The sequence below is a fragment of the Erythrolamprus reginae genome, chromosome 2, assembly GCF_031021105.1.
Source record: "Erythrolamprus reginae isolate rEryReg1 chromosome 2, rEryReg1.hap1, whole genome shotgun sequence".
Classification (NCBI taxonomy): Eukaryota; Metazoa; Chordata; class Lepidosauria; order Squamata; family Dipsadidae; genus Erythrolamprus; species Erythrolamprus reginae.
Window position 1 is genome coordinate 178,287,955 of NC_091951.1, and position 72,089 is coordinate 178,360,043.

Sequence of the window (72,089 nt, forward strand, 5' to 3'; positions counted from 1 at the left end):
TTTAACCCCTGGGGACATGGGGCATGGCCAGGATGGGCGTGGCCAGCTTGACATCACTTGAATCAGGGGTGCCTGTGAGGGCCTGCAGTGCTTCTGTCAGCAAAAATGGGCTCCCAATCTCAGTTTTCAGCTGGGATGCCTCCTTCAACCCTCTGCCAGGGCAAACGGAGCTCAGGAGGACCGGACACAACCCTTTCAAGCTCTGGTTTTGCTGGCAGAGGTTTGCAGAAGGCCGTCCCAGCCAAAAACAGAGATTGAGAGCCCGTTTTTGCTGGCAGTGGCACCGCAGGCCAGTCCGCTGTTTCCAGGGCAGCCCCGCAGGCCAGATCTAAGGCCCTGAGGGCTGGATTTGGCCTGTGAACTTTGAGTTTGGCAACTCTACTATAAAGGAAGAGAGACCACAGGTTTCTGCTAAAGAAATAGACAGTGTTGGTGGAAACTTTCCAGCACTGAGTGCTGAGATCGGAGTACACGCATGCATGCAAGCCAAAAACTGGAAGAGCAGCCACCCAGTACACTTGCACAGGCTGGGAAGATGATCTTCCGGTTTCTGGCGTGCATGAAGACCAAATGGCCAGTGCTCATTTGTGCATGCACCGGAAACCAGAACTGCAGCAGCCTGGTGCCCATGCAAACACCAGAAAAATGATATTCTAGTTTCCAGCGTGCGCATACACACTGACTAGCTGGTCTTTGCGCACATATGCATGCCACAAACCAAAAGACCAGGTGGCTGGTACACATGCGCATGCTGGAAACCAGAAGATCACTTTCCCAGTGTGCACATATATGCACCTGGCGGCTGCTCTTCCAGTTTCTGGTGATCCTTTGCACGTGAAGACCAGCTGGCCGGTGCAACAGAACCCGGAAGAGTAATGGGCGACGGCTCACATGCCCGGAGAGATGGCCCTGTGTGCCACTTCTGGCATGCGTGCCATAGGTTTGCCAACACGGAACTAGAATATTCATGGCTTTACACATTGCTCAGTACATAATGTTTTAGTTGTGCTTCCGCTACCCACTAAGGAACTAATGCTCCTCATTGATCCAGGACTTTGATAATATCACTGATAAATACTTTTAATCAGAGACGCCTCTCTTCTTCACCCAAGCAAACAGAGCACAGTCTTCGGAGAGGGGCGGCATACAAATCTAATAAATTATTATTATTATTATTATTATTATTATTATTATTATTATTATTAAATTCCCTCACCTGCTGGATCAGTGAAAATTTGGAGCTGCCTGGTGATTAGGATCAGCCCAGTTTTTTGCATTCTGAGAGGAAAGGAAAGCTCTCCTCCATGGCACATTAGAGTTGGACAAGCAGGTGGAGATAAGTGCACCACAACCCAGAACATCCTCAGAAATAGTTGTCACATGCTCATTTATGGGACACCATAAAGCAGTGTTTCCCAACCTTGGCAACTTGAAGCTATTTGGACTTCAGTTCCCAGAATTCCCCAGCCAGCGAATGCTGGCTGGGGAATTCTGGGAGTTGAAGTCCAGATAGCTTCAAGTTGCCAAGGTTGGGAAACACTGCCATAAAGTATTAAAGACATCATCTTTGTGGTTAATGAGTCCCTTCAAAGACCCCCAAAATCTTTTCATACCTAGCTCACCCACCCCTTTTTTCTTTCTGCTATGATAAACTGTCTCACCCGAAAGGTGATTAAGAAACAGCATTTCTATGATCAAAAGCAATGATATGTACCTCTGAATGTCACATCAAGCACAAGGACAGAAAAATATATATAGAAAAGCTGTGACCTTGATGCTGTGCTTATGGGTATCTCACAAACTTTGGACTGGCCACTGAAACTAAATACAGTAATACCTCGTCTTACGAACTTAATTGGTTCCAGGACGAGGTTCGTAAGGTGAAAAGTTCGTAAGATGAAACAATGTTTCCCATAGGAAACAATGGAAAAGCCAATGATCCGTGCAAGCCAATTAGGAAAATCCAAAACATTAAGGCTTAAAAAAAAAAGAGCTGCCAGCAGACGAAGCTGAGGCGAACAGAGTGGGGGGAGGGACAGTGAGAGGTGGCAAGAGGTGGCAGTCCCAATGAAGCAAGGCGAAAAGAGTCTCTCTTGATCTCCATGGGTCCCTCCCGGGACTCAAGTCTGGAGGTGGGGGATCCCAGCGGCCGGCGGCAGGTTCGTAAGGTGAAAAAAGTTCGTAAGAAGAGGCAAAAAAATTCCGAACCCTGGGTTCGTATCTCGAAAAGTTCGTATGATGAGGGGTTCGTATCATGAGGTACCACTGTATACTGCTCAAAAAAATAAAGGGAACACTTAAACAACAGAATATAACTCCAAGTAAATCAAACTTCTGTAAAATCAAACTGTCCACTTAGGAAGCAACCACTGATTTACAATCAATTTTATTTTGTTGTCAGCACATTCAACTTTGTCCAGAACAAAGTATTCGATGAGAATATTTCATTCATTCAGATCTAGGATGTGTTATTTGAGTGTTCCCTTTATTTTTTTGAGCAGTGTAGAATGCTAGAGCTTTCTTTAAAAAAAAACACAGTAAAACACACCTGTTCGAGTTCTTATAAATTTTAGTAATACTGTATGAATAATTTCTTCAACCTACATTTTATATAACTGTAAACCTTAAATGGTTATAGTACCAGAACCTTGCACAGTAAGAGTGCAGACTATAATAAAGAAGTTGTTTATAGACTAAAATGTAGTTTTGGGGAATGAGTAACAAGTCAGACTACTGTATCATAGGGCCAAGGGTCTGAGGTTGCAATATTTAGCTGGTTAAATGAAATATCCTGTTCTGCTGCAGGCTTCAGACATATACATGCACATACAATTTCCAAGATGATTATTAGTTTACTATAGGAAGTCCTCAATTTATGACAATTGGAATTTCAGTCACTAGGTAAGGCAGCTAAGTAAGTCACTACATGGCCAGACCTGATTTTAGGACCTTTTTATTTTAGCCATTAAATGAATTAGTCATTAAGTGCATTACATCGTCATTAAGCAAATGAGCCTTTCCAATGACTTTGTCAAAAACGAGCCGGAAGATTGCAAATCACAATCATGTGACCACATTTAGAATCAATCCAGAGCTTGGGCCATAACACACCCACCAATTAAGAATAAAGTTAAGAATAAAGTACCTCTGATCAATTATCATATTTTTCGGAGTATAAGACACACCTTTTTCCTCCCTATAAGAGGCTGAAAATTTGGGTGGGGTTGGACTAGAAGACCTCCAAGGTCCCTTCCAACTCTGTTTTTCTGTTCTGTTCTGTTCTGTTCCTTATTCTGTTCTATTCTATTCCATTCCATTGCATTCCATTCCTATTCCATTGTAAAATGGAGAAGCAAGCACAAGCTCCCCATTGGCAACAACTGCCCATTAACTCCCACTCTATGTGACTTGAGAAGCTTACAACCTTGATTTTGAAACTGGACCGGTTCACGAACCTGGTACAGCTGGGACTATCAGACACTACCTGACAGCTTGCTGCTTTGATTAGTAACTTTTGTAAGTCAAACCTGTTGAACTTTGGTGGCAAACCTGTCTGCATAAGTATGTGTGTGTTTGCAAGCCTCATTTAGTAATCTATCCCTCCCTCTATATGTCGATGTTTGGCCCTGGACAAGACAGGATGTCTCAGACTGTATCTTGACCACAAGCCAGAATTTCCTCACCTTGAATCTGGAAAAAATAATTTTTTTTAAAAGAATGATTGATTTTTCTCAGTGGCTGGAACTGATACTTTTTTTTTTTTTGGCCAGGGGCTGCACTTTCATCAAACAAAAATCCCCTCTTTAGGGCCACAGGGGGAGGATGGTAATGTAATGATATCACCAGTGTATACAAAGCTGAAGTTCTGATCTTTCCAGCCCACCCCACTTGGGGTTGTTTGAAGGGAAATAAGCATGTTAAATTCAGGCGAAGCATAACATTTATCAATCATGTCTTAAGGTTTTTGAAAAAGGCCTCCCAAACACATCAAGTATTTTTTGCATTTTACTTGGCAATGAAGTTTGGGGATGCAGGGGGGGGGGAGAATTCAGGAGCTCCAGAAAGAGTCTAGATGACCTGTCTCTCGCCCTAGCTTTTGTTGCTGCTGACCAGGGTATCCTCTTGAAGCTTCAAGCAACTTGGGTTTGGGTTGGCCACTTGGCTGTACTTTCTCTCCTATTACTTATCAGAAGGTGGCATTAGGAGAATTCTACTTTGATAACGCTCTCTACATGGGGCTACCTTTGAAAAGTGTTCGGAAACTTCAGATCGTGCAGAATGCAGCTGCGAGAGCAATCATGGGCTTCCCAAGATATGCCCATGTCACACCAACACTCTGCAGTCTGCATTGGTTGCCGATCAGTTTCCGGTCACAATTCAAAGTGTTGGTTATGACCTATAAAGCTCTTTATGGCATCGGGCCAGAATATCTCCGGGACTGCCTTCTGCCGCACGAATCCCAGCGACCGATTAGGTCCCACAGAGTTGGCCTTCTCCAGGTCCCGTCAACTAAACAATGCCGTTTGGCAGGATCCAGGGGAAAAGCCTTCTCTGTGGTGGCCCCAACCCTCTGGAACCAGCTCCCCCCAGAGATTAGAACTGCCCCCACCCTCCTCGCCTTTCGTAAACTCCTTAAAACCCACCTTTGCCGTCAGGCATGGGAGAATTGAAACATCTCCCCCGCCCTATACAGTTATGTATGGTATGCTTGTGTGTATGTTTGCTTTTAATTATGGGGCTTTTAGTGTTTCTTTTAAATTATTAGATTTGTTATATATTGTTTATTATTGCTGTGAGCCACCCCGAGTCTACGGAGAGGGGCGGCATACAAATCTAATAAATAAATAAATACATACATACATACATACATACATACATACATATTTTGGGGGAGTTTAACTAATACATTTTTTCTAGGAAGTTCCAAAAGGATCTCCCATATTTAGCATTTATATGAAGCTTTTGTGAAGGGCCATGAATGGAAGAAGCTTGCTGCCATTGGGAAGTTTATGAAAAACCCCTTGCCGGGCAAGCTTAAAAACCTCAGTGTGCTCCCAACCTGTGAAGGAATGAATGGAGGAGAGCACTATTTTTGTGAAATCTAGGCAGAATGGAATCCTTAGTAAATCCCAACTAGGCGACACCTTCCACAGATGATCCTGCATGTTTTCCACCATTGATGCTATCTTTTCCTTTTCATTCACTTGACACATACGCAGTATATTTTAAAAAATCCATTAAGGAAGGGGGGGAAATGAATCAGCAATGAAAATTGTTCAGAAAAATCTCTGTGGGGGAGCCTCCTCAGTCCATTAGACTCAGTGGAATTTAGTTCTAAGTAAACATGCTTAGAGTTCCACCATTAACAGATTTTGTTAATTGATGGATGCAAACTCATATGAGCAATTAAGTAGGATTTATTGGTTGATAGCCTTAACTGGGAGATCAATAAAACTCATCTAATCAAAGATCTGGATCTTTCTCTGGTCCACCGAGCACCCAACATCCAATGAACAAACAGAGGCAATGAAAATCTTGCGGCGCTAACACAAACGATAAATCTCCAACGTTGATGTTTCTGATGTTTCCCTGATGGTTGGTTGTTGACATGTTAGTCCCCATTAACTGATCGTAGATGGAGTTGGGACAGCGTTCTTTCTCATGCATGTGAGACTGAGGTTGTGTCTCCCCCAGGATCCTCATAGAACTGACGAGAGGGGGAGGCGCTCTGCTTCCAAACTCAAGGCACGACAGAGACTGAACACTTGTAAGCAAAACCTCTTCTCTTGATGGCACTAATCAGGCAATGTTTCTGGCAAGGAAGCGCGCTTGCCATATAATTTCCTGCTGAACTTAGCATGAGAGAAAGCAGCGTCTACTCTATTGCGCAACGACAGATCTTGCAAGCCGCCACAGCACGAAGCAGACACTGTACCATAGTGAGGTGATGAGGAGGAAGAAAGACTGCAAAGCTAAAATGAGTGACTGGAAATTATATTCCACTGATACACCACCAAGCATTTTGATGTCTGTTTATGTTTTTTCTGCTGTTTGTTTTTCTCACTCCGGCTGGGTTTTCTGTGCCTGACATCTCATTATAGCTCTGCTCCAGGAGAAAGAGAAAGCAGAAGAGAAAAGAGCTCCCACCCCACACACCCTTACACACACACACACACACACACACACACACACACCTGAGTCTCCCTTCTGGAATGAGCCTTGGCTGTGAGCAATACATATTTCTGGGAAAAGAGCAAGGTAAAGAAATACGAGCAGGAAGATGATAGATGCAAACAGATGTGAGGCTAGGGTTTAAAGACAGCAGCATGCGGAAAGATGATGGACTGGACCCGCTGAAAGCAGAGAGAACGGAACGCTGGGCTGAGTAGATAGAGAGAAAAAGAGAGATGGAAGGAGATTAGATTGCTCAAGGAAGAAGCAGGATTTGCTGACAAGTTTTATTCCCCTCTGTGCCAAAACCAGCCAAGCGATTGAGTGGGCCTTCGCTCTTAGCTTCTGCAGTCACCGTTAAAGCTCTGAGCCTGGTGCCCAGGTACATTTGCATTCTGCTCCACTATGGAATTATCCTTGACTGCTTCTGCTGCCAGGCTCCTCCCTCACCTTGGGAGATGGTGAAATGTTTAGCAACAGTGAGACTTGGATTCAAGAAGATCAAAGGTGTCCTCAGGAAAATGTCTGGGATTTCTCTCTCATTCTCTCCCAGTGCTCAATCTGGCCAGTAGCTACAGGATGACTGTGAAACTGCTATTTAGAATGTTTGCTTATTTGTTGCTTTGTTAAATCAACCATTAGCTAAAATGTTTTCCCTGAAAAACTCAAGCCAATCAGTCCCCTGGAATGCTCTAGGGAAGTGTAAAACAGCAGCCTTTTCTCATCTCTCTAGCTGGCACAATGGCCTTGGGGCAGTATTTGATACTGGGCATTCGGCTAGGATGTGAGAAACAATAATTTCATAATACTGTAGATTAATTCTTTATGTCACCCAACTCTGGATGATTGCTAGATGTGGGGACTCTAGGTGTTGCTAGATGTTGGTGCTGCTTAATTTCTGCAAATAATCTCTCTTTCTACAATTAGTTTTGAAAGCCTAAATACAGATCCAGAAGCTTAAGTTAGGGGCATCTGCGAATCATCATAATATCTTCTAACAGATAACTTGAAAAAGATACTCATATGATTTGTTGATAGTCCTGAAACCTACCAATGACTCCCCCACAATCATTCATTTTATAAATATGCAGGGGAGAAAACTGGTTTCAAATAACTCAGTTCCATTTCTCCCCCCCCCCCACTTTCCAAATGATCTTTATGGCAATAATTTGCTTTTCTACATTTTTAGGATAGGCGTGCTTGGCTAAAATAGTCTTTTAAAAATAACAACAACAATCCTTCACTGGAAATTCCACACAGCATCTCTGGCCTTGATATTTTTTTTTGCCAGCACACAATCTGTTTCACTCTGGAAAGCTCACAATTAGATTTTCCTGCTCAGCTGTCCAGCCTTTATGTCAAAATTCCTGCTCTTCTCCAAAGATGATACTGGGACTGATCTATATGTGCAGCCTTGAACAGACATTATGCTATATTAATTTAATTTAATAATATGATTTATTAGATTTGTATGCCGCCTTTCTCCGGAGACTCGGGGTAGCTCACATAAATAATAATAACAATGTTACAATGGAAACAAATCTAACATTAAAAAACAGCTAAAAAGCCATCATTCAAAAACCATGCAACACATACATACCATACATAAAACGTAAAAGCCTGGGGGAGGTGTCTCAGTTCCCCCCATGCCTGGCGATACAGGTGGGTCTTAAGCAATTTGCAAAAGACAAGGAGGGTGGGGGCAGTTCTAATCTCTGGGGGGAGTTGATTCCAGAGGGCTGGGGCTGCCACAGAGAAGGCTCTTCCTCTGGGACCCGCCAAACGACATTGTTTAGTCGACGGGACCCGGAGAAGGCCAACTCTGTGGGACCTTATCGGCCACTGGGATTCATGTGGTAGAAGGCGGTTCTGGAGGTATTCTGGTCCGATGCCATGTAGGGCTTTAAAGGTCATTACCAACACTTTGAATTGTGACCGAAAACTGATCGGCAGCCAGTGCAGGTCATGGAGTGGTCTATATTGCCTGTTTTTCCTCAGCTCTCAATAAGAGATTGAACAAGGTCTAAAGTATGATATTCAAGCTTTAAGGGTATGTAATGGGGATTCTTCATCCATTTCCAACAGGGGTATCAAACTCAATTTCATTGAGGGTCACATCAGTCTTGTGTTTGACCTTGGGAGGATGGGATGGGCATGGCTGAGGTTGGCATGGCCAGCTCGACGTCACTTGTGTCAGGGCGCCTGTGATGGCCCGAGTGCTGCCAGGGAAAATGGGCTCCTGAGCTCCGTTTTCGGCTACATCAGCCTCTTGCAACACTCTGCAAGTGAAAACGGAGCAGCCCTCCCTAGCTCCATTTTCATTGGCTCAGGCACTGCAGGCTGTTCCATTGCTGTTTCCGGGGAAGCCCGGTGGGCCAGATCTGTTGTGATTCCGTCTGAGGCTCCTCAGGGAACGGCTGACCCTCTGCCGGCTCCATGCTCAGAGGGGGAGGATGAGGAACAGGAGGAGGAGGAGGAGGAGGAGGCCCAGGCAGACGGGGAGGAGGAATATCAGGCCGAGGGAGAGGGAGTACAGCCTGAGTCCCCCGGGGTGGAGCTCTCCCCAGCAAGCAGCCTGGAGTCCTTAGATGAAAATGCACAAGCCATAATCGATCTCAGGCAGAGAAGAGCAGCACAACGAAGGGGACAATTAGCCAGGTATTTCCAGCCCTAAATAGGCAACAGCTGGGTTTGGGTGTGGTTCTCCCCAGAAAGGCTGAAAAGGCAGACCCACCCTTCCTGTATTGTGGAGTATTATCTTTGGGAGTCCTGGGACCTGGCTGTGATCTTTGGCATCTCTGATTCTGGCTTGTGGCCTTGAAGGCTGAAACCTTGGGGGAAAAGGCGGGGGTCTTATTCTCTACAGTGGTGTGTGTGCCAGCAAGAAGTCTGCTGTATTGTCTGGCCGTCAGGACTCTGCTGTGAAGCCTCATAGCCTGCCTGTTGGGAAGAACAGGTTTTTCTCTGTGTTTATTTTTCAAACTATAAAGTGCCTTTGCTTTTACCAGCGTGTCTGGCTGTTTTTTCCAGTTGGTGTTGAAGTCTGGGGGCACCCAGACAGAACAAGATCTAAGCACCCCAAGGGCTGGATATGGCCCCGGGCCTTGATTTTGATACCCCTGATTCGCAGGGAGGGATGGATAATGCCATGGTCTACTTGGCTCACACATAGAAACATAGAAGATTGACGACAGAAAAAGACCTCATGGTCCATGTAGTCTGCCCTTATATTATTTCCTGTATTTTATCTTAGGATGGATATATGTTTATCCCAGGCATGTTTAAATTCAGTCACTGTGGATTTACTAATCATGTCTGCTGGAAGTTTTTTCCAAGCATCTACTACTCTTTCAGTAAAATAATATTTTCTCACATTGCTTCTGATCTTTCCCCCAACTAACCTCAGATTGTGCCCCCTTGTTCTTGTGTTCACTTTCCTATTAAAAACACTTCCCTCCTGAACCTTATTTAACCATTTAACATATTTAAATGTTTCGATCATGTCCCCCCTTTCCCTTCTGTCCTCCAGACTATACAGATTGAGTTCATGAAGTCTTTTCTGATAAATTTTATGCTTAAGACCTTCCACCATTTTTGTAGCCCGTCTTTGGACCCGTTCAATTTTATCAATATATTTTTGTAGGTGGGGTCTCCAGAACTGAACACAATATTCCAAATGTGGTCTCATCAGCGCTCTATACAGTGGGATCACAATCTCCCTCTTCCTGGTTGTTATACCTCTAGCTTTGCAGCCAAGCATTCTACTTACTTTCCCTACCACCTGGCTGCACTGTTCACCCATTTTGAGACTGTCAGAAATCACTACCCCTAAATCTTTCTCTTCTGAAGTTTTTGCTAACACAGCACTACCAATACAATACTCAGACTGAGGATTCCTTTTCCCCAAGTGCATTATTTTACATTTGGAAACATTAAACTGCAGTTTCCATTGCTTTGACCACTTATCTAGTAAAGCTAAATCATTTGCCATATTACAGACACTTCCAGGAATATCAACCCTATCGCACACTTTAGAGTCACTGGCAAATAGGCAAACCTTCTCCTATGTCACTCACAAATATATTAAAAAGAATAGGACCCAGAACAAACCCTTGTGGCACACCGCTTGAAACCAGTCTCTGCTCAGAATACTCGCCATTAACAACAACCTTCTGATATCTTTGCTTCAGTCAGCTGCAAATCCACTGAACTATCCAGGGATTAAGTCCAATCTTCACTAACTTATCTATCAGCGCTTTATGTGGAACCGTATCAAAGGCTTTGCTGAAGTCCAGATAGGCAATATCCATGACACAACCTTCATTCAACACCTTTGTGACATAGTCAAAGAAATCAATGATTTCTGACATGATTTGCCTTCAGTAAAGCCATGCTGATTTGGGTCCAATAAGTTATTGGTTTTTATGTGCTGATTTATCCTCTTTTTGAGTAGAGTCTCCATCATTTTAACTACAAAAATATACACGATGGCTTTGGATGTGGTTATAGCTGAATGGAGGAGGACTTTTCTTCTAGCTGTTCTTTTTAAAGAGAAACAATGCTGTTTTTGTTTAGTATTTTGTCTGGCATGTTCTTCTAAGTTTCCCACAATGAATGAATCTGGATAACAGTAGAGTAATAACTAAGCAAAGGAGGGACATGGATAGACTATGCCAACACTAGATGAAGAGCTATTTATGTAAAAAAAAAAGCATGCAGCACATCTAGAGTCTCCCTTTAGTCCACCTGCTGGACTACATCCATGCAGCTAATGATGAGATAGCAAGAAACTAGACATTCTAATCCTCTGCTTAAAAAATTCCATCTTAGACCCAAACACAGAAACCAGTAGTGAAATTTCATAGGAAAGCTAATGGAGTACGTCCGCAATCCAATGCCTGATTCCTGGGAGTCAGTTTCCACTGAAGTTTGATATGCTTATTCATGGCTGCAGAGGTTCAACTTGTAAAATCCATTAAGGTTTAATGGAAGATCTTCACCCAGCTGGAAGACTAGTGTACCCTTTTAATTAATAATACAAACAATCATGCAGGGAAGTGTTTTAAATTGCTAGCATGAAGCCAGAGTCCCATCAGAAGGAAGGAAATACTCAGACCCTGTGTGATTATTCTCTTTCTATCATTTTTCCCCTCTTAGTATTTTCCCCACAAGTATGGGGTCTGTGTTTTTTGTTTAATCAACCAAGTGTTGGTCCACTGCTTGTGTTAGGAATTGACTGACAAGCTTGTCGCCCAAGCCTGACATTGTGGGCTGAGAGAGAATGATTGGCTCAAAGTCACCCAGATGGTTTTCGTGCTTGAGGCAGAATTAAAATTCACAGTTTCCTGGTTTATAGCCTGGTGTCTTAATCACTAGACCAAACTGGCTCTCCCTCTTCATATCAAATTCTTGTTACAAGTACATCTTTCACAAACAACATTTGAAAGCCTCATTATCACTTCCTTTACTTGCCATAATTAGGACAGATCAATTATTTCACTGCATCAAATGACTTCATTATTCCAGATCTTGAGAAAAATATCCCAAGGCTGCGTTCCCATAATATCATTTTATTCTACTTTGGGAAGAAAGCTGCAAGGAAGTGGGATGCGGTTGTCACAAAACAAAGTCATTCTTGCTTTGGACATGTCTACCCAGCTATAAACTCTGTTACATTCAATGGAATTTACTCATATGAAAGCAGACATATGACACTGCAACCTAAAAACTTTAATTTCTCATGAGGTGTCTCATTAATAAGCAATGCTGAAGCTACACTTGGCTGGTGTAGGTATGAGCTGTGCTAAGAACGAACAAATGACTCCAATCCATCCTGCTATAGTACTCTCTATCCTGAAAATGCATATCTTAGTCCAGTGATGGTGAAACTATGGCATGGGTGCCACAGGTGGCACACAGAGCCATATCTGCTGGTACGCGAGCTGTTGCTCTAGCTCAACTCCAACGTGCATGTGTGTGCTGCCCATCTGAATTTTGGCATACACAGAGGCTTTGGGAGGGTGTTTTCGGCTTCCAGAGGGCCTCGAGGGGGGTGGGAGAAGGCGTTTTTACTTTCCCCTAGCCCCAGCAAAGCCTTTGGAGCCTGGGGAAGGAAAAACACGAGCCTACTGGGCCCACCAGAAGTTGGGAAGCAGGCCATTTCCAGCCTCAAGAGGAACTCTGGGGGTGAGGAAAGCTGTTTTTGCCCTCCCCAGGCATTGAATTATGGGTGTGGGTACTCACACATGCACAATAGCGCATGCCCATGCTTTTTCGGCACACGAGGAAAAAAAGGCTCATCATCACTGTCTTAGTCCCTTAATTTGGAGAAAAGCAAGAATTTTGAGAATCTATTCTGTGAGCTCAGAAATACTTGCAGATTCACAGGCAGCATTTGCATGCCCTCAAAAGATTTGAAATACATATAAAGAAAGACATTTTAGACACTCCTCCATGTCTGATCTGCAACCTCCTTTGTGGAAAAGAAATCAAAGTCCCACAACATATTCTACCTGCTAAAATCAAGACAAAAGATTCGAAATCACAAATTAGAACAGGCTGTAGAATGAAGAGCGAAATGCAATGGAAGACACCACTGTAATTGAGTAACATTCTTCCTTGTCTGAAACTGTATTCGGGTGAACATTCTTCCCACTGTAAAACTTACCAGTAACTTGTGATCAAATAACAGGGTGGGAATGGGGAAGCCTTTCCCCCAGATTACAGTTTCCAATCAACAAATGCAAATCAGGCAGAAACCACGGCTCACTAGGATACCTAAGTGCAAAGGCACCACTTCTTGAAATGCCAGCTAAGTGCATTTTCTTAGAATTTTTGGAAGACAGGTTTTTGCATGTTTTTGAAGAACACACACACACACAAAAAGGCAAGACTTTCCTATATAAGGGGCTGTTGAGAGAGACTTAATTAAAACTGCTGCCACCTTCAACTGCTGATATTTGTATATTGCATTCTTGAAATAAACTTCACCTCTGATTCAAGTAACTGCTTTCTTTATTCCCAGCTTAGAAACAAACCTGGTAAGACTTCTCTCTTTGTCACTACTAAGATTTCTTAGTATTATTTTTTTTTAAATATTCATTTGTGGAAATGCAAATAGGCCAGTTTTTGATCCTAAAAAGCATCAGAATAACTCAGGGGCCCCCAATCCACAGTCCGTAGACCAGTACCAGTTCATGGCCCATTGGGAACTGGACCACGCAAGTGAAGGCGAACGTGTGAGTGCAGAAAGCTCCATTTGCGCAAGTGATGCAACCATTCGCTCGTCTAGCCAACGCACCTCTGCTGCTAATCCACAGAGCGAGAAAGGTGCAGGACTGCTGGTATAAGTGATTAAAACAAAAATAAAATAGAAACCATAATTAATACACTTAAAAGGACTTCCTGTTTAAGTTAGCCATTTGCCATAAACTTAAACAGAGAGCACTCAATCAAACTTTGCTAACAGTTCTGGTGCCCCTACAGAACAAACCAGGGATTGCTTCCCTGGTTTCTCTTCAATGCAGAATGTGCAAAGGTGAAAAGTGCATCTTCTTTTAACATGTGTATATCCATATGTTCAGTCACCACAAGTCTTTTCTTTCATCTTTGAATCATTGGCTCTGAACTAGACATGGGAGGTTTCAAAAGAAGAATCGTTTATAGTTTATAGAAGTGATGGCAACCCTTTTTTTTTGCTCAGGTGCACACCAATAGCACGCACACAGGTGCCCACATTCATAATGCAATGCCTCCCCCCCCATGCATGCACATACAACCACTACCCCCAATGCTGCCTTCCCCAGTGCATGCAAGCCTCCGGAACCTCTGGATGGCAAAAAAACAAACCCAACAAGCCTAGCAGAAGTTCAGAAATGAACTTCCATCAGGCCCATTGGGTCCGGTTTTTGCCCTCCCTAGGCTTCAGGCTTCAGGAAAGCCTTCTGAAGCCTGGGGAGAGTGAAAAACAACCCCACCAAAAGTTTGTTTCTGAACTTCCTGTAGGCTCGTTGGGTCCGTTTTTCACCATCCACAGGCTCTGGGGGCAAACGACCTCCCCTGGCCCTCCAGAAGGCTGAAAATCAGCTAGCCAGTGCACATATGCACACTGGAGCTGACACAGGGCAATGAGTCATGCGCCCTCAGATATGGCTCCGCGTGCCACCTGTGGCACCCGTGCCATAGGTTCACCATCACGGGTCTATAGACAATGCTAGGCCACCTGTGTCCATCCAGTTATTTATTATTTATTTATTTATTTATTGGATTTGTATGCCGCCCCTCTCCGCAGACTCGGGGCGCCTAACAACAGTAATAAAACAGCATATAATAATAATCCAATACTAAAAACAGTTAAAAACCCATTATTATAAAAACCAAACATACATACAGATATACCATGCATAAAATTGTAAAGACCTAGGGGGAAAGAGTATCTCAGTTCCCCCATGCCTGGCGGCAGAGGTGGGTTTTAAGCAGCTTACGAAAGGCAAGGAGGGTGGAGGCAATTCTAATCTCTGGGGGGAGTTGGTTCCAGAGGGCCGGGGCCGCCACAGAGAAGGCTCTTTCCCTGGAAGAGGGTCTAGTTTCCATCAGCCGTGGCCAGCCCTGGCAAGCATCAGGCCATTTGAACAAAATTGGGGGATCACACTTCCCCTCTGCTTTCCACATGAGAATTTTGAAATACAAACTTTACTAGAGAAGGAGGCGTCAGCTGCTATAGTGCAGAGCTAATCTAAGGAATAAGTTCTTGGAAGTACAGGGGTCTCATTACTTGGGAGCTTCTTGAGAAGTTTTATGTATTTCTCCAGTGCTGAAAATCTTTATTTCGCTTAGATTATTCTCTCTAAATCCTGGCTTCTAAATTTTCAAGGATGGTAGTATCTAGGGAAACATAAGACAAGATTTTTTGTGTTCCCATATTTCTATAATTTTATTTATTCTTTTATACCTCTCTTAAATTGATAAACTGTACTCTTCTCCAAATACCAAATTCTCAGAGCGATGCACAAAATAAACAACATAATAAAAACCCATAATATCGGAGCAAAAAATCATATCACACAATAAAATGTGAAAATATCTCTCCTATTACAATGAAATAATGATATAGTGCGCAAGTGTAGAAACACAGCAGATTAAACCATTCTTTACCCAAGCCGTACATAACAAAGGAACCAGTCTCACCTGCCTCAAAAGGAGTTTTTACAACTGGGGTGCTCTTGATTCAAATTCACGAAACTCCTACCTTTCCATGTAGCAGAACACATCACAAGGACTCTGAGAATGACTATAAATTACCTCTGAAGAGGTTCATAGAGCTACAGACAGTCCTTCAGTGGCACCACACTGTTACAAAAATTAGCATTGGGCACATTAAGCATCTGGAGGATAACAGGCCTTCTTCTTCTTCTTTTTTTTTTAAGAAACAAGTTTGTAGTTTTTAAGGAAAGGAGTCTGCTTTTTGTCCAACTCCTGATCAAAATCTCAGAAGCTATAAAGCAAGATGCCCACCAGTCATAAGTTAAGATAGTATCTGCTAACCCCTTGCCCTAAAACTTATATGTTTGATTATCTCTCACTTTTCATTATTGTAACCTTTCTCCTCTGGCCTTTTTCAGTCACCCTTCTGTCTTTAAACCACTCCTATCAAAATTATTTATTACTTCTTTCCGCTTAAGCCACTGTCGAGCTTGAGGCTTCCCAACTGCATCAGCCTCAACTGAATCAAGTTCTAGTGCTCTTTTTTTATATGCCCCACCCTATTTTGTTTTTCTCCTTAATACACACTGTGCCTTTCCTCCAGAAATGCCACAATTCCTTTATGGGCTTTGGTTGTACTCTTAGAACAGTGCTGGCCAAACCTTTGGACTGGGCATGTGAAAAAGTCAGAAAATGCTTCCCCTGACTCTGCTGACATCTCTTTCTCTCTCTCTCTCCCTCCCTCCTTCCCTCTGTTGTGGTTAGCTCTGGCCCTACTCCTGCCCCAAGGACTGTGGATGGCCTGCTGCAGGCCTGTTTTGCCCCCGGTGGAATGTGCTGATGAAGGCTCCTCTGACCAAGAAGACGTGAGTGACAGGGAGGAGGAGAGTGTGGCAGACAGCTCAGAAGGAGATCAATTATCTAGCTCCTCCTTGGATTCAGAACAAGAGTTAATGATACAGCCACGCATGCGGAGAGCGATGCATAGGCAACAACAACTGAGAGATTATTATCAAAGAAAATGAGGCCACCTGTGGTTGGGTGGGGCTGTGGTAATTAGAGAGGCTGCTATAAATAGCAGCCTGTGGGTTTGGCCATTGTGGAGGATTATCTGATCATTGTGTTTCGTGACTGCTTTACTGACTTTGACCTTTTGTGTGCTGATTTCCCCCCGCTTTGAAACTAAACCAGAGCAAAGTGTGTTTCACTTTGTGAAAGAAGAAGGACTGTGAATTGCCTCACAGCTGCAAGCTAAGTATCACAGAACTGATAAGGGACTTGTACAAATTACCAATTTGTTTGGAGATAAGTGCTCTTTGCTATACAAAAAGAGTGCTCTGTTTATTTGCATTTTCGGTATGAAGAACATTGTTTTGAATTTTCAAATGTGTGTGTGTCTGAAATTGTATCTGTGCATTTTTGGGAGGATTCTACCAGAGAGCTCAACAGAACACCCTCCCTCCCTCCTTTAGGCTTGCCATCACTGTCTTACAGCCAATTTGCCCCTGAGCAGAAGGATCTTTATAGTTCACATAACAGATCGTTATTATTTATTTCTTAATTTGACTTCTATGCCACCCAATCCCGTGGGACTCAAGGCAGCTTACAACAATATAAAAACAGAATATAATACAATAGAAGAACTTAATATTAATGCTAAGCCCATTAAAATAATAAAAACAATAAAATCCTATTATAAACCCAACCAACCAACCAACCAACCAACCAACCAACCAACCAACCAACCAACCAACCAACCATAAATACGTATCCAATCAAGGCAACTCAGCCGTGACAGAGGGTAGTATTCCTGGCCCCCAGGCCTGCAGGCAAAGCCAGGTCTTCACTGCCTTTCGGAAGACCAGTAGGGTGGGAGCAGTATGATGTTGACCAAACCTAGAGTAGGTTTCATATGTGGGTCTGGGCCTGGGAGCAAAATAAACTGGGACCATACAATGAGGTCATTATGTATGGGGTGGAGAATTTTGGCAGTCCTGAAAGTCTGTAGGCATTCTCAGCCATCCGGGTCATGATTGTCCCAAACATGCCATTTCAGGAGGCAACTGGAAAAAGCATCTTTGCGACAACCATAACCTGGATGACTGAGAATCTTTACAGACCTTTAGCTATACAATTTGGGATGAACACCCTTTGAATGGTGCGGGAGTAGGAATGGCTTTCCACGGAAAAAATTGCTGACTACTGGAATCAGGGGCACTACTCATTTGACCCTCAGGACACAGATAAACCTCCAAATGCTTCAAGGACCCTCTAAAACAGTGATGGCGAACCTTTTTTTTCTCACATGCCAAAAGAGCATGGGCACATGATAGCGCGCATGCACGCGTGCCCACACCCATAATTCAATGCCTGGGGAGGACGAAAACAGCTTCTCTCACCCCCCCTGGAGGCCGTCTGGAAGCCGGAAATGGCCTGTTTCTAGTGATGGACAAACCGAACCCGCACAATTCGGGTCTGTACAGTGGAACCCCGACATAAGAGCTGCTCTACTTAAGAGCAACTCGAGATAAGAGCTGGGAGGGGAGAGATATTTTTGTTCTACTTACAAGCCCAAATTCGAGATACAAGCGCCAAGGAGCTGTCTCCTGAAGTCAAACGCTAACTTCCGCGTTCGGCTTCAGGAGACAGCTGCGAAGCGGCGCGCGTGTTTTAAAAGGTTGCAGCTGGCCTGGGGGGCTTGGGGGGGGGGTGCTTGCAGCTTTCTTTCTTGCTCTTTTTCTTTCTCTCTTTTGCCTTCCCTTCCTCTATTTCTTCTTTTCTTTCTCCTTCCCACCTTCTTCCCTCCCTCCCTTCACTCATTCCTCTCTTACTCTCCCCTTTCATAAGTTTCCTTGCTTCCTTCCTCTGTTCCTGTCCCTTCCCCCTTTCTTTCTTTCTTTCTTTCTTTCTCTTTTTCTTTCTCTCTTTTACCTTCCCTTCCTCTATTTCTTCTTTTCTTTCTCCTTCCCACCTACTTCCCTCCCTCCCTTCACTCATTCCTCTCTTACTCTCCCCTTTCATAAGTTTCCTTGCTTCCTTCCTCTGTTCCTGTCCCTTCCCTCTTTCCTTCCTTCCTTCCCACCCTCCGTCCATTCATTCACCCATTCCTCTCTTGATCGCTTAAAGCCGGTCCCTGGTGCAAAAAGTGTTGGGGACCTCTGTCCTACAGGATTGGGTGGCAGAGAAGTTGAACATATGTAAATTTAAAAGTTTAAGAAAGTTTACAAGTTAAGTGAAAGAAACTTCATTATTCATTTATATGTACATGTACATTTCTTCATTAAAAACATGTCTTTCTGCATAATTTAGACTAACTTTGTGAGTTTTTTGAGGGCTGGAACCAATTAAAATTATTTACATTAATTCCTATGGGGAAAAGTCGTTCGAGATAAGAGCTGCTCGACTTAAGAGCCCAGGTCCGGAACGAATTAAACTCGTATCTCGAGGTACCACTGTACTGAATTTTGTGGTGTTCAGTATGCCGAAATTTTTTGAAACTTCGGGCAAAGTTCGGGGTTGCGTTTGGTGTTCGGAGCTTTGACGTCACCGGCAGGTTGCTAAGGATGCCAAGGTGATCACTTCCTGGATTCCATGCAATCCAAGAAGTGATCACCTTGGCGTCCTTAGCAACCTGCCGGTATACGTGACATCAAAGCTCCACCCCAGAATCTCTTGGTGGGATTCCTCGTTCGGGTTCAGGCTCAGGTTCGGTTCGGGTTCAGCTGAATTTTGCGTAAAGTTCATCCGAACTTGCCGAACCTGAACACCATTGGGTTCGCCCATCACTACCTGTTTCCCAATTTCTGGTGGACCCAATAGGGTCATGTTTCCTCTTCCCAGGGCTCCAAAGACTTCCCTGGAGGCGAGAGAGGGTAAAAACGCCCTCCTCAATCCCCTGGAGACTCTCTGGAAGCCAAAAACACCTTCCCAGAGCCTCTGCGTGAGTCAAAAATCAGCTGGCTGGCACACACATGCATGTTGGAACTGAGCTAGGGCAACGGCTCACCTGCCAGCAGATATGGCTCCACGTGCCACCTGTGGCACCCGTGCTATAGGTTCACCATCACTGCTCTAAATCATCACATGATTCTTGACAAATGTATATTTTATTTTATGTACGCTGAGAGCATATGCACCAAGACAAATTCCTTGTGTGTCCAATCACACTTGGCCAATAAAAAATTCTATTCTATTCTAAAAGGATGCAAATGACCAGCTGTCTCCAAGAAATCCTTCTATTCCCCACTATCCTGTCAGAGCTGGAGAAGCTTCTTGGATAAGAAGCGAAACATCTTCAAAGCCAAAACAAGAAAGTCCAGTCCTGGAACAAAAAGCACCTTTGGGTAGTCCTGAAAGGTTACCCACATACCTGGTTCATATGGGTTTCTTACAACACTAGGAAGCCTTTCTCCTTACAGTATTGCAAATGTGAAACATAGAACGGCTGAAGGTGGCTGAGGCGGTAGATTAATGCCTGCCTCCCCATCTGCCATGCTCCTCCCTATATGCCATGCTCCTGAGCCATAACGCACCTGCAACCAACAACCCATGAAATGAAAATCAATTACACACTGGAAAATTTGTTGACAAGTGTTTGGTCCATTGTCCTTATTCCCAATCGTATAATCAAGCTTTACTTGTATGCAGTGATGTCTAGCGACATTCTTTGCATGTCAGCCTGGTCTCTCTCCCCTTTTTTCCCCTTCGCTCTTTTGTCTTCCCAAGGTTAGTTTGGCTCTGTAAAATTGCCTCTCAGGGACAAAGGCCTTTAGGAAACAACTCTCCCGTGCTATATCCCAAGTAACATGTGTGGAATCGTGCATACCAATACTGGGTATTTAGGGCTCCCACTTGAAGGGCTGAGGCAGACTAGCCTGCAAGCAATGCGGTAATACCGAATATTCTGGTAAATCAACCAAAAATAAGGTAAATCAATTCATTCTGTGTAATTAATGCAGTGCCGAGAATACACTGTTATTCCATTAAATGTCACATCTCCATAATCCCCCGTGGAAGCCTTCCTTTCCACCAATTTGTTTGGATCAAATACCTGAACTTGTATGGATCATTTGCTCCTTTGTGAGCTGACTGATCACACCGGGGAATTGCGTTTCTCATTTGCACACAATCTGTTGGATGGCAAAAAAAAAACCCTTTGTGGATCCCCGCAGATCTGCTTCTTAACCTGGTATTCTTCATTTCATTTGGTTTTAATTTCCCCCACCCTCACAATGGAACTTGAACCATTATTGGAGATCCTAACTTTTATTTTTTATTTTTGGCTGTGGTTTAGAAATGAGAGGCTTAAAGAGCTAAACCACTTCAGCAATGGTAAGTCAGAGAAACGTAGTTTTGTCTTTGGATGAGACAAACCAGCAATAGTAGCCCGATGCAAAAGCAAACACACATCAAGCTGGGTTTATTTTTCCTTCTGATATGCACAGCCCATCCTCTGTTCTGCAGCACTCTTGAAGATCTAAGTTCAGCCAAGAGCAATAGGCATCAAAACAATTCGGCGGTGCTAATAAACATGTCTCATATCTTCCACTCCATATCAATGCTACTACTACCAGAGACTTCTTTCCAAAGAGACAACAAATTGTAGAAGCTGGAAAACAGCCACATTCCCCCCATAATAGTTTTCTCGCCTGTTGTTTATCTGCACATTCCCACCCCCTCAAACAGAGCATCTTTCCAAAGCCACAGACATGCATGGTTCATCTTGGGCCACAATGCCTTACTGTGTCCACACAGTTTCCATAGCGTTCATTGCTTAGGCAAATTCAGGTTTCCAACAGTTTCTATTTTTTTTTTTTTTTGCCCTTGACGATACAGAATGGTAAATTATTTCCTTGGCAGATATTTATTAATTTTGCTCTGAATCATCCATGCATCTTTATGATTCTTTAGACAACGGAGACATCATGGTATAGTAGTTAAAACGCTTGACTGGGACCAGGGAGATTTGGGATCTGGTCCTCCCTTAAGCATGGATAGCCAGCTGGGCAATCTTAGGCCAGTGACTTCCTCTCAATTCAATTCTCCAGCTTTGCAACAAACCAACGGATAAACAAAGCCTCTTGTTGCGACATGCACTGATAGCTTTGCTGGAAGAAGTAGCTGAGCACAGTGCAAACAAAGCACACTTTGCAAACATATGAGAATGAGGAAGAGGAGGAGAGGAGAAGAGGAAGGGGAAGAAGAACAACAACATGGAATTGCAATCTCTACCCATCAGAGATAATAACATGCTGGATTTACATAGCCTTCTAATGAATGTTTGGACTTTGAATTAATCCCATTTAATAGAGACACACAGACATTAGCCTATATCATAGGCACACTGTATACTGAATGCAAAAACACTCAAAATCTTAAGGTATCTGTTCCGCACGTTCCCAGTTGTTGCCCTAAGATGAATCCTACTGGGTCAGTCCAAAGCAGTGGTTCCCAATTCTTTTTTGACCATGTCCCACCTAAGCATCTCTAAAACCCTGACCCCCCCCCACCCCCATGACATATAATTCTTATTATTTAAAAAGTCAACCCCTACTCACAAAGAGGCAGCCTAAAAGGCCATTAATTTGGATTGCCCCCATTAAAAATGAAATTGCATGGGCCCCACGTTGGGAATCACTAGTCTAAAGCTTTATCTCTCGCAACATTCTTCTTCACACAGAACTCAGATGTCTTTAGGAAACTCATCTCCAAGGTATAAAATGTCTCCATCTGTTGCTTAATAGGAACTCATATTTTGGACATGTTATCTTTGATTTTCAACGTGTATTAGTTATTCAAAATAGTTCTTGTTGATTCCTGTATATATTTTCCACAGCAGGTTTTCTTTTTAACCAATTGTTTCAATTGATTAAATTGGGGGGGGGGAATTATCTCATCATATAACTATGTATGTCAAATGATATTAACTAAACTTAGACTAGGTGTCATCAACTTGGACAGAAGGCTTGGAATTAAGGTGGCTATCCGGCATGGTCCTCCTGCTGTCGCCCTGCAGTGAACCCACAATGGCACAAAATTGGGAGCAAACATTAATGAGGACACAGCTGGGTATCAGGGAACCCATCCTGGATTTATTAAGATTCTAAACAGGATAATATGAGTGATGTTTCAGACTATTGCCCCACTGAGTTATGTGGTATGTAGGATATGAAAACAGTCTGGGACAGTTTGGGAGAGATCTGTGAAATCTCAGAAGATGCTGACATTGAGCAACAAATTGCTACAGGGATGGGTTATTGGTGGTGTATGGCTGGATGCAAGAGTCTGGCCCTTCCAGGAGAAAGGAGACTTGTTTTGTTGAATGTGCCTGCTTCTAAACCAGGGGTCTCCAACCTTGGCAACTTTAAGCCTGGAGGACTTCAATTCTCAGAATTCCCCAGCCAGCTTTGCTTGGAGGTGAAGTCCACCACGCTTAAAGTTGCCAAGGTTGGAGACGCTTGTTCTAAACTATCTCTTTTCTAGGTCTGGAAGGTGGCCTCAGGCTATTGCTGTTGAATGTCACATTTCTGGGTGGTGAGGCCAGGTTCATTCAAAACCTGGTGGTAGATGAGTGTGCAGACCTGCCAGGCATCATTGAAACGAAGTGCACTTGGACACAGGCATGGATATCACCATGGCAAGATTTACTCTTCTCTGTTTGGCTCAGCAGCCCCAACTCCAAGGTCAGGGAGGGAGCGGGGGAGGAAGTGATGTTTTGTGACACCTTAATTGCGATTAGATATGCTGCTTTGTAGATGATCAGGAATGAATGCCTGAATGTTGAAAATTGGGCCGCAGAGTCGAACTATGACTGCAGGTGTGTATTGACCATTCAGCAACCCTGTCTGAAAAAAATTGGATCTCATTGCCAGGTTGGTGTTGGTGTCCCAAAGTTATTAGAAAAAGGGTGAGGGTGCTTCACTCTATGCCCTGAGTATGGGATTTATGGGAGTATGGGATGAGCTGGGGTGGCGCAGCAGGTAGAGTGCTGTACTGCAGGCCACTGAAGCTGACTTGTAGATCTGTAGGTCAGCGTTTCAAATCTCATCACCGGCTCAAGGTTGACTCATCCTCCCATCCTTCCGAGGTGGGTAAAATGAGGACCCGGATTGTGGGGGCAATATGCTGGCTCTGTTTAAAAAGTGCTATTGCTAACATGTTGTAAGCCACCCTAAGCCTAAGGAGAAGGGTGGCATAAAAATGGAATAAATAAATAAATTTAGACAGGACTAACATGGCACGTCCTCCATGGTAACTATGCCTTTGTCCCAGATGACTTCTAGGCTGGCATATCCAGGGAGTCAAGTATTAGTTCTGGTGTTGACCTTAGAGCAGACACAAATGGTGTTGTGTTTGGATGTTGGAAGACAAGCTAATCAGATCAGGTTAATTTTACAGCCAACATGTGGATTATGTTCTATTGCTACAATGGTGTGGAACCAATTAGGGTGGGCTGATGGACCCTATGGGTTTTCTAAAGATGCTTGGGAGATTTCTCCCAGGGACCAGGCAGAAAGTTCTGTCACATGCTTTTTTGAACTCTGGAACTCAGAGACAGAAGGGTATTGGAAAAGACTTCTCCCATGTGGCCTCTCTGTAGGTCACTGATCCTGCTTCTTGGATACTCAAGGGTCTCCAGAAGCTGATGGGTCAAAAGAGATGCTTAGACCAATATTATGGAAATGAACAGCGAATGCAACTGAATATGGAGGTGTTAAGAACAGATTCTTGCTGGTGCCTTATACAAGCTTATCCACAGCCTTCTGCTGAGGAACAGGTGGGAAGTTTCTCTCGAAGGCTGCTGTGATAGCTTTTAAGTCCCTGTTGATAACATTGCTAATATTCATTTTATATTGGATGCCATTTGATTTCAGTACAGCAAATTAGTGAGGTTACATCTTGAAAAACCATCCTCGATTCTTTTGAACTCACAGTCTAAGAAAGTGGATGGGGCATCTTAAGACCCATCATAGTACACATTGGACCCAGAAACTTCATTTTGGAAAGGAAAAATGTCCCTTTAGCGGAAGGGGTTCAACTATTTGCCTTGGAGGCAATGGTGTGCTCCTTCTAGCAGAGATTCTCTCAAACATCAGCTTTGGACAACTTTTGTCCATTTTCTAATCTTCCTGTTAGAGATGTGGGAGATTTTTTTGAAGAAGATAATGTGGCTCCAGTTGTCACATAGCGTAGATAAAATGAATTAACTAGATCCTTCACTTCAGATTTCGGTATGGGTCATTCTAGCGATTGACTGTCATCAGGATTCTTGTGAAGGGAGTGCACATCTGGTCCAAAAGGGCATTTTGGTGGCATTGAATAATACCAACTGTAGTATTTTGCGCCCCTTAAGAGGCTGAGGGCATCTTTTATGGCGATCCATATCCTTCCTAAGAGGGCAGTTCCACCTGGTAGTTGGGAGGGAGGAATAGCTGAGTTTGTTGGACTTATAGTTGAACTCATCAAATTTTCAGACAACACCAACCTGGGGGGGGAGGGCATAGCTAATACTTTGTGAAGATAGTCTCAAGATACAGAATAATCTTGACAGACTTGAGCAGTGGGCTCCATTCAACAAGATACAGTTCAGTGGTGAGAAAAGTAAGGTCCTGCAGTTAGGCAGGAAAAATAAAATGCACAAGTACAGGACAGGTGGTGCTTGGCTCAATAATAGTAAGCAAGAGAGTGTCCTAGTGGACCACCATCGCAGCTTCTCCCACAAAAACCAATGCAATTCTAGGTTGCATCGACAAGGGGATAGTGTCAAGACAATGAGAAGTGATAATACCATTTTACATTGCAATGGGGAGGCCCTGCTTGGAATACTGTATCCAGATCTGGTCACCATGATAACAGAAGAATGGTGTTGTGATCCTAGAAAGTGTTTGGAGAAGAGCAACAAAGATGACAAAGGATCTGGAGGCTAAATCACATGATGAACAGTTGAGGTACATGAGTATGTCTGGCCTATCAAAGAGAAGGCCTAGGGGGACATGATAACTATCTTCTAATACTTCAGGGACTATCACAAAGAAGAAGAAGGGATTGACTTATTCTCTGCAATAGCAGAGGGCAGGACAAGAATGGATGGAAGCTTTTCAAAGGGAGATACAACCTAAAATGAAGGGGGGGGGGGATTTCCATCAGTGAGAACAATGAATAAATGGAATAGCTTGTCTCCTGGGTTTGTGGGGCTCCATCAGTGGAGACTCACTTATACCGCCAGGCATGGGGGAGTTGAGACACCTTTCCCCCAGGCTTTTTTATATTTTGTTTTATGTTTGGTATGAATGTGTTGTTTGGTTTTTTAAATATGATAGGGTTTTATATGCTTTTTTAATATTAGATTTGTTCTACTATAATATTGTTTTTATTATTGTTGTGAGCCACCCCGAGTCTTCAGAGAGGGGCGGCATACAAATCTAATAAATTATTATTATTATTATTATTATTATTATTATTATTATTATTAATTATTTCCAAAAATAGACTGGAGAGCCATTTGGTTGGGATGATATAAGACTCCTGCCTGGAGCAGGAAGTTGGACTAAAAGACCTCCAAGGTCCCTTCCAGGCCTAGGATTCTATGATTCCATTGTACATATTATGATGTATGGCTACCATAGAGTTCGGTACTCTCTCTGATGGTCTTTAATGTCTACATAAATCCATTAGTTGAAGTGAGTTATCCTTTATGTGCTGATTATATTCAATTCTATATCGCTATCCCAGGCAAGGCTGGAGATAAAAGTGGAAGTTCTTGATTTGTTCCTAGAAGTTGTGAGGAACTAGACGGAACATCACCACCACCAACAACAAAAATAAAACTGAATTAGAATAAGATGAAAGTGCAGATACAGTCTATTCCCCAGTTCTTAGATCAGTTCCTGCTTGAACAGCAAAGAGAGACCATGATTATGGGAACTTTTGCACAACTTCAACAGTTGCAGTCCTTTTTTCAAAATAAGGAAGTCCTTATGACAGTGACTCATGCTCTTGTTGCTTTGCAATCAGACCGCTGTAATGCACACTACATGAGGTTGCTTTTGAAGCGTGATTCAGATTGTAACAGTCCTGCTGTTGCTGGAGGTGTGTTATTTCTACAGCATGACACCTGTGCAATTGTCACCGCTCTGGTTGCCAGTAGGTTTCTGGGTCAAAATTCAAATAGCTAGTATAAATCGATAAAGCTCTCTTAAAAGGCCACGTCTCCTGCTTACCTTGAGAACCATCTCCTCTGTAAGATGCCCTTCTTAAAATGCCCGTGTTAAAGGGTTAAATAAGGTTCGGGAGGGAAGTGTTTTTAATAGGAAAGTGAACACAAGGACAAGGGGGCACAATCTGAGGATAGTTGGGGGAAAGATCAGATCAACGTGAGAAAATATTATTTTACTGAAAGAGTAGTAGATGCTCGGAACAAACTTCCAGCAGACGTGGTTGGTAAATCCACAGTAACTGAATTTAAACATGCCTGGGATAAACATATATCCACCCTAAGATAAAATACAGGAAATAGTATAAGGGCAAACTAGATGGACCATGAGGTCTTTTTCTGCCATCAATCTTCTGTGTTTCATCTTGCAAAGTTTTCTCAAAAGAGGATGGATAGAGTCTCCATCACAAAAGTGAGCAACAGGCCTCTTTTGTGTGTGTGTGTGTGGGGGGGGATACCCCCAAATTGTGCTTATCCTTCGAGGTTCATTTCACACACAAATTGTTGGTGGACTATTGGAACAACCTTTTTTTTCCACGAAGAGGCATTTGGGCATTAGGTTGGGTTGATTTGGGTTTATCTTCTATTTTCCGTTTGGTTTTTTTGGTTTCATTTTATTCTGTCTGATCACAGCTTTTACATAATGTGGGCTGAGTTTGTTTGTTTGTTTGCCTGTTTTTTTTAAACACTATGTGTTTTTAAAAAACTCTGCCTGTTCTTGTGAAACCTGTCAAGTCAGTGTGCTGCAGTAGTCTATAAGTTTATGTAAGCAATAATAAAGAAATAAGCCTATCCGCATTGTCACAACAAGTCAATACAGCAGACTGCCTCCGCTTTTCCGCCACCACGATGCCAACGCCGTGCACAAGGCAGCTTCTTCTCTCTACGGACACCCAACGTGACCCAAACGTAACATTTACTCCCTGCCTCGCAATCTTCAGAGAGACAAGAAACCAGGCACTCACCACTTTAAAGTCAGCGGGGCCACACGGCTCCCCACGGAACAAGCAGGAGAGCAGCATTTCCTGGATATCGTGGCCGGCTCGGTCCGAGAACTCCCGCATGTTAAAAGGTTTGGGCTTGAAGTTGCGGAAATTCGCCTTCTCCTGCAAGATCTCCAGCTGTTTCTCATCAGCCATTTGGGTGTCTGGAATCTCGTACCTGAGGAAGGGGGGGAAAAATCCAGAGCATAGTCACAGGGGTTCTGTTTGGGTCTCCCTATCGGTTGGGTTGGTTCCATCCATAAAAATATATAAACATAGAAGATTGACGGCAGAAAAAGACCTCATGATCCATCTAGTCTGCCCTTATACTATTTCCTGTGTTTTATCTTAGGGTGGATCTATGTTTATCCCAGGCATGTTTAAATTCAGTTACTGTGGATTTACCAACCACTTCTGCTGAAAGTTTGTTCCAAGCATCTACTACTCTTTCAGTAAAATAATATTTTCTCACGTTGCTTCTGATCTTTCCCCCAACTAACCTCAGATTGTGCCCCCTTGTTCTGGAATAACCCCAAGCGCCCTCTGAAAGCCCTCTGGGTCCATCAAGTTTCTGGGGCGGAACTGTCTAATCGGTTCTGCCTCCCTGCGGGGAAGGATTGGAGCCGGGAAGTCAAGCCGTAATAGAAAATGGTCTGAGCATGACAAAGGCAACACTTCTAAGCCCCTTAGTCTCAGACCATTACTCAATTGCTCAGAGAGGAATACCATGTCGGGTGCGTGCCCCCCCTCGTGAGTCGGACCCTGTACTACTTGAGTCAGGTCCATGGCTGTCATGGTGGCCGTGAACTCCTGCGCTAACCCAGAGGTTTCGCATTTAACATATTTAAATGTTTCAATCATGTCCCCCCTTTCCCTTCTGTCCTCCAGACTATACAGATTGAGTTCATTAAGTCTTTCCTGATACGTTTTATGCTTAAGACCTTCCACCATTCTTGTAGCCCATCTTTGGACCTCTTCAACCAGTTCACAGAGGAAAGCGCTTGAACCTCAGATGCTCCTGAGTAAATCATCTGTAAAATGGGTGGGATGGTCAGATGGATGCTGGAGATACACCTGGGACATCTCCGTTCCACCACTGTGAAAGCACAGTGCAATTAAAATCTAATGCTGAGACTCTTCTCTGAAGATAAGCAACTGTTCTTCACTCCTTGCAAGACTAACCAGGCATTATATAATTACTCCTAAAAAAAAAAGGGAAAAGAAACAGCCACTTGCCACTGAGGCAGCTTTTCCACTCTCCAAAGGCATAACACATTTTACATTAGCAACCAAGATGTTGTTCTCCTGCGTGACAGCTACACACTACCTCCCCCACCCCCCCAAAAGGAAGAAGGCAGATATCGGCTGTTCCCTTGATTTAATGACAACTCTTGTCATAAAGAAGGGAGTGCATATGAAACAGTGAGGGTGTGAGTGTGCGGAGTTTATATTCTGGGAAGAGACAGTCAAAATGTTTAGGCATAGCCTTGCATGCACTTGTGTCATGCATTTACCCCTTCACAGCCTGTGGATGTTTAATACCAACACACAGCGTGTCCGCTTCATTAACAGCAGTCAAGTCATGTCTCTCTGGGGAACAGAAGAAGTGGTTTCAATACTTCCTACCTCCCCAGGGCACAGGATGTGCCAGCTTTAATGTTTCAACCCAGCCTGCTTCTTCATTAGCCTTCTTGGTGGATGAGGACCATCCTTTGCGAGGATGGCATGAGTCCCGAATGAGACCTGAGAAGGAATGTACGAATATCCCAGGCCAAAAAGCTAACCACCTGTTTTATTAGAGCAGAGAGGTGGAAGTTCAGCTGGCTGGAAGCCTGCATTAAATAGTGTCAGTTACTGGAAAAAAATAAATAATTGGTTGTGTCAAATAACAAATACAAAAATAGAATATACGCCAGAATTTTTTCTATTGGGTATTATGAGAGGTAACTATTCTAAAAGTGTAAAATATTTAAGCTTGCATATTACAACAGCTGCAAGGATTGTATTTGCACAGAACTGGAAAAATCCACAAATACCTGAAGACAATGAGATCATCAAGAAAATATACGACTGTGCAGAGATGGACAGATTGACAATGGAACTTAATAATCGAAAAGAATCGGACTGTTATGAAACCTGGACAAAATGGTACCAACGGACAAAAAAAAGAAACTTAAAAGAAGCATTGAAATAAAACATCAAGAAATCTAAAAGTAATTAGAAGACAATGTCGATAGGAATGTATATACGATGTAGATTCATCTGTAAATATGACTATGTACTTTAAAAAAAAGGAAAAAAATAATAAATACATATTTTTAAAAAAATAGTGTCAAAGGCCACATTCCAAACGTGGCAGAATGCAAGAGGAGATGTGGTGGTGGTAGCAAAAAAGGCATACACCAAAGCATTGTGTGTGTGTGTGTGTGTGTGTGTGTGTGTGTTACTGGGTGTCTTTGGCCAGACTTGGCACAGCCCAGGGTTAATGCCCTTGCAGAAGGCCAAAAGGCCAGGCAGCACTGGTTGCTTTCCCAACTTACAGGAATGTTTTCTGTTCTCCTACTAGGACAGCCATCAAAATGCTAAAAATACGGCACTTGAACAGTGTTTCTTGAGAACACTTTTAATTCCCAGAATCTCACTTGGATTTAGAGCTAGTTTCTTGCCTATAAGGCCTAGAAAAGAATGGTTGAAATGCTTGGAAAAATTGCAAAGGTGCAATGAAGGCCCCGAAAAAGCTTTCTAGCGGTCAAGAAGACAGTTCAGGGCGTTCTATTGTTCTATAATAGTTTTCAGTGCAAGCCACCCAATACTGTATATGCTAAATCAGTTCAGCTTGCAAATGCAAAATTCAGATATTGCCCAGTTTGTCTGCACCTGTTCAGCAAAACAGGCTGTTAGAATCAATTAGAATTGCAAAGTACGCTGGTGAAACCTGAAATAACGTAGGTCCCTAAGTCTCCAACTTATACAAATGGGTAGTGGTGATTTCCTGACAGTGTTTTCTATGGGATGGGGCTATTCGCCTCCTCCACTTGGCCACATCTGTTTGGTCCCCAGGCTTCCGCCCCTCCCCACAAACATTTGGATGTTGCCTTTTCTCCTTGGCCCTTTCGCTGAATGGGCTCAAAACCCCATTCACCCTGGCCTTTTGGACACATGGGGCACTTTGCCACCAGCCAATCAGAGGAGCAGAGGGGTGTGTGTGTGATGGGAAGAGGAGGGTGGAGGTTCTCCCTTCCCCTGTGTGTGTGGGGGGGGGGGGAGGGGTGTGTGGCATGCATAGAAGCTATTTTTTGATTGTTGCAGGCATGTGCGCATGCAACAACACTGAGAAAACTGGCAGCAAAAGGATCCAGAACCCACCAGTGTTCTAGTATGGTCTGCAGCTTAAGGTCCTTTTTGAGCAAACCACACTGGCAGGGCAAACTGCTGCATATGAACAGGGTGCAAGTGCCAAACTTACTACTGCTGATGATGTTAGCTAGTCAGGTAATAAAAGGTCTCATGATTATACCAAGAGCTCCATAGTTCAACCCTGAGCTACATATATTCTCTTTTACTGGCTCCTTTTGATAGTAGAACATTTTCAGTGGCTCCCATACAAATCATGTTTATATGAAGAAGGGGGCAGATTGGGATACTTTAGCTATTTAGTGGCCAGAAACACTGGCAAGTAACATTTGCAAGTGCAACATTTTATTCGCTTTTGGATGACTTAGGCTAGCACAGTCCCTGGGAAACTGTTGATTGTGTCTCTGATATGTTGATTTTTGCATGTCTAAACTGCTTTCTATTTGCAAAAGGAATCAATGAAGGTTATAAATAAAGTATCAGGCATTTAAGCAGATTTCTGAAAGAAATAAACAGGTTGCTGGGCATAGGAAGCAGACCGGCTGTCCAGAGATGGGCAGAATGCCACCATTCCAAGAAGCTCTAACAGTCAATCGTATAGGATGGATTCACTGGTATTACTTGATTGACATTTCTATCTAATGGTTTCAAGAGGCATTTAAACTCAGACTGGTGAAGTCTGGAAGACCTCATCCCATTCTATTTGGATGGCCCCAGACTGAGAAAACCTGGCTGGGACTAATGTCAACTAGTAGTCAATTAGCTTCTTGGCACTTAAAGGAATTAATATCTGACTGGCACATTTTTCGGATGTGAAAAATTCCGTAACTTTCAGAGAAACGTATCGCCAACCCTAAATGTTGCTTGGCTGGCAAAATTAAAGAATAAATCAAAAACATATTCTCCGTCAAGAAACCAGTAAATTTGATTCTTGGGATAAGTAAATCTATCAGGGTTATGCATAGGTAGCTTATTTTCCATAAATGCAAAACTGTATGTAACAATCCAGATCCCAAAGCCTATTTTTCCCCTCCTGCAGTGGAACAATGGGAAAAAGAGAACAGTTTATCGCTAATCTTGTGGGGTCGCAGTGCAGGGGTATCAATTTTGGAGCCCCTCAGGCATCCCATTCTTGGCTTTGTTCAAAGGCACCTTCTGTCATGAGAACCAAGAATAGGAAACCGCAAGACTTCTATACCACCACCCACAACCAACACATATACAGCTATTATCTACGACAGTTTTAAAAACCCTGATGTATTAGCAGATGGCATATTTTGCACACAGAGAACCACATTAGATCAGTGCCATGGGACAGACTCAGTGGTGGGATTCAGCTGGTTGGGGCCAAGCAGTTGTTAAAGTTCTCGTGCTCCCTGGTTGCCCTTCGCATCCCCCGAAAGCCGAGAATCAGCAGCTGTGGAGAGTCTGGGCAGGGGACGAGATGCGGACAGGCAGAGAGCCAAGGAACAATGGCTCAGGCCTGGCTGGCTCCTTTTCCTCTGCCACCAGTTGCCGGAGGAAGGTATGGTCGCAGGCAGTCGGGAAAGGCAAACCGCTGCCTGGCTCAGAGCTGCCAGCGGGGTGGGTGAGGCTGCAGCACATGCCTTGCCCTTTGTTTAAAAATCTCTCCAAAAGAGGAAGGGGAGGAAGTCCCGCCCACAGCCCCTTTGTTGGACCCGGAAGCAATAGCAATAGCACTTAGACTTATATACTGCTTCACAGTTCTTTACAGGCCTCTCTAAGCGGTTTATAGAGAGTAAGCAAATTGCCCCCAACAATCTGGGTCCTCATTTAACCGACCTTGGAAGGAGGGAAGGCTGAGGCAACCTTGAGCCTACTGAGATTCGATCTGCCAAACTGCTGGCAGTCAGTGAACAGCAGAAGTGGCTTGCAGTACTGCACTCTAACCACTGCACCAGTAAGCCTTGCCTGCCGGGCTTTTCGGAGTATTGGGCATGATCGTCCCTTTGCGCCCAGTCCCTGGGATATTGGTCAGGAGTGTGTGATGGGCTCATGAGGTAGTGGTGGCTGCAGGACCAATGCTGGGATCGCTGTTCAGGATGAAGCCAGGCCTGAATACAGTGGGCTGCCCAGTGGGTGGCTCCAAAATTAAATACAGTGGTCCCCCGAGTTTCGCGATCTCGATCATTGCGAAACGCTATATCGCGATTTTTCAACCCGGAAGTAAAAACACCATCTGCGCATGCGCACCCTTTTTTCTATGGCCACGCATGCGTAGATGGCGCCGGGCAGATCAGCTGCTGGGCAGCTTCCCTGGGTCTTCCCCCTCTTGCTGGCAGGAGGGCGAGCGGCGGGCATCAGCGAGGAGTTTGCGTGGGCGGCGGGGAAACCCCAGCGCCGCTTCCCAGCTGAGTCCTGAAGCCAAACGCGGAAGTTCGCTTCAGGACTCAGCTGGGAAGCGGCGCGAGCGAACAGCATGGGCGGGCGAAGGGCGGGCGCGCGGGCAGGCAGGCGGCAGACAAGCGGCGGGCGGACAAGCGGCGGGCGTGGCAGCAGCGAGGAGTTTGCGTGGGCGGCGGGGAAACCCCAATCTTCGGCTCCTCGCTGCTGCTGCGGAAGTAAAAACACCATCTGCGCATGCGCAGATGGTGTTTTTACTTCCGCACCGCTACTTCGCGAAAAACCGATCATCGCGAGGGGTCCTGGAACGGAACCCTCGCGATAATCGGGGGACCACTGTACTGCCTTTTCTTGCAAGTATGTACAAACATAATTTAAAGGAGAAGTGATGAATGAAGAAAAAGGGAAGTTCTGTAACCAGAAAAACTGAGAATGAAAACAATGTATTCCAGTTAAACTAAAAGTGGTTCTTTATGAAGGATCTGTGAAAGTTTTGGAATACAGTGTTCCCTCGATTTCCGCGGGGGATGCGTTCCGAGACTGCCCGCGAAAGTCGAATTTCCGCGAAGTAGAGATGTGGAAGTAAATACACCATTTTTGGCTATGGACAGTGTCACAAGCCATCCCTTAACACTTTAAACCCCTAAATTACCATTTCCCATTCCCTTAACAACCATTTACTCACCATTATTACTGGTACTCACCATTAAATAAGACACTTAATGATCCTGATATTTATAAACATAATTATTTATTAACAATAATTATTTTTTTTGTTATTTATTTGCAAAAATTATTAGTTTGGTGATGACATATGTCATCATCGGGTGGAAAAAACCGTGGTATAGGAAAAAACCCGCAAAGTATTTTTTAATTAATATTTTTTGAAAAACCGTGGTATAGGCTATTCGCGAAGTTCGAACCCGCGAAAATCGAGGGAACACTGTATTCCAATAAGGCCCAAGAAAAACAAAAAACAAAACAAAAGAGAAAGATTTAATTAAAAGAGAAGAAAGAATGGTAAGACATCCAATAACTGACTGCTTTGAAAATGCCTTTCAAATGTGTTTTCATTTAACAATGGATTGGAAATATTTGCTTGACTATATGCTTTAATGTTCTGTTAATGTATAATAATAATAATAATAATAATAATAATAATAATAACAACAACAACAACAACAACAACAACAACAACAACAAAAACAACAACAACAACAAGAGTTGGAAGGGACCTTGGAGGTCTTCTAGTCCAACCCCCTGCTTGGGCAGGAAACTCTACACTACTTCAGACAGATGTTTATCCAACATCTTCTTAAAAACTTCCAGTGTTGGAGCATTCACAACTTCTGGAAGCAAGCCGTTCCACTGATCAATTGTTCTAACTATCAGGAATTTCCTTCTTAGTTCTAAGTTGCTTCTCTCCTTGATTAGTTTCCACCCATTGCTTCTTGTTCTACCCCCAAGTGCTTTGCAGAATAGGTTGACTCCTTCTTCTCTGTGGCAACCCTGAGATATTGGAACACTGCCATCATGTCACTCCTACTCCTTCTTTTCATTAAACTAACCATGCCCAGTTCCTGCAACTGTTCTTCATATGTTTTAGCCTCCAGTCCCCTAGTCATCTTTGTTGCTCTTCCCTACACTGTTTCCAGAGTCTCAATATCCTTTTTACATCATGGTGACCAAAACTGAATGAAGTATTCCAAGTGTGACCTTACCAAAGCATTATATAGTGGTATTAACATATCACATTATCATGATTCTATCCCTCTGTTAATGCAGCCTAGAACTGTGTTGGCTTTTATGACAGCTGCTGCACACTGCTGGCTCATATTTAAATTGTTGTCCACTAGGACTCCAAGATCCCTCTCACAGTTACTAATCTTGAGCAAAGTACCACATATACAGTAATACCCCGGTTATTGCATCCCCGACCATTGCGAACAGGGTAATTTGCGATTTTTCAACCCGGAAGTCAAAACACCATCTGCGCATGTGTGCCCTTTTTTTCTATGGGCACGCATGCGTAGATGGCGCCCGGCAGATCAGCTGCTGGGCGGCTTCCCTGGGTCTTCCCCCTCTTGCTGGCGGGAGGGCGAGCAGCGGGCATCAGCAAGGAGTTTCCCCACCGCCCACGCAAACTCCTCGCTGCCGCCCGCCCTTCGCCCGCCCACGCCGTTCATTCTCGCCGCTTTCGAGCTGAGTCCTGAAGCGAATTCGCTCCGGGACTCAGCTCGAAAGTGGCGACACCCAACGCGGAGAAGCTGTTCGCTGGCGCTGGCTGTCGGCGCTTTTGAGCTGAGTCCCGGAGCGAATTCGCTCCGGGACTCAGCTCGAAAGCGCCGACAGCCAGCACGGCGCGGCTGTTTTAAAATGTTGCCACCGGCATGGGGGGCTTGCCAGCACCCCCCGGACCCCCAACCCGGGTTTGGGGGGCTGCTAGGAAGCCCCCCATGCCGGCGGCGACATTTTAAAACAGCCGCGCAGCCCCCAATCTTCGGCTCCTCGCTAGCGCTGCGGGAGTAAAAACACCATCTGCACATGCGCAGATGGTGTTTTTACTTCCGCAGCGCTACTTCGCGAAAACCCGCTCGTTGCGGGGGGTCCTGGAACGGAACCCTCGCAACGAGCGGGGGATCACTGTACTGTACCTGTGCATTTTATTTTTGTTGCCTAAATGTAGAACCTTATTTTTTTCACCATTGAATTTCATTATGTTTGCTAGTACCCATGTTCAAGTCTGTCAAAATCCTCCTGTATATTGAGCCTATCTTCTGGAGAGTTGGCTATTCCTGCCAGTTTGGTGTCATCTGCAAATTTGATAAGTTCCCCATTTATCCCCTCATCCAAGTCATTTATGAAAATATTGAAGAGAACTGGGCCTAAAACAGAGCCTTGGGGTACTCCACTGCATACATCCCCACATGTAGATGCAGTTCTGTGGAGCACTATGCATTCAGTGAGGTTTGTTAGCCATTTTTGAATCCATCTGGTGGTGGTGTTGTCCATCCCACATTATTCTACTTTATCTAGTAGTAAGTAATGGTGTACTTTATCAAATGCCTTACTGAAGCGCAAGTACATTTAATTGGCAGCATTACTCTGGTCCACTAATTTTGTCACTTTGTCAAATAATGCAGTGATCAGAGTAATCCTTGTTTACCAAGGTTTACTATTCAAAAGGAATAATCTTTATCAGTATAAGTAGAGATGTATTCATGTATTCTTCAAGCTTTATTACATGAATACCACTGTAGAACATCATTTCTCACCAAAAATGGAATTTAATGGAGAGTAAAGTAACATTTTATACTTTGAACTTTGAGATGGAAACTTATCAAACAGATCCACCCTAGAAATAAGAAATTTCTTGACAGTGAGAACAATTAATGAGAGGAATGGGAAGCCTTCAGAAGTTATGTGTATAACATCAGTGGAGGTTTTAAAGAAGAAATTTGTCCATAATAGTACAGAGTCTCATGCTTGAGCAAGGGTGGACTAGAAAACCTCCAAGGTCCCTCTGTTATTATTTATAACTCTCTCCATTCTTACCAAGAGAATGGTGAAAAACAGTATTTGGAAATGTACATCAGGTCTTCTGATAGCAAAATCTTATCTTATTGGCTAGTATCAAGGGGAAGATGACTTTGAAAAAGCTTCCTCTCTGACCATAACATGCAAGACAAGGGGAGGACTTACTGGGAGGGAAGGGGCAAGGAGGAGCCAGGTGAGGTATACCTTGATGTGAAATCGAGTTGGCTATCCCTGCCCAGTCACAGGACCACCTGGCCAAACGCACCCAGTCACATGACCACCTGGCCATACTCACCTAGCCACATGACCACCTAGCCACACCCACCCAGTCACACAACCACCTAACCATGCCCACCACCCAGTCACATGACCACATAGCCTCACCCACAGAACCTGTTGTTAAATTATTTGAATCCCACCACTGGTCGGACTGCTACATATAAATGCAAGCTGCCTATGCCACCAGTCTTTTCCCCAAATTACAGTTGTGGTTCCCCGATTTGGCCACTTCTATTTTTATTTACTTGCTTATTATATTTTTCTTATCCCAACTTTAATACTTTATAAGTAACTCAAGGCAGCGAACATACCTAATAATCCTTCCTCCCTCCTCCTATTTTCTTAACAACAACAACAACAGCAACAACAACAGCAACAACAACCTTTTAAGGAGAGTTGAGCTGAGAAAGTTATGACTGGCCCCAAACCACCCAGCTGCCTTTGATGCTTACAGTCTTCTGGTTTCTAGGTTGTAGACTTAAACATCTCTTCATTTGTATGAAACCCAATTTATTAGATGGACCATTGGTTTAACTCAGGGCAGCAGGTTTTTCATTAAAATGCCACATTTTACCTTACAAAACCAACCCTGACAAAATTAATGACCATTAAAGTTGGCAGCTTTAAAAAGAGGTAGAGGCGAAGGTATGGAGGAGCTGTTTACTCTGAGTCCTGACAGCTAAACAAAGCCTCCTTGGTCAGTGGCAATAGACCACCACACCTCATTCGGAAGGCAGAGCTGGAAGAAAGCCTGTTTTTAGATGTTTAAATTTTCCACTACCATCTGGCTGGTAGGTACTAAAAATAGGGTTGGATTTTTTTGTCCAATCCAACTACTGTAGCTCCTTTTCTTTTTTTCTTTTTTGGTTTTTTAATGTTCTGAAATAAAGGACTATTTGTTATGCTCTATGAAATAGTGGCATTTTGGCCAAAGAACAGCTCTTAAAAGAAAGGAAAAAAAGGACATTTTGTAAAATTAGCTCCCCCCCCCCCCGCCACGATTCAGTACCATAGTCATATTTGTCTACTTTACTTGAGCAGAGAGCAGGTAGCAAGATAGGCAATGGGGATTAGTGGTTCCAGGTAAGACTGGTTCGGTAGCAAAATATTTATCATTCAAGCCAATAAAATTACTCAGATAAAATATAATTCCAACAGCCTATTGAACCATGGACTTCAACTGAAAAAAAATGGAGAAAAATTATTCTGATATTGGATGCAGTGAGAAAAGAAAATTCTGCTCCAGCCTCTTAATCGTGAAAAGTCCTGCATGTACCACTGAAAATAAATCACGTCCCAGTAGCAAGCTTTGCAACATAAGGTTCAAAGTACAGTACTAGCTCTTCTCTTCCCTCCATTTAAATTTCATACCACCCTGAGTTAAAATCTATAAAAATTAATTGACAAAAACATCTAATCCTCTTACTTCGGTCTTTAAGAATACAACTAAACCAAGTTACCTGGAAGCACCTGGCTGACATAATCAAATTGACCAATACTTGGTTATAGGTATTATCTAAGAACCTAGTTAGTACTAGATGGAAGACTGCCCAGTAACCCCAAGACTATAGTCTAGACTGGGAAGTCAAAACAAATCCTGGATGAAAACACTAGCCAACCACTTTTGTGTGGTTGCCAAGAAAACAACACAGATATGTTAATTCATAGGAGTCCAGCTCAGTTCAAAGGAGATGTTACTTTTATATGTTGGGGAATCGCAATTCCCTCCAGTAGAGGGCAGTAAAATGCTGAGATGAGAAAGATGAAATTGGGAGTTTTTTTAGGGGGCCTCTTGGGATCCTGACTAGGGAGCTGTTTGGTAGCCCCTTGTAGAAAACATAGCAGTGGGCAGGCTCAGGTTCCAAGGGCCGAGTCTCCTCTCAGAAGGGCCTCCCCCTGTTGCTCCTCTGCATCTGACATCCAGGACATCCACAAACTCCGATTTACCCTTTCAGGCTGATTCGTGACTGGCTACAGATCTGGGCTCCGTGGATCTGAAAACAGGAGAGTTCCAGCAGCAGGCGACATAAGCTGCCTTGTGTCACAAATACAACCAGTCGTAGAAGAAATGCTCGTGGTTCAATCCACAGCATGGGAGCACATCGCCCTTCAAGTGCATGCATGGAGTAAAATAGGGAACAGGACCCAGGCAGGCTCCATGGGGGGGCATACGGGGGGTAGGGGCTCTTTGCCACCAAGCAGGTAGCGGACAGCTTTTACAGTGATATGCATTGCATCGGAAAGGAATCAAGCACACACACACATGTCTGGCTTGAAAAAGAGCTGGCTGTGTTCAGCCATAGAAACTCACTGGGTGACTTGAAGCAGTCACAATTTCGGTCCTTCCTACCTTACAAGATCGTCGCTGTGGGAATCCAAGGGGCAGATAGCCTGGGAAAAGGTCAGCTGTCCCGTATAACACAGACACAAACTGCCTCCAAAGCCATACAAGACCCAGGCCAGTGACCAAGCATGTAAAATCTCCCTCCACTTGGCCTCTTGTTCCTGGGTACTTTTATAGACCCGGGCCATGCAGTTTTCTTGACAACGCTACAGAAGCAGTTTGCCATTCTGCCAGCGCTAAATAGCTTGTCACGCAGAAACGCTCTCAAATGTGTGTCAGATCACAGTATGAAAATAGACATGTTGCACACTCCGGTGCCCAGTTCAAGTACGTCCCAGCACACACGTACACACACACACACACACACATAGTGGCCACAAGTGCGCCAACTGTTGCACACCATCCCGGAGATGCTTCAGGACCTCTGGCTTTGCACACACTCGCAGGGCATGGGGGTCGGTGAGCGTTTTCCCCGCCATCCCGTCCTTTGACCCACCTGCTATTAAGCAGGGCGAGGAGCTCCCCGGCGTGGTAGAGGTCATTCTTGGTCACCCGGCTGAAGCGAAACTCGTTGAGGTTGCAGAAGGTGACGGCCGGGAAGGTCATGTGGGTGGTCGCCACCTCGTCCAGCTTGGTGACGTGAGGGTAGCGAAAGTAGTACTGGATCCTCTCATTGCAGACGAAGACCAGCACGGCGAAGGAGCCCAGGAAGCACAGGGTCCAGAAGATGCGCTTGACTGACAGGCGCTCGTAGGAGAAGATGTGGGACAGGCCGTGCAGGGTGGAATTGCTGGCAAACGCCTCGATGCTGACCGGCTGACCGTTCTCCACCTCCTCCTCGTCCACCTTCAGGTCCATCATGGTCAGAGCCGAAGCAGGGTGAAGGTTTGGGGGGGAGGGACGGGAGGAGGGACGGGGGAGGAAGCCGCACTAGATGGAAAGGAGAACAAGCGCTCAGGATGCTGTCCCTCTGCCCAGCCTGCCCGTCATCCCCAATTGAGAAAAAAAAAAAAGCACCCCTAAACCCAGCGCCCCTTCTTCTTCCCTTCTCTTCTCCGGAGGAGATTGGCCCTCCCGGGGGTCCTGCCCTCCTCCCAGCCACCCTCCATCCTCCGCTGCACTTTTAACCCGGAGGGATCCTCCCCCTTCTTCTTCTCGCCACCCCCCACCTCCCCACACATAACCCGGCAAACCAAACCTGAGAGCAAGGCCGGCGGCGGCCGGTGGTCAGCGCTCAGCGGCGGCGGCGGTTTGGGCTTTTGGCCCGGGGAAGGCAAAGCGGCAGGCAGGCGCGAAGAGGCGGCTGGAGAAGCGAGCGCGAAGGCTGGCCGGCTGAGGCGGCACCTGCCGCTGGAGGGCGGGGGATGGCGGCGGGAAGCCTTCGCCTGCCGCCGCCGCCGCTGCTTCTATTGCTGCTGCCGCTGCTGCTTCTGGCCTCGCCTTCGCGCTCAGGAATCCAAGAAGCAGCCCGCGGAGAGGCTCAGCGACCGGCGGCGGCTGAGGCGGCTGCCTCTCCCCCAAACACATGGAGGCTCCCCGGTGGCGCGGCGAGCGAGGCCGTTGCTTTGGCTCAGGGAGGGAGGGGGGCGAGCGAGCGAGTGGGAGAGGCGTTCGCGCCTCGGAGGCGAGGCGGCGGGATCTGAGGGGAGTCGCTGCGTCCGAGGCGAGGAGGGGCGGCAGGGCCCGGCTTGCGCTACCCCAGAGGCTGGCGGCGGCGCATGTGTGTGTGGGTGCCCCTGTGTGTGCGCGCACGCTTGTGCGGGAGAACGAGGAGGAAGAAGAGGAGGAGGAGAGCGGTTCCTAGCCTTAGAGGTGCCGGGCTGAGATTGCAGGGTGGATGTGTGTGTGTGTTTGTGTGTGCGCGCGCACGCGTGCGCGTCGGCGGCAAATGCGCGTGTGTTTGTCAGAGGCTCCCCTCACTCCTTCACGTCAAGCCGCGTTTTCTCCCCCCCTCCCGAATGAAAGCCAAAGTTCCTTCTCGTCTCGGCGCCCCCTCCCCCCGCTTCACTAACCAAATAAAATCAAAAGCCAAAATCAGCACCGCCAGGAAGCGGGCGAAGCCCAGTCCGCGTTTAACGAGTCCGGCGGGGTAATATCCCGAAGTGGTGTTTGCCAGAGGCGGGATACGGGTTTAAGAAATAACTGACGGTGCTACAAGCGTGTTTTAAACGTCTGTCCGGGCAGGGTTTCCTCCGAGGGTTTGCTGTGCGGAACCGAGGCCAGGTTCTCCTGATCAGGATTTATTCTGGACTAGCTGCAACCCGGCTGCGCTCAGTCTGGGTTTTCCCCAAAATATGCCTGTTTTTACCTGTCACAGGTGTGACAGCTATATAATATTCGTATATAAAAACACGCGCGTGTTCGAATGCAACGTTCTGTCAACATTTCAAAGCAATCGGTGAAGAACTGTCAGAGATTTTAAGATTTTGAACAAACGTAGATTTAATTTAATACACTAGTTACAAATGGTCTTGCCACATTGCACCGACAGCAGTTGCTTTTCTGTCGAAAGTATACATCTATTGGTGTGAGAAGATACTCTCAAGTTTCCACTCAGGATCTGGTTTACCAGGCACTCTTTATGTTTGTCCTGGCTCAGTCTGGGGGGGGGGGGGGATATATTGTTTGCTCTAGCACTAGTAACACCTTTAAAGTGAGGTCTAGTCATACAGTCAGTTGCAAATGAAATCCAGAAAACTGCCTCTCAGATCTCCATCCCTCTGCAGATCTTCCAGGAACAACAAAAATAGACAGATGCAAAAATACCCTTAGCTAAGAAGACAGTCAGTTTGCAACCAGCAAAGAAGCAATATTAATTGGGCCAATGAGTGGATTTCATTCTAGGACCCCATTCTCTTGTGTGTGTGTGTGTGTGTGTGTGTGTGTGTGTGTGTGTGTTAGCAATGCCAATATCTTTTTCCACTTCTTCCTTTTATTCAGACATGAAAGTCAGCCCTTGATCAGCAACCTATTTCTTGATACACTGTGTATCACTAGCACTTGTAAAGGATTCCTCTCCCCTGAGGAGCCGACAGTCTTCTAAAAACGGAGCAGCTAGTCCCTGTTGAATTCTCCGTCTGGTGGTGAAAAATGCTGTTTTGTGCTTCAGGTAGCTGGCGAAGACAATTTTACTGCCGGGGAAAGGAGAGCTCCCCCACAGGAGGTGACTATGTCCTTTGCTATACAGAAGCTGTATGCAGCAAGAGTCAGCAATTTAGGGGAAGGAAAACACTGCTCAAGAGCCTTGAGAGCACTTGATTAACTGCACCTTCTTCCCTGCTACTCAGCCAGAGCTGTCATTAATGTGAACATACCAATAGGCTTCCTGTTGGCCCAGTGAAAGCAATAGCTTTTAAGAAAACAAGTGGGCTGGAGATGGAATCGGGATCAAGAGCACCGAGCCTGTGGAAGAAATACACAGTTAAGTATTTTGGGTAGGTGGGAAGAAGAATCTCGTTGCCTCATTGCACAGCAGCATCTGAAAAAGGCACAAACACATGTGGCAACACATGGCCGCCCCTGGCCTTGGTTTCTTCTTGGTTCAGGGCTTAAGTCATGCATGGCACAAAGGACATAAACAACACCAGCATTTTTGCACTTGCGTTGAAAACCCGGACTTACAATTTTTGCAATGCCATTCCTTTGTTTGGTAAAAAACAGCTGTCTTCATGAAGTAGATATGCTCAAACTAGATTAAGGGGAGAACATCTGGGCTTGCTGTCCTGGGCAGCCCTTGTGCTGTAGGTTATAAAGCTGTGCACCAATTTTGGCTGCCTTTCCCCCCCTTCCTTCCTTCCTTCCTTCCTTCCTTCCTTCCTTCCTTCCTTCCTTCCTTCCTTCCTTCCTTCCTTCCTTCCTTCCTATGAGCCTGGAGAGGCAATCGAAGGCTCACCCCATCTTCCCAATGCTTTTGCAGAATTAACCAAATCTAGAAGGTTAGCTTATGACCTGTCACAGCTGTTGCTTCTGGAGCCTGATGTGCAATTTAAGAATCAAATAAATGCCATGATTTATTTATTTAGTATTCATTATCTATTTATTTATTACCTATTAATATTTATATGTCCTCCAATAACAAACAGTACTCTGGACGGCTTGTAATAACAGCCAAAGGATAAAATGCAACTATTAACAGGAGAGATTATAATGGGTTATAAAATCTGCAGAAATGTTCAACTGGTAAAACAGAAAACCAAGCCACTTAAGCTGTTCTAAGAGATGAGTCATAGCTTGGGATTTCAAATAAAAGGTTTGGTCAAATAAAATTTTTCTCACCCTGAAAAGCCTATACTGTACTATAAAAAGGCATTCGTGTGCAAAATGCCTCTTTCAAAAAGCCTTTTCATAAAGAATGTCTGGCCCATGGGATGTTGCTGAATCAAAATTTTGAGTAATACAGTCGGCAAGACCAATAGTTGTATTTAAGCATCATTTAGAACAGGGGTCTCCAATTTGGCAACTTTAAGACTTGTGGACTTTAACTCTCAAAACTCCTCAGCCAGCAAAGCTATTTTACTCAAGTTAGGGATTTAGGGGTTGTTGTGATTCCGTCTGAGGCCCCTCAGGGAACGGCTGATCCTCTGCCGGCTTCCTGCTCAGAGGGGGAGGATGAGGAACAGGAGGTTCAGGCAGACGGGGAGGAGGAATCTCAGGCTGAGGGAGAGGGAGGACAGCCAGAGTCCCCCGAGAGAGAGCTCTCCCCAGCAAGCAGCCTGGATTCCTTAGATGAAAATGCACAAACAATAATCGATCTCCGGCAGAGAAGAGCAACACAACGAAGGGGACAATTAGCCAGGTACTATCAGCACTAAAGAGGCAACAGCTGGGTTTGGGTGTGGTGCTCTCTGGAAAGGCTGAAAAGGCAGACCCACCCTTCCTGGCTTGTGGAGTATTATCTTTGGGAGTCCTGGGACCTGGCTGTGATCTTTGGCGTCTTGGAATTCTGGTTTGTGACTTTGAATACTGAAACCTTGGGGGGAAAAGGTGTGGGTCTTATTCTCTACAGTGGTGGGTGTGCCAGCAAGAAGTCTGCTGTATTGTCTGTCCATCAGGACTCTGCTGTGAAGTCTCATAGCCTGCCTGTTGGGAAGAACAGGTTTTTCTCTGTGTTTATTTTTCACACTATAAAGTGCTTTTTCTTTTACCAGCGTGTCTGGCTGCTTTTTCCAGTTGGTGTTGAAGTCTGGGGGCACCCAGACAGAACAGGGGTAGTGATTTCTGATAGTCTCAAAATGGGTGAGCAGTGTGGTCGGGCGGTAGGAAAAGCAAGTAGGATGCTTGGCTGCATAGCTAGAGGTATAACAAGCAGGAAGAGGGAGATTGTGATCCCCTTATATAGAGCGCTGGTGAAACCACATTTGGAATACTGTGTTCAGTTCTGGAGACTTCACCTACAAAAAGATATTGACAAAATTGAACGAGTCCAAAGACGGGCTACAACAATGGTGGAAGGCCTTAAGCATAAAACGTATCAGGAAAGACTTAATGAACTCAATCTGTATAGTCTGGAGGACAGAAGGAAAAGGGGGGACATGATCGAAACATTTAAATATGTTAAAGGGTTCAGGAGGGAAGTGTTTTTAATAGGAAAGTGAACACAACAACAAGGGGACACAATCTGAAGTTAGTTGGGGGAAAGATCAAAAGCAACATGAGAAAATATTATTTTACTGAAAGAGTAGTAGATCCTTGGAACAAACTTCCAGCAGACGTGGTTGGTAAATCCACAGTAACTGAATTTAAACATGCCTGGGGTAAACATATATCCATTGTAAGATAAAATACAGGAAATAGTATAAGGGCATACTAGATGGACCATGAGGTCTTTTTCTGCAGTCAGTCTTCTATGTTTCAATGTTTCTAAGTTGTCTGAATTAACATTATGAAATTAAATGTTTATTTCCTTATATATCTTATTTCAACACAAAACCTATGTCAGTATCCGTCATCATTGTCCATATTGGTTGGGATTACTATTACACGTCATAGCTCAGCAACATCTGGTAGTGGAGGGGATGTGAGCATTTTCTGAAACCACTGAAATATTTTAAAAATTATGAGAATTGAAGTCCAAAAGTCTTAAAGATGTCAAGGTTGGAGACTCCTGATTTAGAGAACCTAAAGTCTCTTGTCTTAAGATCCAGGCTTAGTAGAAGCCCTGTTCCTGTATCTGCAGGTGTCAACACCAAGCCGAGCTGGGCAGTTCTGGAAAGCAAAATTGGCCTTGATCTGTTCTTAAATCACTTAGAATAGCCCCCAAACCTTTTGGGGCACCAGAGACTGGTTCTATGGAGAAACTGTTTCACCACAGACCGGAGGGCGTGGTTTTGAGTGCTGCCTGCATCCTATGGTTGGGCCTTCATTTGTTTAAGCATGGCCCTGTTGCTGGCATGTTGTGGTCCATAGATCGGGGGTTGGGTACCCCTGACCTAGAATCTCAGGATCGTTGGCAGGACTAAGAAACCAAACATTGTTCCAGAAGAAGGTAATGGTCTTTATTTCTATAACACCAAGAAGAAAACCACATGAGTGCAGTCATCCAAATCACATTTGCCTCAAATGGGTCTTTATCTTTCAATAATATGCACAAGCAAACCAGCCAGCTAGCGTTTAGGTAATCAAGTCTCTCATTTGATTATGGCTTTTTGCTAGCCCAGATAAAGAGATGGGATTTTTCCAAGTTGGGCGTGCTACAGTTTTTGGCTGTCCCTCTCTCTCTTCCTCTAACCATTTAAGCCTACTTCCATTTGAAAATTAAATGCAGAGCTGAACCAAGAAATCTGAGATTGAATCGAGCTTTTTGGCCAAAGCAAGCAAGCTTCCCAGCGTCCAGCTCTCTAGCCCTCCTAATTACTAGGTTGTTTTCTGTGCTGGTCAAAGGTTCTTCTGATCCTTCAGTATATTCTGATAACCCCAGGACTGACAGTCACTCACAAGTGGGAGCAAGTGGGAGAAAGTTGCGGCTGCATATCTCGGGGGACGTCGAGCATAATGAATTTATTTGGGAAAGCAATCTTCCATTCTTTTGTTTTATGAATTTCATTCGGTTCTTTGCAGATAATCAATGGAGCCAAGAAAATGAATTGGGAACTGGGGAGAATGGTTGCTAAGGACTCCCTTATGAACACAGCAGAGAGGCATGTGATGATCCACTATGAGATTAGATTGGGTGGAAGGCAAAGTTATTCTATGAAAATGTCCCATTCCCCCCAGAAACATATAGTCTCATAGCTCTGGATTGCAACATTTATATATACCCCCAAACTCTGTTTCTGAATCTGTGGGGGCTCAGATTTAGATGATTGGTTATGTTTGCTACAGTCTTTTACCAGAATTGAGGAGGCCAGAGGTGGGTTTCAGCAGGTTCTGAAACTTTGAGTAGTTTGGAGAAGCAGTAAATACCACCTCTTACTGGCCCCACCCTCATCTATTCTCTGCCTCCTGTGATCGGGAGATAATGGGGATTTTACAGCATTCTTCCCCTGCCATGCCCACCAAGCCACGCCCACAGAACCAGTAATAAAAAGAGGTTAGAGGTTTCTTATTAATGGGCGATTATCACTTTAAAAGGTTTTTGAATATATGTGAAAATTGATTTAGAAGAGATATGGAGAGATTTGAAACTTTATATAGCCTAATCAGTTTGAGATAACAAATATTGAACAGCTTAAAAGAGGTTTTAGCTCATAGCATTTTTGTATATCATAAGAAATTGAGCAGCTATTTTTTATCCAGATGTTAAAAGTTAAGGTGGCAGCACTGGTTTGCGTATACTAGAATTTGTAAAATGAATTTAATGCAAAGCAACTTGATGTTATTTGTATCTTTAATTGTATTCTGATTGGAGAGAATTTTTTTTTAAAAAAAATTTGAAAAATAAATCGAATCCCATCACTGGAAGAGGCCAATGGTGAGGTTCAACCTTGAGGAAATTTGTGCTACAGTACTAGTAACGTGAACAGGTGCTGCCAATCCCTTCTCCATACCTTCCCCTCTGTATGTATGGATCCACACATGCTAAGTTATTGTTTGTTTTAAACATGGTTTATTGAACTTGCCACAGTAGCATGCTAAGCTACAGAATATACATTACAATTCACAGAGCCTGAATTCAGACATAATTGTTAAGGCAAAGTTTGTTTGTTTGTTTTTAAAAGCCTGATCATGATCTATGATGTGTGAACCTTGCCAGTAAAGAAAAATATAAAGGGGTGGGGAGGAAGGCCACAAAAAAGTTAAATTGGTGTTTAATAATGCATGTTAGCTCCTCTCTTGCCATCTCCCAAGTTAGAAGTGAGATTTAATTCTAAAATCTTAATTGCTTTCCTCGCAGGCTGGTTTGGAAGTCACCCCATAAAGCATTTCACATAACAGCTTTAAGGCCTTTCTCAGATTTTCATATCTATAGGTGCTGGATTCCTGCTCCCATATAGACAATGTGTGGGACATCCATTTGGCATGTGAATTAGCATCCGCAGACCTAAGGCAAACTTTGCCACCTACAATACATGTAATCCTCAGTATCCACTGATCCAAAACTTTTCAGTCTTAATTCTTCTTCCCCAACTTGATTCCTCCAGGACAGGGGTGTCAAACTCACAGCCCATGGGCTGGATGCATCATGCATTGGCCACCCCAACCCCCGGTTGTAGCGAAGGGGAGAAAAGACATGATACATCACGTGGAGACAATGTGACACCACAGATTTGACACCCCTGCTCTACAACAAGTGTGCACACTCTGAGGTTATCAAAAGGCTCCCGATTTAAAATCTATATTAGAGAGATTTGTAGACAAATAGGTTTCTAGTTTCAATATTTCCTACTCTTCTTTAAATGAGCTACAGATGTTTAAGGAGCTGTATTCATAATTGATGGGAATCAATGAGGCAGCAAAGTCCCCTTTGTTGCCAAATTAGTGAGATTCATACAGCAAGCCATGATATCTCACTGCATAATAACAGAGCCTCACTCTTTTCTATTTTTCTATCTTGTGCCATGCATTTAATGAAGTTGATTCAGTTTAGAAGACATTGCCAGACTTGGAATAGGATTAAAATTCCTATCCTGTGCATAGATTTTTTTTTTTCATGGTGAAGAAAGATAGCTGGGTAATAAAACGGCCTTTTCGTTCTTTTATGGAAAAGTCAGCTGTGCAAATTCATTTTAAACGCAAAGACCATTTTTCGTGTGTGGCAGTAAAAAGTGCCCAGGCACATATAATCAATGTACAATGAAGTGTGGAAAAGAAATCAAAGCCCCATTTAGACAAGTCAGCTTCTCAGTATTAATTAGTAACCTGTTTATGTACAAATTAATTGGTGGAAACAAAATACTTCTATTATTAAACTGTCTTCTTTTTTTTCTTACTAGATTTGTGTTTGCCAGAACAATAAGATTGTGAAACCTTGGAAGAAGTAACCAAATCTGAGATGAATACTGATGCCATCATGAGAATACATGCCCCCTTTACTTTCTTTCCTGGCCATCATATAAAGTTTTAATTCCAGGTCTCCCACCTGTCAGACAGGAACTAGCGACAGAGCATCTGTTTGGCATAGCAAAGTTGCCAAGTTCAATTCCAGACATCTTCGATTAGAATGACCTTGGATAAAGTATCTTGGAGAGGTAAATTGTGGGCCTGGATAGTCTCCTGTCTCTTGGATATGATACTATGTCAAATACATTGACTTTGAAGCCTTGAGTCCATTTATCAATACAAAGTGGAGGAGAAAAGCATTCAGCCATTAAAATGAAAAGTGGAGAAAGACAAGAGGGAAAGAATAGTTATTCTATATGAGGAAGCTAGCCTGAGATATACATTCATATTTAGTGCTAGCCCAAATTCTGTATTTCTTAAGTCTTGACCTATGCCCCACATATATAGTTATGCTTGACATTTAGAGTACAAAAGTACATTTTGTGTTTATAATCTATGCCTTGCATCTGGTAGAACATAGCTGTGCTACAAGAAAAGGACATGGCTTTGATGGTGTATAGGTAGATCTGCCACCTGCTCTCAAGGCACATAGCTTCATGCATGACCCCACATACTAACCGCAAGTTCCTTTTTGTTGTACATTCTGCATCTTCTACATTGTATAACCCTTTTTTTACTTTCTGTATAAGGAAATGTTGACAACTAGTATCTGATTGGCTGATATTGTGTATTTTTTATACTCCTTTGGAAATGTATAAAGAGCCCTGAAAAACAATCCAGGTTGTTCAGACATTGCTTTTATATCTTCTGAACCTGATGCATGCATCAAATAAACCTGAGTTACGCAATCTCCTTGTGGTCTCCATTCCCTTGACTGGCAACTGAGTTTTGCCGCAACATATATAGATATCCTCAACATAATATGTGCAAGAAATATATACATAAGCAGAGAAAGTGTTTGCTGAAATTTTCCTCTTAACAATATGAACAAAATTTAGTCCCTGATGCTTTGTTAATAACCTGAGCATGTAACGATTTTTTTTACCAAGGTTCTGTGTGCATGGCTTGGTGGGCGTGGCTTGGTGGGCATGGTAGGGGAAGGATACTGCAATATCCCCATTCCCACCCCACTCTGGGGCCTGCCAGAGGTGGTATTTGCCGGTTCTCCAAACTACTCAAAATTGCTGCTGTCAGTTCTCAAAATTTCCACTACTGGTTCTCCAGAACCTATCAGAATCTGCAGGATTTCACCCCCGGGATGATTCTATCACTTCTAGGTAAATGCTCATTTTATTGTAATTAATTTTAGTTTTTTCTGAAAGAGGCTTGCCCAGGATTTAGGAGTGCTTTGGAGATTAAGCATAATGAAGAAACTATGGAAAAAATTCAGGATTTAGGAAACTAAAATGCTTGGTCTTCTACAGCAGTGTGAACTTATCTGAAACAAGAAAGTCTGGCAAACAAAAACCAGACATGAAAAGCCTGAATAATTGTAAATGTCTGTATACAAAATTCCATACAGAAGTTTGGTGGCTTCCTCAATAGATTTAAAGGAAAGGGAGGATGCCAGTTAAATAGAAATATTGCATGAGTTTAGGAGAGAAAATGCTACTGGTAGATCAGCAATTGCTATGCATATTTAAAAGAGGAGCTGTTCAGTGCTGAACAGCATAATGAAATTGTCAACCCTAAATGACGGATCAGAAGTATCAGAATGAAATCAAAGCATTTGGTGTTGTGTTTTTTCTAAAAAAAAGAGTGACAGACTGTAATGGATCACTGGATTTGAAGAATGTTCTCCTTTGTGACTAAGTCAGAAGTCTGATAAACTGCCATATTTTCAGACGCCCTAAACCATTTGATTGACTGAAGCATTGCTGATTAATTGAAAAGGAGCCCCCCAAAAACTACAGTTTAAAAACTGGGCAAACCAAAAGCCCATTTAGGCCCATTTTAATTTTCCCAAAGGCTTGTTGAAATGATGAAGACCACAGGTAGTCCTTCAGGACAGTAATACTCTTTCTGACTCAAGTTCCCAGCAATTGGTATGTAGAGGTATGGTACCTTTGATTTTGAAAAAGAAAAACATATGTAACTTAGAACTAAGGAAAAAATTCTGACAGAACAATTAACCAGTGGAACAGCTTGCCTCCAGAAGTTGTGAATGCTCCAATACTGGAAATTTTTAAGAAGAGATTGGATAACCATTTGTCTGAAATAGCGTAGGGTTTCCTGCCTAAGCAGGGGGTTGGACTAGAAGGCCTCCAAGATGCCTTCCAACTCTGTTGTTGTTGTAGTAGTAGTAGTAGTAGATGCTTGGAACAAACTTCCAGCAGACATGGTTGGTAAATCCACAGTAACTGAATGTAAACATGCAAATCCAAAAAACAAACAAACAAACAAACAAACAAACAAACAAACAAATATTCATCCTAAGATAAAATACAGGAAATAGTATAAGGGCAGACTGGATGGACCATGAGGTCTTTTTCTACCATCAATCTCCTATGTTTCTATGTTGTTGTTGTTGTTGTTGTTGTTGTTGTTGTTGTTGTTGTTATTATTATTTATCATCATCATCATCATCATCATCATCATCATCATCATCATCATCTATGGAGTCTACAGAGAGGGGCGGCATACAAATCTAATAAATAAATGAATAAATGAATAAATGAATAAATGAATAAACAAATGAATGAATGAATAAATAAATAAATAATTATTATTATTATTATTACTACTACTATTATTATTACTATTATTACTATTATTATTATTATTATTATTATTATTATTATTATTATTATTATTATTATATTGCCCTTAAATTCATGCTATATATGACATTAACCCACATAGGCTGCTACCTGTGCAATAGGATTTAATTAGCCCCTGAAGCTTCTGCACACTATGCAAAGCTATTCCAGAAACGTTCTCCTAACCTCTAACGGTGTGCATCAGTTATGCTGGAGACAGTAACGCTCCCCCCATCATTTGTTGCTTCCAACCTGCAGCCCCTTGGGACACATGAAGAAACTGATCCAACCCCCCCCCCAACCCATCTGAAATTGTGTCCCTGTAGTAAGTCATATACAAAATTGTCATTTCCCATTCTCTTTATCTTGAAAAACAAAACAAAATGAAGGAATGTAGTAGGATAGGGATATTGGAAATGCCTGCCCTATCCTAGGGGAATTTCTGCATCTAGTGTTACATAAATGTATTATCGTTCTGCTTACTGTGGTCATAACAGTGAAAAACAATATGAATACAACCTACAACTACTAAAAAGGGACCTACCTCTCATTTAAAGCTCCTTAAATAAACATCTTCATCACAGCTGATGGTAGTGAAGTCTTAACTTCATGGTATTCCATGCTGGAGATGATCTCCGGTCCACCGGTTCACATTGCGATGTTTTGCGTGGGCACGCTTGATACACTCATGTGCGGATGTCCCCTCGTGCAATTTGGCCTCTGTGCATGCTCAGTAGCAGGAATCAACCTGAAACACAGCCGAGGAGCTGATCAGCTGTGCTTCGGGGGAAGAAATGAAGGTCAGTATTAACATGGGGGTGGGCGGGACGGCCCCTTTTCAAACAGTGGAAGAGGAGAAGCCATCCAAACGGTGAAAAAATTGCAAAAAAATTGCAAAAAAAAAATGGGGGTGCTCATGGACTGGCGCTAACCAAATCAGATCCGTGACATCATCAGAGGGGGGCTACCAGTTTGGGCGATCTGACCTGAATTGGGAGGAACCCGCCCCTGTCTCCAGTCCAGTGTTTCTGAAAGGTAGAAAAGAGAAATCAGTCTTTATCCACCCTATTCTGGCCATCATTCTTTATTATATCCTCCTTGTTTTTGTTTCTTTTCTTGGTAAGTAAAGATGTTGCAAGCAATATAACTTATTCCCATAGGGAAAGTATGTCAGCCTTCTGGTCACTTTGGCTGTCCTTTTTTCTACCTTATTCAATTTTACAATATTCTTTCTCTGCATTCAAGATCGGAGCTTCTACTGTAGAATCTGTCTCTTCCCCCACCCTCCTTCCCAGTACTACCTAATATAGTGTTCCCTCGATTTTCGGGGGTTCGAACTTCGCGAAAAGTCTATACCACGGTTTTTCAAAAATATTAATTAAAAAATACTTTGTGGTTTCCCACCCTATACCACGGTTTTTTCTGCCCGATGATGTCATATATCATCACCAAACTTTCGTCCACCTTTAATAAATATTTTTTTAAAATAAATTTTAATAAAGAAACATGATGAGTAATAATCTAAATGGTTTCTAAGGGAATGGGAAATTGCAATTTAGGGGTTTAAAGTGTTAAGGGAAGGCTTGTGTTACTGTTCATAGCCAAAAATAGTGTATTTACTTCCGCATCCCGCGAAAATCGAGGGAACACTGTACAGTGATCCCCCGAGTTTCGCGATCCTGATCATTGCAAAAGGCTATATCGCGATTTTTCAACCCGGAAGTAAAAACACCATCTGCGCATGCGCACCCTTTTTTCTATGGCCACGCATGCGTAGATGGCGCCGGGCAGATCAGCTGCTGGGCGGCTTCCCTGGGTCTTCCCCCTCTTGCTGGCGGGAGGGCGAGCGGTGGGCATCAGCGAGGAGTTTGCGTGGGCGGCGGGGAAACCCCAATCTTCGGCTCCTAGCTGCTGCGGCGGAAGTAAAAACACCATCTGCGCATGCGCAGATGGTGTTTTTACTTCCGCACCGCTACTTCGCGAAAAACCGATCATTGCGAGGGGTCCTGGAACGGAACCTTCGCGATAATCGGGGGACCACTGTATAGCTGTTTGGCTGCTCCTCCCAATATCTTATATAGTATTTGCCTTCTCTGATATTGTTTTGACATTTTTCCCTGTCCTTGACACACACGTTTTCACATTGTCATGTACAGATGAGCAATCCGGGATATGTACATAGCAATGCTAACAAAGATAAAGCAGAAGGGAGCCACTGCTGACCTTTATTTCTGAAATAAATTGTTGAAGGGGTCTCTATTCTTCAGCAATGACAATTTTCGTGCCTCTTCCCTGCAGCCAGTTTTTCTCCACTCTGATATTGTCAGCCTTACAAGATAGATCAAGTGGAGGAACCAATGCCATGTAGATCAGGGCTACTTTCACTGTAATGACCTCTTGCAAGTATGAATGGGCCTCCCCCTTCTTCATTTTAAAGTATGATCTAGGGAGGGGCTTATCTGAGATGTTTTCTCAAGTAGTTTTCTTGGCTCTAGCCCCGCTTATCTAACTACAGTGTTCCCTCGATTTTCACGGGTTCGAACTTTGCGAAAAGTCTATATCACGGGTTTTCAAAAATATTAATTAAAAAATACTTCGCGGTTCCCCCCCCCTATACCACGGTTTTTCCCGCCCAATGACGTCATATGTCATCGCCAAACTTTCGTCCGCCTTTAATAAATATTCTTTTTAATAAACTTTAATAAATCAACATAGTGAGTAATAATCTAAATGGTTGCTAAGGGAATGGGAAATGGTAATTTAGGGGTTTAAAGTGTTACGGGAAGGCTTGTGATACTGTTCATAGCCAAAAATAGTGTATTTACTTCCGCATCGCTACTTCGCGGAAATTCGACTTTCGCGGGCGGTCTCGGAACGCATCCCCCACGAAAATTGAGGGAACACTGTACTGTTTTTTAGAGGTCCTTCTCTCTTTGAAAGCAATTCCTTACCCATTCTCTAGGTATGACAATTATCTGAAAAGTAAGGTTACAAGGAAGTTCGTATTACTATCGTGTAGCAAGAAGCATGAACGCTGCTGCAGTGGGTGCCCAAGATGCTTACTGAAGCACCAAAAATCGACAGAGTCAGCGCCGCCCGAGAATTTCTTGACCATTTCGAGATTGAAGGTGTTTTCTCAACTGTATAGTGACAGGAGATGAAACTAGGCTTATCACCATACCCCAGAGAGCAAACATCAATCAATGCAGTTATGCTATACCTATTCTCCTTCAGCCAAAAAATTCAAAACTAAGCAAGGGGCGAGTACAAGTGCACTAGAGTGCCTTCCGTCCCCTGTCCTATTGCTCTCCTATATCTCCTATACCTTTCTTCTGTTCCTATATCTCTTCTTCTATTCTTTCATTGATATGTTCTATTCCTATATCTTCTTTTCTATTCTTCCATAGATATATTTTACTATGAGTATCTCCTCTATAACCTTCATCATGTATTTTACTATGTGTGTGTATATATATATATATGTTTTTTTAATGTCAGATCACCCTGGTATATTATAATTTCAGCTAAAAACATTATATATATATATATACATACATACATACATACATACATACATACATACATATATATATATATATATATATATATATATATGTAGATTGTTCTGAGTTCGGGTTTTGCCCTCTGTAATATCTTGCATGTTTATGCGACGTTTCGGTGAAACCCTACACCCCAAAATACAGTTTACTATGGAAACAGAAATCAATGATCAAATTCCCTTTCTAGATGTACTGGTCTATAAAAAACCCAATGGCAGCCTAGGACACACTATCTACCAAAAGAAAACCCATACCAACCGTTATCTAAATGCACACTCACACCACCACCCCGCACAAATCACCTCAGTGGCCAAAACTCTCATCACCAGAACCAAACGCTTAGCTGACCATGAGCACTTAAAAACTGAATTGAACAAACTCAAAGATGTATTAATTTCTAATGGATTCGAAGAGAAAACAATCACAAATCTAATCAAAAAAGAGACACCCCCCAAAAAACAAGATCAAGAACAGGACAATGGTACCACCATCCTCCCTTACATCAAGGGCAGCACAGACAAAATTAGTAAAATCCTGCACAAACATAACATCAAAACTTCATTTTGCACCAACCAAAAAATATCTAATATCCTAAGGAGCCCCAAAGATAAAATCCAATTGGAATACCAAGGAATCTATGAAATCCCTTGCAAAACATATGCAGCCACATACATTGGACAAACCAACCGAAGAGTAAGTGCACGCCTTGCAGAACATGTGAATGCAGTTAAAAAAGAAGATAAGACTTCCTCCCTTGTCCAGCACATTAAAAAAAACGGGGCACAAAATTGACTTTGAAAAAACTAAATTACTTCACAAAACAGAGAATTTATATAGAAGAATTTCTCTAGAAGCCATAGAAATTGAAAGGAGCCCCCTTTGCATGAATAAAAGAGATGACACGTCCCGCCTACCAGAAATTTGGAAACCAGCCTTAAACAAAAAAAACACTTCATAAAAATCACCATTCAATCCTTCTAATAATTATGAATTTGGACTTTTGAAATTTGGAAACCAGCCTTAAACAAAAAACACTTCATAAAATCACCATGTCAATCCTTCTAATAATTATGATTACACCAACCAATCAGATCACTGAAACATAATCACCCAATCTATTTGCTATATTCAAACCAAATCTCCACCCCCACACTATACACTAGGAAGAAATGACAGTTGCAGACATTCCATTTTACAACAGCACGAAGCTTGGAAACTTCAGCCTGATGATGGTGGATGTGATTTCACCGAAACGTCGCATAAACATGCAAAATATTACACAGGGCAAAACCCGAACACAAAAATCTTGGGCACCCATCGCACAAAAATCTTGGGCACCCATTGCAGCAGCATTCATATCCTTAGCATTCAGGTAGTGTATTACAGCATGTACTTGACACTTGGAGGGAAACGGAATGAGGACATTCATCTCTAACTTTCACCACAACGCCAGTCAATGATCTACTGACCACTAGCATTGCTCGTTCTCTTCCGCTGGCTTCCCGCTACATGATAGTAATACCAACTTCCCCCGCTAACATTCCTCACGACAGCTACATACCTTGTAACCTTACTTTACGGATAACCCTCGTATCTAGAGAAGACTGGATCACACTGTGTCAAGGATGACAAGGAGCCATTCTTCAGCAATCTTGATTTTCGTTAGGACTGGTAGGTTGGAATTCCACATCTGGAGGATCGCATGTTGCTGGTCCCCTCTAAATAATCGTTGACTTGGTCTTTTGAGACCCCACCATCTTCTTATCACTTTATATATTCTTGTTGGGTATGTTTCTTTCTCTACTTTGCATGGAGGCGATACAGGATTAAGTTAACATAACCTGACAGTTGCTTTCCGATTGGCTCCTGACAACTGACATCTTATCACTAAATTTGGGGTTAATTTTGGGGAAGGATATTTCCCCGATTACTACAGAAATTTAAAATCTTACTGTTGAGACTCTTTATATGTGCTACACTGAAAGTATTACAGGATCCTTGTAAATGAATTCAGTGGCATGAGATTGTGAATTTTAACCCCATTGTAGGCACAAAACCAACTGGATGATCTTGAGCCAGTCCCTCTCTCTCAGTCCTAGGAAGATGACAGAGGCAAACCACTTCTAAAATATTGCCAATAAAACTTCCATAATTGGACTAGACCAGGGGTCCTCAAACTTTTACAACGGGGCCAATTCACAGTTGGGGGTGGGTGGGGTGGACTGGCTGGGTGGGAATTTGCTCGGTAGTCATGTGATTGGGTGGGTGTGGCCAATTTAGCAGGCCATTAAACAATACACACAATTGAAACTTTAATTTGTTATGCTCCTGGGGATGGAAAGCAGATTAGTAAAGGGATGTAGATGCCTTGGGGGGAGAGGGTGGTTGAGGGACTCTCTCTCTCCCCCCCTCTCTGTATGCTGCCTTCTCTCTCTCTTGTTCTCTCTCTCTGTCAGCTGGGGAGGTCAAAAATGGGCCAGTTTTTGGGCTCCCCAGCCTCCAGAATATCAAAACAGACCCGTTTTTTGGCCTCCTCAACTGCCTCAAAACAGGTCTGGTTTTGGCCTCCTGAGGCCTTCACTCATCCCATTTTTGGCCTCCTTGGCTTACAGAGCTAGTCTGCCCAGGAATGGGTTCTAACTTACCTCCCACATCACATGGCTGCATGTTGTGGGCATTTGTGCTTTGCATGTGCGCACACATGCGCAGTAACAAAAAAAATCCCCCAAATTTCCCCAAATATAAACAAACTGAAAACAAAATGGCAACCACATACACAGTGCCAGAAACTTAGCTTCTGTGCATACTCAGAAGAAAAATATAATTTAATTTTTTAAAAAAAGTTTAAAAAATGGCGGGGCCCACAGACTGGCACTGACTGAACTGGTTCCATGACATCATTGTGACATCACCACGGGTCACTACTGGTTCAGGTGAACTGGTCAGAACCCTCCTCTGACTCTGCCACTGAAAAACAGGCCTCAGCCTGTCTTTTTTTGGCCTCCTTGGACTCCAGAAGGCAGGTGGGCGCCTGTGGGTAGGTGGGGCTATGTGAGTAGGGTTGCCTCGTGGTCCCGTGCGGGACAGATTAATGGCTTCAGTGGGTCATATCTGGCCCATGGGCTGTAGTTTAAGGACCCATTGTCTAGGCAGTCACCAGGAACCAACAATGCCTTATATATTTTGTTTCCCTCCATCCTTCTTCCCTTCCACCCAAAAATACACTGCTCAAAAAAATAAAGGGAACAGTTAAAAAACAGAATATAACTCCAAGTAAATCAAACTTCTGTGAAATTAAACTGTCCACTTAGGAAGCAACACTGGTTGAAAATCAATTTCACATGCTGTTGTGCAAATGGAATAGTTGTGCAAATGAAATATTCAATGAGAATATTTCATTCATTCAGATCTAGGATGTTTTATTTGAGTCTTCCCTTTATTTTTTTAAACAGTATAGTTATCCTTTTCTGTTAGATATACCTCAACTTTCTTGTATCAAATTCTAATCTCGTTAAACTGGATTCCAACCATTCTGTGCTTGAAACTACCTGTACCCCTTACTTCACAGTCATCATTGTATAAAGGTACAGTATTCTGTGGCTTCCCTGACTATACTGTTCTTAGGTGGATGGCCCAGAGTCTGGTATTGCACATCCAATTCAGCCAAATAGCCTTGGTTGCGTGTAAGAAAAGGAATAGGAAAATCTCAAGGGCTAATTGAGCATGATTTGTAGAGTAAAAATCAGCATCTTCCACAAATCACATACAACTCTGTTATGAAGGCCACAGTCCCTAAACTGTCAGCACGTTCACAAAGAATTTGTACCATTCTGGAATCATCTCCAAACCTATGTAATCTTACCTTCATCAACTGTGTTTGGCACTTAGACTGATTTAGTTCTGACATGGTTGCAAGTGAACTGAAATCACCCTAACACTAGTCCTCACTGTGAAAACCTACAGGTCTATGGAGCTGGTGAACAGTTCATTTCCCTATCTGCACAAAGTTTTACTTTACCCAAACTCCTGGGCTCAACTGTCCTAGCGAGTCACCCAAGGGGAAAGGTAGCCTGATGGCTTTTCATCTCCCATTCACAGGACATCCTTGGTTGTTTTTTTTAAAATAAACAATCAGACAAATAACACAGAGCATGACATTGCCTGGAGTGTGTACAAGTGTGGAATGGGTGTGTGGAGAGAATTTTATTACTCCAAAGCTTGAAGCAACTCGAGCAGGACAATGATTGAATGGTGCTCCTTGCTTCTTTCTACTCAGGGTGTCAAGATCATAAAAAATAAAGATGATAGCAGATTGTCTTCAAATTACATTTTAGATACTGGGGAGTCAAACAGTGGCACCATGGAAGCAACCTTTCTTGACTTTAAGATTCTGTTACAAAAGCAGGTGTTTTTACCACAGCTACTAAACATATAGTATTTCCTATTTTAAACTGTTTTTTTCTCCATACCTTTCAAGCACAGTTTGGAAGATTAACCAATATGGAATAAATTAATATTTATTTATTCATTCATTCATTCGTTCATTCATTCATTCATTTGACTTTTATGCTTCCCCTCTCTGAGGACTCGGGGCAGCTCACAACATACAGCAGAACAAAATGTAATGTCCTAATCCAATTAATTAAATTTATAATCTAAAACCCCAGAAAACCGTAAAAAATAGACATTCCTATTCAGTCAACTTACTTTCAACACATTCATCGGCCAGGGGACTAGATTCTAGTGGCCCCAAGTCTGGCAGCATAAATGAGTCTTAAAACTCTTGCGGAAGGCGAGGAGGGTGGGGCAGCACAAATCTCTAGGGAAAACTGATTCCAGAGGGCCGGGCCCCCCAAGGAGAAGGCTCTGAAGTTATTATTAATTAATAAACTATAGCTTGGCATTTTTCTTGATGTAGACTAAAGTATTCCATCATGCATAACAAATAGTAAACATAGTTTTCCCTATGTTGTTTTTCCATAAACGACAGCCATTTCTGCAAAGCCACTTAAAGGTAATTCAATGAAATAGGAATTGGCACTCAGATTGTTGGTGAAAATCCAGCAATTGACATCTCTTTCCTGTTGTGGGTTATGGAGCCTGTTCCTTACGTGCAGCTCAAAGCTCACGTTCTATTTCTTGTCTCGAATCCTTCCTGCCTTCACTTAAATGCTGACACTTCTTTTTCTAAAGAATAAATGTGTAAACATTTCCGACAAATGGTACACCTTAATTAATCTTACTTGACAAGGCTTGTTGTTGATTAGGTGCCTGTTTTTTTCCTGTGGTTACCCCAGTGAAAGTCAAGCTAGACCACAAAAGGAAGAGAAGATAAAGGAGGCCAGAAGGTTTCCCTCCACCCACCAATTCCAATCAGTAGAATCCTGGCTACATTCATCCCGCTTTGTTAGACATCTTTCATTCTGGAAGCCAAGAGATGAGCTGGAAGAATTCATGAGGGGAAGCACGCAGCCAAAGATGTACAGCAAATGGAAAGTGCGTTTTATTTCAAATCTGGAATAAACCAGTGCATTCTGGAAGTTCTACAAAACCAGCTGGAAGAACTAAAACCTGTAACTTAGCAGTAGTTGATCTAAGCCAGGGATGCCCAAACTCAAGGCCCAGGGACCAGCTCTGGCACGCGGGGTGCTTAGATTTGGCCTGTGGGGCCACCCTAGAAACAGTGAAGGACTGGCCCGTGGTGCTTCTGTCAGCAAAAATGGAGCTTGGGAGGGCCGCATGCAGCCCTTTTGAGCTCTGTTTACAAGGGGCTGTCACAGGCTAAATTGGGAGCCAGGTTTTACTGGCAGAGCGCTTGGGGCAACACAAGCGGCCATGACACGAGTGACATTGAGCTGGCCACGCCCATCCTGGCCACGCCCACCCTGATGCGTCTCTCAATGAAATCAAGTTTGACATCCCTGATCTAAGCAAAACAAAATCTTTAGGCACCCCAAAGGGAGTTTATGGAGTGAGCAGGACACGATTGGCTCTCTTCCCCTCTCTAATGCAGCCTATCAGTCTCCAAGTTCCCAATCTGTATTTTATTAGATAAATTCTATATCTGTCATTTCTTCAATGACATCTTTTGGACATTGTCATCCATAGAAGCAGACATATGTATTGATACTGTGGCTACTATTTTTTTTTAATCCCATTCTTCAAAACGCCTTCTTCAGTGTTCCTATTGTTAGAACATTCTGTGCAACAGGTCTGTAAGTAATTCTTCTACTTAAAACCTGAATTCCTTTTAGTGTTCAGTTTTTGACATAATAAATTTGCTTCTATTTTTATCTCTTGTAAACACCAAAACAGAGTCTCTTTTTATTGAGAAGCCTTTTTAAAAAATAATTAATTCCAACATCTTAGTGTTGATTTTCAGTATTCCAATTTTATTTGGACTCTTCTGTAACTTTCTAAGAACAAAACCTTATTTAGATTTTTGCTGTTTATTTAATATTCTTTGAGTTTTTTAAAATCCATGATTTTTTTTAAAAAAAAAATCCATACAGGATTGAAGGCAGACTCAGCCAGCTTTTTCCAAAAGGTTGTTCCAAAGGTCTCCAATAGCTCAACGAGGACCCGAATTGTGGGGGTAGTATGCTGGCTCTGTTAAAAAGTGCTATTGCTAACATGTTGTAAGCCACCCTGAGTCTAAGGAGAAGGGCAGCATAAAAATCGAATAAATAAATAAAAGTAATTGATGAGCAATTTCGGAAAATGATTAGAAAATGATACTTTGTGAGCAAGGTGCCTGCCTAATCCTGTCATTTCCTAGCATTTATACCTGCAGAAAACCCATCCTGTGATCTCCTCACAAGGAGCAGCCACTCAAAGCACATAAGGGTGATCCCCTGTCCTTAACTTTTGAAAAATGAAATTTTATTGAAAGTGTTATGAAGAGCATGAAAACTAGCACAAATTAACAAAAAAGAAAAGCAGAAAAGTGAACGAGAACAAGTGCAGAAAGAAACAATAAAAAGAAAGAGAAAGCTTTGCATTATCTTTGCAAAGAATATAAGTACAGTTACAAATTTGTCTCATCGATTACAAAAGAAAGCTTGCTCTTTTCTATTATCCAGGTTTTTCCCCTAATAATTGAAACCACAAATCATGTGAATTTTTTCCATTTTATGCAGAAAGTCTATAATGGGTTTTCAGTCAACCAGAAATGTAGATATTGCTTTTTCTATAAGAAGCTAATTTAGTCATCCCATCTCCAGAGAGGTTCTAAGGAACCTGTCTAATCTTTGGTCTTTGCCATGGTCATCAGCTTTGTCTTCAAAGAGCCACCTTCATTTGCCATGACTTCTCCAGAAGTCACCTGAAGCCAATCACCTTCAAATCTTCCTTATCCTCCTTCCAGCCTAGGGATCTTCCATATCTCCCTTATCCTCCTTCCTGCCAAAACAGTGGGAATTTCTCTCTGTTCTTCAGAGAACACATAGAAATCAGAGAAATCACCTCCTTTCAGGTCTTCTGGATGAACAGAACAGAACAGAACAAAATAGAATTCTTAATTAGCCAAGTATGATTGGACACACAAGGAATTTGTCTTTGGTGCATATGTTCTCAGTGTACATAAAAGAAAAGATACATTTATCAAGAATCATGAGGTAAAACACAATGAATGTCATAGGAAATGAATAAGCAATCAGGAAACAATCAATATTAATATAAATTGTAAGGATGTGAGCAACAAGTTACATCATACAGTCATAAGTGGGAGGAGATAGGTGATAGGAATGATGAGAAGACCAATGCAGCCTTAGTGAATAGTTTGACAGCTGTGAGAGAATTATTTGCTTAGCAGAGTGATGACATTTGGGGAAAAAATGTTCTTGTGTCTAGTTGTTCTGGTGTGCAGTGCCCTATAGTGTGGTTTTGAGGGTAGGAGTTAAAACAATTTATGTCCAGGATGTGAGAGGCCAGTAAATATTTTCACAGCCCTTTTTTTGACTCAAGCTGTATACAAATCCTCAATGAAAGGCAGGTTGGTAGGAATTTTTTTTTGCTGTACTTCTGATTATCCTCTAAAGTTTCTGTCTGTCTTGTTGGGTTGCAGAACCAAAGCAGGCAGTTATAGAGGTTCAGATGACAGACTCACTAATTCCTCTGTAGAACTGTATCAGCAGCTCCCTGGGCATTTTGAGTTTCCTGAGTTGGCACAAAAAGAACATTTTTGTTGTGCTTGTTTTTGATGTCAGACAACCATTTTAGGTCTTGAGATATGATACGACCTAGAAATTTGTAAGAGGTGGTAGAATGGAAGGGTTCCTGCTAAAGTCTATCACAATTTCTATAGTTTTGGGTGTAGTCAGTTCCAGATTGTTCTGGTCGCACCACGAGGCTAATTGTTCAACCTCCCATCTATATGCAGATTCATCATTGCCTTGAATGAGACCAATCACTTCAATAGTTTAATAGGTGGATTGTTTGAGTTGCAGTCATTGGTATATAGAGAATAGAAGTGGTGAGAGCACACAGGTTGGGGGAGTGGGGGCTGTGCTAATTGCACAGGTATCTGATGTGATTTTTCCTAGCTTCACCTGCTGCTTCCTGTCTGTTAGGAACATCAGCAGTTGGGCTGTAAGAGGATTTCCAACTACTATTTTATTCTGACAGTGGGGTGTGGTATTTCCTCCTAAGGTGCAGGAGGAGACATCCATTATAGTAGGACTAGACCAATCTTGCTATCAGATTCATCAAGCAAGGATCAGATTATCAGCTCTCCAAGAACTCAGCTTCATATTCAACATCAGCAGAAGCTTTACAGACTCAACAAGGTGAGTTAATTTGATTTTTGTGCATCTCAGAGTATCCGTTTACTGAAGAATTCTGGGAATTACAGACCTATATTTATATTTAATTCATGTCTATGCCTACAGCTACACCCAATTATGCATGCATTCAGTTTCAGAAATTCCTGGGTGTTTTCCTCCCAACTGTTTGGACCAATGGGCTTTTTGTTATTCATTTCCTGGCCTTGAAATTTGGAGAGATCAACTCCCCGCTGACATAAAAGGTCTGTTTGGCTGAGAATTACTGATTACTATCTTGCCAATTTCAGTCCTTATGCTAAGGGTGTTCAGTACAAAGAGAGACTGGCCAGAAGCAAATATTTGACCTTTCAATCTACTGGAGCTGACTAGCCATCACGTTGCAGCAGAAATACAAGTATTACAGCTGTTACTACAGCTGCTTGCTTTCTCTGCTTTCCATTACAGAATATAGCATGCAAGCTGATTGGATATATAGAAGAACCTTTTCTTAATTATCTCAAATATGTTGGTAGCTGAAATTGCTTGTTTAATGGACTTTGATGGCTGGAGGCTAGTAGCTATTGACATGCCCTACTCTATTTAGGGCTGAAGAAAATAGATTGCAATTTGAATGTGACAAAACAATGAAGAAAATGTTATGAAGGCTCCTTATGCACAGTACACGAGGCAGTATAAATCTACATCAGGTCCTGGACTATATCTCTTTAGGCTATAAATATGGAATCAGATGGTCAAGTTATTAAGAATAACTTAATCTATGTGTCTCTTACCAGTATTTCAAAGCAGTAAAATTCACATTGTACCAATACATCCCATCGGCAAAAGAATACGATTTCAGTTTTCTTGCAGCCTAGCAAGGAGGAGATATGATAGTCTCTTAGATATTTCCATTGTTTTAAAAGAAATTGATGTTGTACAGAAGTAACACTATCAGGATCAGTGTTGGTTTCCTCTGTCATGCCCATGTAGCCTTTGCTAAATATGGTGTTGGCATGTGTGTATCTCAGAGACTCCCTAAGTGTTTAGAATGCAGTCCTTGGTGATGACTTGTTCAAAAGTTCTACTGCTTCTACAGTTGTCCATTTTGATAAATTTTGCCATAAGTACACAAAACAAAGCAAAATGTGCCCATATTCACCTTAACTTTTCCTGTTGCTTCTCTCCTTCCCCTTCTCTTCAAACATATACTGTACCCCTAGAGCATTTATTAAATTTACCTCTTCCTTTCAGAGGAAGCATATCTAGCATTTCATCCTCCAACTTTACTCACAATAGTTCTGTGGATAGGTTGAGCTGGGTGGAATGGAATATTCGGGATCCTTCCCTTACCCATGCCTCCTTCCCCTCCTGCCTCCTCCCTCAGTCCATTTACAGCCGTTTGGCTTGTCCCATTCACTGTTTGGCTGCTGCACTTCACTGATAGCTCCACAGCCAGTAATGGGCAGCCAAAATTTTTACTGCCACACTGTGGGTATGGCTTACTTTGTGGGTGTGGCTTAATGGTCATGTGACTGGGCAGGAGTGGCTTGCTGATCATGTGATCAGGTGGGAGTGGCTTGAATAATCATCATTGTTCAAGTGAACTGTTAAGTCCTCAACTTACAACCATACCAGTGTCGCTCGCTGGGGTGACAATTTGCTTCGTGTTTCCTGCGCTCTCCTTCCTGGGTCGCCTCAGGCTGGGTAGCTAGGCAAAAGGGTGCTGCCAGAAGCATGAATGCTGCCAGCGCCGTTTCCACCCACGCCTTCTGCTTGTATCTCAGGCGGGAGGTGGCCGCGTGAGGCTGGAGGGGAGCCGGGCAGGAGAGAGGGAAGCTTGTCCGAGGCCAGGAAGGAGGAAAGAGTATGGAAAGATATGGGAAGAGGAAGGAGGAAAGAATATGTATGGTTTGTATGAGATGTATGATTGTTTTTATATTAAGGGTTTTAAGTTGTTTTAATTATTGGATTTGTACTGTTTTGTTGTTGTGAGCCGCTCCGAGTCTTCGGAGAGGGGCGGCATACAAATCTAATAAATAATAATAATAATAATAATAATAATAATAATAATAATAATGAAAAAAGCAAGGAGTGCAGACGCAGCAGCAGCAGCAGGGGAAAAAGGGAGAGCCAAGCTGAGACCAGTAATCCAGGACGTGACAGCCGCCGATCAGCTGGAGTTGCGCAGGCATCTTTATTTCCACCAGTGGAACTCTGTTCCACCCCATCCTTCCTGCTGTCCACCCCTGCCCACAGCCTCCGTGATTGGCTGGTGGCAGAAGCACCATGACTTCTCCCTATCAACCAGTTGACTGGTGGCTAACTATCCTGTGAGGCCAAAGGCCTGGAACCAGAGGTAGGTTCCTCCCAGTTCGGATCAGTTCATTCAAACTGGTAGCGACCCACTGGTGATATCACAATGACATCACCAAACTGGTTTGGTCAGTGCCAGTATCCAGCCGCCGTCTTTTTTTCAGCTTATTTTTTTTCTTTTGGGGATTTTTCATTTCTGTGCATGCACCCATGTGGTGTGCCCCACGTGATGTGGGAGGGAGTGAACTGGCAGTGAGGTACATTGGAACCCACCTTTCCTGGGACAAACAGTGTCTCAGTGAATGGACCAGGCCAAAGGGCATGGGGTGGGGGGCTGGGAGCCCGTTGGTCAGGGCAAATGGCTGGGGGAAGGCCAGCAGAGGAGGAAAGTTGCCTTTAAATGGCCTGAGGTGAGAGGCTGGTGGTGAAAGAGGTGCAGCCAAAGGTAGGAGCCTGAATGTCCTTGATGAGAGTTGAGGGATGGTGACTGACTCAGAGTCCCCAGTGGGTTTCCAGGAGGGGAGGCTTGACTTTAACCCTAGCAAACCTTTCAACTCTGCACAACGTTGGCTTTCCATCTCAGGTGTATTCACGGTTAAGCAAGGAATGTACTAGAAACCACGACAATATATTTCTAGGGATTTTAAGTAGTTGTGTGTGTGTGTGTGTTTAACTGCTGGTCTTATTTCTGTATTTTATGGCTTTATGAGAACTGTACTTTTTAAACTTTATTAATTTATTGTTAGAGTTGAAAGGGACCATGACGGCCATCGAGTTCAACCCCCTGCCCAAGCAGGAACCCTATAGCACACCAGTCAAGTGGCAGTTCCATCTTCTCTTAAAAATGTCCAGAGTGTTGGAGTTCACAACGTCCGCTGGTAGGTTGTTCCATTGGTTGATCGCTCTGACCGTCAGGAAGTTCCTCCTTATCTCCATGTTGAATCTCTCCTTGGTCAGCTTCCAGCCGTTGTTCCTCGTCTGGACCTCTGGTGCCCTGAAGAATAAAGTGATCCCCTCCTCTCTGTGACATCCCCTCGTATACTTGTAGACTGCTATCATGTCCGCTCTGGCCCTCCTTTTCTCTAGGCTATCCATGCCCAGTTCCCTCAGTCTCTCTTCGTAAGTCTTGGTTTCCAATCCCTTAATCATCTTGGTTGCTCTTTTTTGCACCTTCTCCAGAGTTTCAATGTCTCTTTTGAAGTGGGGTGACCAGAACTGAATACGGTACTCCATGTGTGGTCGGACCAGGGCATAGTAGAGTGGTATTAAGACTTCCCTGGTCTTGGAGTGTATATTTATATTGTATATTTATGGTGAACGACCTAGGTATCAATTTTTGATGAGACATGATACATACGTATTTTAGACAGAATGAGACAGAGGGAGAGGGAGGGTGAGTTACTTTCCGTTTTTTTGTATGCTTCCTCTCCTTTTCAAAAACATTTTAAATCTGGATATGTAAAAAAAAAAAAATCTAATGTGCAATGCTGCAACTGCCAAGAGAAGAGTGTTAATTATGAATCCTATAAGCCAGTTTCTCCAATCTGGAGAATGTAGCTTATATGGTGGGATTCATAAGTAACACAACTTGGAGAAAGTGATGTATGTTGAAATGCATGATATCTGAAACAAGCCTCCTCACCTTTTGTTGTTTTTGTTGTTGTTAAGCCTTCACAGTTTCTTGTTTGTGATAAAAGCTGTTTGTGAAAAAAAACTGATGCCCAACTTTTCTATCATCCCTAGGCTCAAAGCAGTGGTGAAATCCAACTTTTTTGTAACTACCAGTTCTGTGGCCATGGCTTGGTGGGCGCGGCAGGGGAGTCTTCGGAGAGGGGCGGCATACAAATCTAAATAATAAATAAAATAAATAAATAAATAAGGATACTGCAAAATCCCCATTCCCACCCCACTCGGGGGCCAGCCAGAGTTGGTATTTGCTGGTTCTCCAAACTACTCAAAATTTATTTATTTATTTATTTTTATTTTATTTATTTATTTATTGGATTTGTATGCTGCCCCTCTCCGTGGACTCGGGGCGGCTAACAACAGTGATAAAAACAGCATGTAACAATCCAATACTAAAACAACTAAAAAACCCTTATTTATAAAACCAAACATACATACAAACATACCATGCATAAATTGTAGAGGCCTAGGGGGAAAGAATATCTCAGTTTTAAGGAGCTTACGAAAGGCGAGGAGGGTGGGGGCAATTCTAATCTCTGGGGGGAGTTGGTTCCAGAGGGACGGGGGCCGCCACAGAGAAGGCTCTTCCCCTGGGTCCCGCCAAATGACATTGTTTAGTCGACCGGACCCGGAGAAGGCCAACTGTGTGGGACCTAACTGGTCCCTGGGATTCGTGCGGCAGAAGGCGGTCCCGGAGATAATCTGGTCCGATGCCATGAAGGGCTTCATAGGTCATAACCAACACTTTGAATTGTGACTGGAAACTGATCGGCAACTAATGCAGACTGCGGAGTGTTGGTGTGACATGGGCATATTTGGGGAAGCCCATGATTGCTCTCGCAGCTGCATTCTGCACGATCTGAAGTTTCCGAACACTTTTCAAAGGTAGCCCCATGTAGAGAGCATTACAGTAGTGGCGCCTCGAGGTGATGAGGGCATGAGTGACGGTGAGCAGTGACTCCCGGTCCAAATAGGGCCGCAACTGATGCACCAGGCAAACCTGGACAAACGCCACCCTCGCCACAGCTGAAAGATGTTTCTCTAATGTGAGCTGTGGATCGAGGAGGACGCCCAAGTTGCGGACCCTCTCTGAGGGGGTCAATAATCCCCCCCCAGGGTAATGGACGGACAGATGGAATTGTCCTTGGGAGGCAAAACCCACAGCCACTCCATCTTATCAGGGTTGAGTTTGAGTCTGTTGACACCCATCCAGACCCCAACAGCCTCCAGGCACCGACATATCACTTCCACTGCTTCACTGACTGGACAAGGGGTGGAGATGTAAAGCTGGGTAATTTCTGCTACCAATTTTCCAGCACCTGTCAAAACCTGATGGATTTCACCCCTGGTGCAAAGTAGATGAAAAGTAACAGTATAAGCCCAGAAATAGGGACATCATGGTCAAAGGACACTGCTGCACCCAACTCAACTATTTATTTATTTATTTTATTTTTTATTTTTATTTTTGTTTGTTTGTTTATTTATTTATTTATTTATTTATTTATTTATTTGTATGCTGCCCCTCTTCAAAGACTCGGGGCGGCTAACAACAATAAAGAAAACAATGTAACAAATCTAATATTAAAAAGTAATTTAAAAAACCCCAATTTAAGAGACCAATCATACAACAAGCATACCATGTATAAATTCTATAAGCCTAGGGGGAAGGGAAAAAATTTCAATTCCCCCATGCCTGGCGACAGAGGTGGATTTTAAGGAGCTTGCGAAAGGCAAGGAGGGTGGGGGCAACTCTGATATCTGGGGGGAGCTGGTTCCAGAGGGTTGGTGCCGCCACAGAGAAGGCTCTTCTCCTGGGCCCCGCCAAATGACATTGTTTAGACTATGTTTTATTTGTGTGATAACTCCCTATATCAGCCCTCTAAGAACACGAAGGGCAGTTCTTGTCTTGCAAAGGATTGCTGACCTCTGAAACGGAAGAAAGCCCCATCTACCTGTAAGTCAAAGGTTTTCCAACTTTTAGACACTACAATTCCCTAAAATAATTAGCATGTTTTGCTGACCCCACCTCTCTGAGTAAAGCCAATGCTTTCTTTGGGGTTACGGTTGGGCAAGAAATATAGCATTTACTCTAAAGGAAATGAAATATTCATGACATTCGATTGACTTTTATCGGCAGTACCGCTAGTATCCCCATGAGCTCTCTTTAACCATCCAATTTTTTCCCCCTTCCACTTTGAGAAGCCAGAAATTCAAAATTACAGAACAGAAATACTGAACTTCATAAATACATATGCTTCTACAGTTACTTCAAAGATGGAGTATAAATCAGTGGCATCCACAGGGGAGGTCAATGGGGGAGCAGAGCGATGAAAGCCGTGTCACACTATAGTGACGCAAACCCTACAGGGGCAGACCTTGTGGTGTGTCAGGGCAATCTTGCATTAGCCATTTTGATGAAAGCAGGAAGCTTCGGTGGATGCCCATGGATATAGTACTGCGCAGCATGCCACAAGTCACCAGCTAACAGGACAGATGGGTACATGGGCTTAGCTATCTCTCAAAATTCAGAGTGAGCTTTGCTGTCCACTTGGCTTTTCGTGATTCCAGTAAGGTTTCACAGCATTCCTAATTTGCCATCAAAAATCTGTTCAGCTTCACCTCCCTCCCCCTCCTTTCCCCTTTTCTATTGCTTGCAATCCCTCCACTGTGTGGCAACCTATAGTTTTGAGAAACTCTGCCCTAAGGGATTGGTATCTGCAGGCTCAAGGGGAATAGCTAGTTTTGCAAAAGCACAATGCATTTTTAAGTGAAAAACTTTATCAAGTGCGGCAAAAAGGACAAAAATGATTTAGTGAAGACCGGCCCTGTTCAAAGGCGTAACTGCAACAACAGTAGTGAATAAATTACTCCGTCTCATTAAAAAAAAAAACAGATACAGAAAAAGATGAAGCTCATCTTCATAGACATACCTGTTTGGTTTCAGAAAAGAAATTTTGAAAACAATTAAGAATCAGGCAGAAATTGAAGGAACCTCCCAAAACTGAGGTTGGAGGGTCCGTCAATTGATCAACAACCTTTTATCCTCTGGTTTATCCCCAAACCAGCATCTTTGGCACCAGATCAGTAGTTTTAAGTTGCTTAAATTAAAAGAAAAATAGAGCAATGGAATGAAAAACACCATTCATGCTGAAGCTAAACCTAGTAAGATACAGCTACTGTTTGCTTGTCATGATTTCTTTAAAATCTGCAGCTTTGTCTCTTGATGGAGGCAATAATAGTAAAATAACATTGTTTAATCTTGGTGATCCTATCCTCAAACCTAAGGAAGGACTAGGATCAGAGGGATTAGTCTGCTGTTTGTTTATGTATTTGCAATTGAAAGAAAGATTTAAATTAGACAAAAAGAGTGATGGGTTTGACGTCACAAAAAATGAATTTGAAATCTTACTGAGTTGTAGTGATGAACACATTAAAGCAACCAAGATGATTAGGGGACTGGAAGCTAAAACAAATCGAAGAATGTTTACAGGGATTGGGCATGGTTAGTCCAGTGAAGAGAAGGACCAGGGGAGATAGCAGTCTTCCAATATTTGAGGTGCTGCCACGGAGAGGAAGGGGTCAAGTTATTTTCCAAGGCACCTGAAAGCCAGACAAGGAATAATGGATGGAAACTGATCAAGGAGAAATTCAACCTAGAAATAAGGGGCAATTTTCTGCCAGTGAGAACAATCAACCCATGGAACAGAAGTTGCCTTCAGAAATTGTGGGAGCTTCATCACTGGGAGCTTTCAAAAAAGGCTGGACTGCTATCTGTCAGAAATGGTGTAGGGCTGTGATAACCTATGCACATGAGAACCTATGCCACGCATGCTAGAAGTGGCATGCAGAGCCCTTTCTTGGGCACATGGGCCATCATCAGCTGCTCTTCTGGTTTCTGACGCATGTATGCATGCTGGTCAGCTGGTCTTTGTGCATGCTGGAGCACTGGAAATCCAAAGAACAGCTGGCCAATGTGCATGCATGCACTGAAGACTGGAAGAACAGCTGGCTGGTGCATGCTTGCGCTCCGGTTTCAGCACTCGGTGCCGAAAAGGTTCACAGTCACTGGTGTAGGGTCTCCTGCTTGGGCAGGTGGTTGGACTAGAGCAGTGTTTTTCAACCAGTG

General features: G+C 43.3%; 1 protein-coding gene across 1 annotated transcript; it reads right to left on the reverse strand.

The window, feature by feature from the left end:
• Positions 1-22,309: 22,309 nt before the first annotated feature.
• On the reverse strand, positions 22,310-40,348 carry LOC139159457 (acid-sensing ion channel 1-like). Its single transcript, XM_070736776.1, has 3 exons — positions 39,942-40,348; positions 27,550-27,745; positions 22,310-22,381 (listed from the first exon to the last, which is right to left on the reverse strand). Exons 1-3 carry the CDS (start codon positions 40,304-40,306, stop codon positions 22,310-22,312), a joined length of 633 nt encoding a protein of 210 aa, XP_070592877.1. The 5' UTR covers positions 40,307-40,348.
• Positions 40,349-72,089: the final 31,741 nt, after the last annotated feature.

Coding starts and splice junctions, on each gene's coding strand:
- LOC139159457 (XM_070736776.1), bottom strand. CDS start 40,306: ATGATGGACCTGAAGGTGGACGAGGAGGAGGTGGAGAACGGTCAGCCG. Junction 27,746..39,941: donor CTCGCCCTGCTTAATAGCAG/GTGGGTCAAAGG, acceptor CCCCTTCCTCAG/GTACGAGATTCCAGACACCC. Junction 22,382..27,549: donor GCCCCGCTGACTTTAAAGTG/GTGAGTGCCTGG, acceptor GGTTCACTGCAG/GGCGACAGCAGGAGGACCAT.